A 72089-nucleotide genomic window follows, 5' to 3' on the forward strand; every position below is an offset into this window, starting at 1 on the left:
GTTCTTAGAGTATTTAAAAGTAGAATGGGAGGGAGAGCCTTCAGTTTTCAGGCCCCTCTTCTGTGGAACCAGCTTCCAGTTTGGATTCGGGAGACAGACACTATCTCTACTTTCAAGATTAGGCTTAAAACTTTCCTCTTTGGTAAAGCATACAGTTAGGGCTGGACCAGGTGACCCTGAATCCTCCCTTAGTTATGCTGCAATAGGCGTAGGCTGCCAAGGGATTCCCATGATGCATTGAGTTTTTCCTTTCCAGTCACCTTTCTCACTCACTATGTGTTAATAGACCTCTCTGCATTGAATCATATCTGTTATTAATCTCTGTCTCTCTTCCACAGCATGTCTTTATCCTGTTTTCCTTCTCTCACCCCAGCCGGTCTCAGCAGATGGCCCCTCCCCTCCCTGATTCTGGTTCTGTCGGAGGTTTCTTCCTGTTAAAAGGGAGTTTTTCCTTCCCACTGTCGCCAAAGTGTTTGCTCATAGGGGGTCATATGATTGTTGAGTTTTTCTCTGTATCTGTTATTATAGGATCTACTGAGGCTGTCTGTCTCCCAAATCCGACTGTTGTGATTTGACGCTATATAAATAAAATTGAATTGAATTGAAGAGATATCATCGTGGATATCCTTAATCACGGCACTAAGTTAACTGAAGTAGAACAACATGTGAGCAAACTTGAGACAGAAAATGTGGACCTGAGAGATGCGCTAATTCGCTGTCTGGACCAGCAGAAAACTCTCCAGACCAAAGTCACGGACCTGGGAGGAAGATTGCATCACAACAATCTCCTTATATATGGAATTAAAGAAGGTGCTGAGGGGAATGATATGATGGCATTCAGTACAGCTTAAAGAAAGAATTTCCCTTCTGGAAAATGAGGGTTTGCAGATTCAGCGTACTCACGGATCACTGGGACCAAAGCCGCAAGACACAGTGATTGCAAAGTCTACCCAGGTTAATGTTCAGAGGTATGACATAAAAGACAAAATTCCGAGAGCAGCTTGGGCTAAGAACATTTCTTATGAGGGCAAAACTAGACTATACAGCCCTGCTAGAGCACTAAGATCGTCTTCCCAGTCACTTTTGGTACAGCCGAGACCCGGCTGAAGACTAGAGGTGACCGCACGTTTGCCTTGGCTGCACCTGACCTGTGGAATAACCTCCCCATTGCCACCTTTGAGTCCGATTCCATTCAATCTTTCAAATCGCAGTTAAAATCCTATTTATTTAACCTCGCCTTTTCTACCAGTTAATGCTTTTTTGTTAGTTAGTTAGTTAGTTTAATACTTGTTGCTACCTTCATTCTATTCTTAACCTCTTTTAATTATTTTACATTTTTCTTGACTCTTTTATATTTTACACACAATGTTCTAATATGCTTTTATATGTATTTCTGTGTTTTTAATGCCATTAACCTGCTAGCATGTTTGGTACTTTGCCATGGGCTTCGTCTTTCTCTTTTACTTACATCTGACCCTCTCACATGTTCAGCACTTTGGTATACCACTGGTTTTTAAATGTGCTATATAAATAAAGTTTATTGTTGTTGTTGTTGTTGTTAGTAGGACAGAGATCAAGAGTATAATACGGCACAAAATGAAGGAAAGGTGGCAAAAGCGATGAGAGGAAGAGAGGAAAGGGCGATGGTTTTACAAAGTCCAAAGGAAAATAGGAGAAATGAGAAGCACAGGAAGCAAAACGCTACGTCCAGATGAACAGATTCAACTTTTGGAGAGAGAGGAGACGGTTATATCTCGACTTAGATTCGGGCACACTGGTTTGAATGGCAAATTACTTTTAAAAGGAAACACCGTACAGGGAGTGTGAGAGTGCAGTAGAGAACAGGCAACAATAGGACATGGTTTTATTGCATTGTCAGTAGTATGATGCTGAAAGACGACTGATCAAAAAGCTTTACGATATGAAAGTGAAAGTGGACTTAGTTGTTTTATTTCGCAAGAACTCTATAAGTGAAAGCTATCGGGCCATATTTGGGGTTTTAAGGCAGACTCATTTGTTTGGGGGATTTTTTTTTATTTTGTCATTTCGGTCCACACTCCACACCAGTTGGTGGCGCTAATGCACAATTTCTAGTGATGGGCAAATGAAGCTTTCTGAAGAATTGAAGCTTGTATTGAAAAACGGTTCATTACTTGAAGCTTTTCAACAGTCCTGTCTGGTGACATCTGGTGGGCAAAAATATGAAGAGCAGCTTGAATCTACAACGAACTGAAACTAACTGCTCGATAATGACAGCCAACTCTACAGAGTGGAGTTTACATTCCTGTCTGATATTGGGTCACCGTTGTGTTGCTTTGAACATGTATTTTTTGGGTGAAAAAATTGTTTATTTGTTTAAAACATTTTGATCAACTTTCCTTGTTTAAACAAGCGCCACGGTGTGGTCTCTCTTTGTTTGCAACTTCTTGATGTTGGTAGATAGTAATAATTTAAAAATACATGTAATATACACATTATAATGTACAACACATTATGGAGTATGCTTCTGCTGTGAGGCCCTGCCTCCATGTACTAATACAATTAATCACTGGACAGCTGAACAGGTATGTTTATTAATAATATTATATTAGGCCAATATTTTTATACATATTTTTGACCTGGGGCAGAATTGATTGTGAACTGGAAAGGAAAATGCTTATTAACTTGCAAATTAAAAACATGATGCATTTAAGGTAACCCTTCATTTTTATTTAAGAAGAGAATTTGTTCCACTGTGTGATGGCCGAGTCTGCTTGTTTTCATGGAGTAATTTCTCCTGCCTTAAAAAACCCTCTCAGAAGAGGCTGGAGTGCACAGAAACTGGTAGAGATGCAGGTATCTGGTCGTCCTGGGTTCCACAGACTATCAGTTAAAAAGAATAAACACATTAAATTGCTGCACATTTGTAGAATAACATTTAAGATTACTTTAAAAATAAAGTATATATTTTTATTACATTAAATGTAAAAGAGTCAAATGGAAGTCTTTCTAAAGTTATTTCATGATATGTACATTATGAAAAGCAGATTTTGACAATTTGACAAGTTTTTAGATAAAATAAACCCACAAAAAGAAAAAAAAAGAAAAAAAAAAAGAACACAAAACTGGCAAACCCAACCAAAACTGACCAAAATCAAACAAAAAAATACTCCCACACGACAGAACCTCTCCTCTGCCTCTCTGGCTCCATATCTCTCAATAGAACGATCTGTGGTTTGCTATCTCTCACCATCAGAACACTCCACAAACCCTGCGAATTATAGCACCGCCACCGCTACTGTTTTGCACAACCGTGACAATAAACTCTAATTCACCATCACCTATAAATTCGTCATTACTTTGCATAACTTGAGCTATTTGGTCGAGAAACAGGTCAGGGTCATACTGATCATCAGGATTTAAAACAGCTTGACCATCTGAAGCCAACGAGGGTCCACGCAGGACCACATTTAGAACATGACCCTGCTGAGATCCAGCCAAAGCTCTATCACATTGGCTAAGCAGCTTCTAACTCTTTCTGACACTTGTTCTGGATCATCAAGACTTATGTCCCTAAAATCAAGGCGCTCACGCAATTCTCGGGCGTTGAAATTAAGTATCTCTCTAATGCTACGCTGACTGTGACTGCCTGCCCCAGACTGAACAATGGGCTCGAATACTGCAGCACCTGTTTGTGAATGGTTAACACTTAAGGAATTTCCATTGTTTGAGGGGTTGTGTGGTGATGCGTCAGCAGCAGCTGTAGCGGCACCCAGATACGCATGTACGCCAGGTGCACACTCCCGATCAGCTGTGACAGAAGCCTCAGCAATAAGACAATCAGCGGTAGCCTGAGTAACAACAGTCCCTACAGCAGCGGCAGCAGCAGCATATCTGGATGTGAATCGGTTGCATGAGCAACAACATCGATATAAACAGCATCATCGGCAACAGCTTCAGAATGAGTTGGACAAGGACGTGCATTAGACACAGGACTGTCTGCTACAGCGACACTACTAAGTCTTGCATGCAAAACTTCGCATTTGTTTATTATTTGCGCAGCCCACTGGTTAAAAGCCTCAAAGTGAAACCATTTAGCTCGAGTGGAGGTACCATCATTGTGTTTGAATAATTTACAGGGTGGGTCCATGGTGTAGACTTTAAAAGTCAGTGATTTAACAATCTGGTACTAATGAGATCTAATAAACCCCAGGTATTGTTTATTGCCTGCTGGGTACTAGTTAGAGCCACTGCTATTAATTGCAAGTCCCCCTGTGCTGCTTCTTGATGTTGGCTGACTTTAGCTGCTATTTCTTGCACATCCCTCTGTACTGCTTGTTGATGTTGGCTGAGTTTAGCATCGATCAAAGATAGTATATCGTTGTTTGAAGCAGAATGGCTCTGATCAAAATTAGAGGTGTTTGCTGCATTTAAGTATGCGTTATATGTCTGTGATATTTGCGAGTCTGTTATGCAGCCTTCTTCAAAACCTATGTCTGTATCACTGTTGTTTCTGAGACATTCTGGCGTAGTGGGTATGTCAACTATATTGAAATCTGATAGGCTGTACTCAGGAATATCGCTGAAATCACAAGGCAGGCACTCGCGTGTATGTATGGTCCGGTGATGAAGAATGGTTCTTAGTCTCCATTGTTGCACAAAGCTTGTGGTTTTTCTTGTTGTTCTGGGAGTTCAATATCGCGTATATATTCCAAAAGCATCAAGGGGTCGTCATGGTCCGCATCGTGGGAAGGGGTTGTGTGATTGCTGTGGAGATAGACGTGTGTTAAACACACACACACACACACACACACACACACACACACACACACACACACACACACACACACGTCTGGTTTGCTATCTTCGTGGGGACATCCCATTGACATAATGCTTTCCCTAGCCCCTTACCCTAACCCTAACCATTAAAAATGAATGCCTAACCCTAACCCTTACCCTAAACCTAACCATAACCTAATTGTAACCCTGACAGTAAAACCGCATTTTGAGTGTGAAAATTGCTTTCAACCCCGAGGGGACCTGGATTTTGGTCCCCACGGTGCAGAAAGTCCCCACCAGGATAGTAAATGTCAGATTTTGGTCCCCACCAGGATAGTACGAACCCGTACACACACACACACACACACACACACACACACACACAGTGTATCATTTCAAAACAACAGGATATGTTTGGGTCTTTTGATTTATTTATGACTACACTCACACATTGGTCTGTGTTATTCTGGATGGCCCCGGTTCTTGACACGCTGCGTACTCTGTCTCAGGTCTGGTGTATTAGAACATTTGTAAATATTTAAACCTTTTTTTTCCTTTAAATTGGTTGTCATGTACACAGAGACTTGTATACATACCTAATGTAAGGCTTGGTCTTATTGCTCCCGCTGCTGTAGGTATTTCTGGACAGCTTATTGACCCTGTGTCCGGGGGGATAAGGACAGTTAATGCACGGTTTAAACAAAACACTCTTATATTTAAAACATGTGTAACACTGTATATACCCTGTGTTTTTAAGGTGTAGTTTGCCCTATATAGGCTTGTGATCCTGTAGAAAGAGACAGAAACATACATTTTGAATGGTACTATATGAGAAACTGTTATGTGAAGGCTGTGTGCAGGCAGGAGTGGTAGTAGGAGGACCCAATGTGCAGACAGTCGGAGACAAAGGTGAACTTAAATACAGCTTTAATGCTGAACTCCAAAAGGTAACAAAACTGAGACTTCCAGGTTAAACTTACACAGACAGAACACACAGCAAGATAAGGGAGATCGCAACAATGACAAACTGAAACACAGGGCTTAAATACATAGAGGGAGCAATCAGGGAATGGGCAACAGGAGGGAAACACAGCTGGGGCAAATCAGGCCTAACGAAACAGGGGAAGCAAAACCAGACACATTAACATAAGACACGCACCTCCAAAGTAAAACAGGAAACATAACGCAGACTGAACTACACACACAGACTCTGACTGAACACAGGAGACAGCAACTAGAGAACACAGAGACATAAACCATAAGACAGAACTCTAACAAAGAAACCAAAGACTAGAAATGATAAATAATATAATAAACTCAAAACCTCTGGGTCAACGACCCATGCATCCTAACAGAAACAGATAAGATTGCTCCTAAAACAACGAGACATAAACTGTTTTTGTGTGAGCGAGTTTTTTTTTTTTTTTTAAAAAGAAACACAAACCTTGTGTATGTGAAATGTATGCTGTCCCGTTGTGATGAGCTCCTAAAAATCAGGCTTTGGTTTTAGAAAAGAAAACACATTGAGTATCCTATGATATGCTATGATATAAATTTAAAAATACATTAACAGTCTTGTTTTACTTACCATATATGAAGTCCATGTTAAACAACAAAAGAACACTGTTAGCTTTGCTGTCCGTCCTGCTGAACAAGCGTTGTGCTCGCAAGGGCTGATGTGTAGTAGTGAGGAAAAATACAGGGTGTCTGTGTCATGTCTGTTTGTAGGCAGGCAGGAAGAGAGGACCCAAAATGCAGGACTCACGGAGGCGGAAGAAACTTCAAAATACACAGCTTTATTGCTAATAATAATAATGAACAAAGCACCAGAACATCAGAAAATAATCCATAATGCAAAAATAAACCAAAATATAAGAAACTCAAAATGCTGGGTCAACACTGACCCAGAACCGTGACAGTCTGATTAGGGTGTTTTTATATAGGTGGGGTTGGTTTCAGTTGACCTCTGAGAAGTAGAGATAAAAGAGTAGGATGTAAAGAAAACCCCTCGGAGGTTCGGTTGGTCAGTAGAAAGTGTAATTGACAGATAAAAGAGCAGTTTGTAATGAAAAAGGTTGAAACTACAGAGGTACAGTTAGTCACTAGGAGGTGTCATTGTCCTGGAAAAACCTTTGGAGGTTCAGTTGGACATGGTTTCAGTTGACCTCTGACATGGAGAGATAAAGGAACTGTTTGTAATGAAAAAAGGTGGAAACTATGGAACTACAGTTGGGATGTGTGTGCTGGGATGTTCTTGATAAAGAACCCGCTTTTATTGTTTTATGACTTGTTTTGCTGACTGTTGGGAGATTACCTGTAACCCCCTATGTCTAATCATCGAGTCTTACTGTTACAGAGTGTGGCTACTAGATAATTATAGGGGGTTGATACAGTGCTAGTGTGGCTAGGTATGATATGAATATGTGTTTTTAGAAGTATCACAAGAAAAGTTTATTTCTAAAGGGATACATGTTGTTTGTGGTACTCTGTTTAAAAACTATAGGCCCTGTGTGCTTCCAGTACCAAGAATGTGAAATGCCCTAAAGCAGTTAAATCATCTATGTGTAATCATTGAGTCTTACTGTTGCAGTGTGTTTGTGACTAGTAGATAATTATAGGGCTAGTTGCATTAAAGGAAAATTGGGGGTTTATACAGTGCTAGCGTGGCTAGGTATGAATATGTGTTTTTAGAAGTATCACAAGAAAAGTTTATTTCTAAAGGGATACCTGTTATTTATGGCACTGTTTAAAACTATTAGCCTCTGTGTGCTTCAGAGCACAAAAGAAAAGTAAAATGCTCCTAAACTAGTTAAATCATCTATGTGTAAATAACAGAGCACTGAGACCTATACAATCCTTAAAAACAGTTTAAATAAAACACACAATGGTTTCATTAAATAAAATTCTATTGAACACATGTGAACTCATATGAACCCTGAACTCACATGCACGAGCAAAGCCACCGGCTACAGGGGGACACGCACGCGTACACGCACTTGTAAAAGGTTAACATATGTGTTTAAGTTGAAATGTATGGCTGATAAATCTGGATTAAACTAATAGTTAAAAAGTTAAGAGATAAAAGGACTTATGGGGATGTTAGTTCAGTTTATGTTTTCATACAAGAAAAAAAGGGAACACCCCAGTTATATTTTGGTCTTTGTTACATCGTTAAGTGTTGATTCAGTATTTTCTAATTACACTTTACATCTTCCATGCCATTACTTAAAAGATACCACTAGGTGGCGCATAGCACTCAGGAGGAGCGTAAACCCCCCTGGGAGGCGAATCTGCAGAATAAATCCTGCAGTTGAATCATAAACAAGTTCATGATCTGTGCCTCTTTATTTCAATACACAGCTGCGGGCTCTAGGATCGCACCCCTCCCAGGCACCTGTCACTCCAGGGGGGCAACACACTCATGTACACGTGGTGGGGAGGGGCTGAGGGGTGTGGGGGGTGGAGGCGGGGCAAAAAATACTGCCGGTATATTACTACTTACAAGGAATCACCATAGCTGATAAGGAGCTCATCATCAGCCAGCTAGCTGATGACACCACCACTTCTTGAAGAATGCAAATCAAATCCGTCCAGCCCTTAGTGTTATTAGTGATTTCTCTGAGGCATCTGGTTTATGTCTAAATCTAAAAAAATGTGAATTGCTAGCAATTAAAGGCTGCACTGCAAATGCTATCTGTATCATTTATGTTAAATAAGAAGTCACATGGGTTTCAAAGATGTTTGCCATCAACTGTTAATATCCAAAGACCAAAAGTCAAGATGCTCGTCAAACTTCACTCCGATTATACAAAAAAATCCGAAAAAAGTTCAACCAGTGGCTGCAAAGGGATTTATCTCTGAAAGGTAGAGTGTTAATTACTAAAGCTGAAGGGATATCCCGACTGGCATATGCTGCTCTCTCCTTACATCTGGATAAGAAAATTAGTAAAGACATTGGCCGCGTGCTCTTTAATTTTATATGGAAAAACCATAAGCAACCATAAGCAGGTCCTCTTAGCGTGGACCCTCATTTATAAACACAACTTCTCACCACACAAATACCTCATCTGGAACAACAGAGATATTTTATTTCAAAATAAATCACTTTTCCTGGAAACTTGGGTCCAAAATGGGATCCTATTGGTGGCTCAGCTGGTTAATAAAGAGGGAGTACTGCTTACTTACAATGAATTCCTTACACTATATAATTTTCCCATCAGTATTCGGGAATTCTCAGTGGTGCTTGGTGCCATACCCTCAGGTACTTTAATCTTATATAAAACACTGACAGTTCAATATCCACCTCAGTCACTCTCCCTGATCCAGCTGAGTCAGCAGTGGGAAAAATCTGCTTTTCACAGGAACTTGGTAACAGCAATAAGAGAATATGTAGTTTATTCCAAGAAGATATCGTGTCTCTCCCATATATATAATATCTTACCGGAACCGACATGTTCCAGATATCACCTGGAAGACAGTCTGGATGATCCCCCATAAATATCTAATTGTAAACAAGGTGAAGGAAATCTCATATAAAATTCTTCATAAATGTTACCCAGCCAGTCACTATATGGTAACATTTAAAAGAGACATAAATACTAATTGAACTTTCTGTGGGGATCATCCAGAAACTGTGGCACATCTTTTTTTGTACTGTTCCTCTACACAGAGATTCTGGAAGGAATTTAGCAGTTTTGTTAATGTCCATATTTTAAAGGAGTTTTCTTAATGATGGGAAAATGATTTATTCTGTTTCTTTAAGTTCTCCGGGAAGAATGATAAATGGGTTTTTTTAATAATAAATTTTTTAATACTTTTAGCTTAAGATTTTTATCCATAAATGTAAGTTTATTAATAAAACATCATATTTCTGCCTTTTTTATAAGGATATGGAATTGTACATACAATCAATATCAGACTCAACCAACAACAAGCCTCTCAGAACAATATATATATGTGAATTTTTGTGTGTACTCATAAGATATTTTTTACTCCTGGTTCTGTATGTTCATGTTCTTCCGTAAACTTCATCTGTTTGTATGTTCTACACTCAATGTGTTTCAATAAAGTTCAATTAAAAAAAAAAAGTACGTTCTAATGAAGCTTCAGACGTCACTAATCATGTGACTCTGGCCAAACGAATCAAGCCTCGACACAGTGCTTCTGAAGCAGCGTGTTGATCTTTTTGACACACGCACCGGAGCATCAGCTTCAAGCGGACCATCACTACCTCTCACATCTAAAGGTAAGTGCCAAGGTAACTTTGAACTGAGTTCAGTCAATCTCGAGTTTTTCGAAGTTTTCTGAATGAAGTTTTCTGTTGCTCTCTGTGAGAGAAGACCGTTAAAGGCGAGGCTCTCCAGAGTGTAGCAAAACAGGAAACCACAGCTGTGTGTGTGTAAGTGTGCAAACGAATAGATTTCACTAGCAGGGACCACATCCTTGGTAACGATGAGGAAGTGTGAATAGTGCTGCAGTTTGGGGAAGGGCTTGAAGGGGACTGGCGACGGCTCTCGGGTATGGCGTTATTTTTGTGCCACTATTCTGAGCGCACGTAAAAAAAAATTGAGCGCACGTAAAAACAAGTTTGCAGGTGCAAGTGTTGTATTTTGAGGACAAATTTATTTTGAGCAAAGAAAAGCTGAATTTGAGTGAACAAAATTCATTTCTGCGTGCAAAAAATGTATTTCAGTGTTTGCTATTATCCATACATACACACAATAGCAGCCCCTCTCGCTCAGCGTTTGCATTTGCGCTCGCTCGCAATGTGTTGCTCGTGCTCTCAACATTTCTGCCCGTGCGCGCTCAACTCTTTCTCTACACCGTTATAGTTGTGCCACAAAACCAGCCAATCACAGACTTGGATGCAAAAATATCTGATTGGCTGTTCTTGTCTCCAATCAGCTCGAAATGACGAAATGCAATATCCCAGAATCCATTTCGTCCAAAACTCAAACGAGGCAGTTGCGGAGTAGTGATGTGCGATACCACTGATTTCCTTTCCGATCCGATACCAAGTAATATTCAGGGTGGTATCCACGATACTGATCCGACACTGATACTTTGTACAAAAACTTATTTTATTTATTGTGTCTCAAATTATAGCATCAAAATGATTACAGGACATCAGATTACTTGTTCTTATCACTTAATAATGCAAAATTCATCATATAGAAATAAAAAAACTGAGGTTGTGCGCTATTTGAACACCTTGCCTGCCTGCAGCACTAAAGGACTCCGTGAGAGACGTCTGTCTCGCCCTAGCAGCACCTGTCCCTGTCCTCCTCTTCAATTCGCCTCAACATACGCTCGACATATTCTGTGATGTGATTTACTCTGAGGTGTTTGACAAGGTTAGTGATGTTGCCACATCCAGAATTTAAGGGCCCCTCCCGAAAATCTCCCGGAGCCACCATCAGGGGCCATTCTAAGATCAGAGCTTTGGGGGTGTTGAGCACCCAGAGAGCTGCCCATCCAGGCAAGGTAAACTTTACTCGTCACGATGAGACTTCTTCCCCGTCTCTGTCAGTCCCTGCATCCTTAAATGTCTCCCGTTGTCCCGTGTTCCCTCTGACTGTCTCCTTGGTGCATTTAAATCCCTGTTCCTCCCTGTCCTCATCGTCTGTTGTCTTCATTTCCATTATCAGTCATCATAATTTTACCCTCTCTGTGCAAGTCTGCAAATTTCCTTATTAAATCATAAGATTCTTAAATTCATCAAGTCTCTCTGTGCCTGGGTCCTCATCACAAAACATGACATCACTGTTTAGTTCATTTTAACACAATTTAACCCCCACATTTGTGAAAGAAAAGCAAAACACTTTTTTGAAAAGTCTGTAACAAAAACATCAAATCTGATAACGGTTATTTAAACGCTGCTAAAGACTACTACTGCCAAAGAAGAATGGTGAGGTTATCTCAAACACACTCCGTCAGTCTTGATGCTGTTGAACAACAAAATGTTTAAAAATGTCGCGCGTTTACCTGGTGATATCCTCATGCACGACGCGATCGCGAAAACGGCAAACAATTAACACCACGCCGATGCTGTTCACAGGACAGCAAGAGTAAACGATCGGGAGACTCTTGTCGTCGTTATCGTTCCCCTCGAACGTGTTATTACTCCGATTTCAGCGTTTTTGCTTCACAACTAAAGCGTGCAGTTTACTTTGTGTGCACTAACATGGACTCGAATCAACCAGCGCCACCTCTGGCCAAGTGCCACAGCCTACAGCCAGATCAACTTGTGACACACATCTGCACCACGTTTGAATTCGTTTCATGCACAACACATTTGTACCTTTCAATTGTGTCTGTTTGTGCATCATGCAAATAAACCTTTGAAATGGATGAAATGATATCATGTATTTATTATTGGCCTACATTTGTACAAAATTCCAAATTATATTACACAAAGTCATAGAAATCACCACCCCTGTTCATCATGATTTTAATATTCTCTTTTTCCATAACAATGAAATACGCCTTGGACAAATATGACACATCAATATTTCATTAGTGTTGTCACATCACATGTCATAAGCATAGTCTGTCTGTGTCTTTTCTCTGGAAATTAATATTTCCGGCCAACATAGGCAATCCATCAACATGGCTGGAGAGTTGGTAGTTATATACAGTCTGTATAAGTGTGGTTAATCTAATGAACATTTGTAAGGAGATGGCAGTTACTGTGAAATTACAGCAGTTACACAGTGATTAGTAATAAAAGAGCCAGTGAGAGTGAGAGGATTGAAGAAAGTCAGTGACTCAGGTGTGTCGATTGGTTTGTCATTTGTTTTTGAGTCTGGAGGAGACGTAGAAATCTTTTGTTTTAAATCTTAGTTAGGAAGATTCCTGTTTTAAAACAAGCACTTTTTGTGAGATATGCAAGAAGTACATCTGCAGAAAGCACACAGTTACATTCTGTCCATCATGTGGACAGAATTGAAAATGTTGAACATTGAAAAACTGAGAACGTTGGGCAAGTTCAAAAGAAACGTGTTTGAAAGGACGAAAAACCAAATTGTTCCTAAAAATAGTTATGGAAAGTCAAACTGTTGTATGTCTGTGTTCTACGTGTTTATCTAATGGAAAATAAAGTTGCTATTGTTTTATTGCAGTTTTTTAACAATTCTGAGTGGATTTACACAGTATGGGTCAAAATGACCCGCAACAAAATCAATGTCATTTTTTTGTTTTTCAACATATAATACAAGGGTTAATTTCCAAAACTTGCATATGATCTTCAATTTGTAGCAGATCCACTATCACATAGCAGCTGGAGCAGTCTCCAATGGAGGTCAGTCCACTACTGCCACCTGTGGCCAAGTACCATAGCCTACTACTAGATTAACTCGTGACACATCTGCACCTGTTTCTATGACCACATTGAGTAGAGTCTGAGTGGCTGCACTTACACTGGTGCATTCAAATCTACCCACAAACATATTGAAAGATGCAATGTGGATTGTCAAGACTCAAACCAATCATTAAGCAAAGACAGCAGGGATCACTTGTTTCTGTTTATTATACAGCCAGATTTACTTGTGACACACATGTGCAGCTAACTTTATCACCTATTTTGAATTTGTTTCAAGCACAATACATTTGTAACTTTCAGTGTTTTCCGGTCTTCCAAAAGAAGAAAAAAAACCTTCAACTACATGACATGCAATTGTGTATTTGTTTTCACCTTATCATACACCTGAAGTTTTACAAATCACCACTCCTTTTGTTAATATCATTTCAGTCTCAGACAATCTAGTTTTTCTTACAGAGATTGAATGCACCTTCTGCGGATGGCGGTACCACACAGTGTGCGTGGACTTCCCCTGTACAGAAGGCAACTACAAATGTTGTGAATGCTAAATGAACAGAAACAAATGATCCCTGTTGTCTTTGCTTAATGATTGGTTTTAGTCTTGACAATCCTCATTGCTGGCATTGCATCTTTCAATGCCAGCAATGCCAGGTATCAGTGCTCAAACCTTTTGTGTTTGTTTCCAATAAGTTGCCCACCTCAGGAAGCAAAAATGTGTTCTTTACTTGTCAGATGAACATATGAGACACTTTGACTCTTCAGTGCAGTGTGGAGCCTAACAAAGATCTGTTTTGTGTCCCAGCTGATCAGCAGGAGGAGAAGAGTCTGACGGAGCAGCAGAGGAACATTTTCAGCTACTTGGACTCAGCTCAGCCACTACAGAGGAAACAATGAGCTCAACACAGAAGGTGACAGACAGAGCAGGGCGATATGACCAAAAATATTTATCACGATATACATTTGAAAATTTGCGATAACAATATAACTGACGATATAATTGACACTAGACAAAATACTTTACAACTCCACAAAAAACACAGTAATAACGACGGCCTGCTAGCATGTCCTACCACAAATAGTGCTTTGTTGTGTATCTGACGGATGAAAGCTAAACCAGTTCCACACCACTGAAGTTGCAGCATTTTTACAAACCAGTTCTGGTTCATCTGTTTCATTCAACGATCCGCTTTCGCCCTTCTCATTCTCCGTCGCCGCCATGCTTTTTCCTCCATGTGCGTATGAAAACAAAGGCACTGCACATGCGCGTTTTACCCATATTCTATCGTCATATTTCACTTTCCTATCGTTGCCCAACATTATACCGGTATTACTATGAACGGTATGATATGGCCCAGCTGATCGTGCACTAATCACACATTAAAATGAGCAAAAGAGGTAAAACTGTGTGCCAGAGTCAGGGGTCAGCGTTTTGTTTTTATGTCACAGCACCAGAACGATTGCAGGTGCTCGTAAGTAGTTACCATAAATCACCACCTTTCATGGTCTCAGCACATCGACTCTGTTATTAAGAAAATGGGACAAGGCATAGCTATGGCTATGAAATGCTCTTTCTGTATCACTTCTTCAATTATGAAAGATGTCATTAATGCACTAGTAATGTCTCATCTGGAGTATTGTTCAATCATTTGGTCAGCAGCTAATAAGACAGATCTTAACAGACTTCAGTTAGTCCAGAATAAGGCGTCCAGATTAGTGTTAAGATCTTCATACTATACTAATATTGATAAAATGCATAATCAACTTTCTTGGCTTCCTGTACAGGCTAAAATATTCTATGGCTTACTTGTAGTTATAAAGAAAGCAATTCTGTTAAACACACCACATTTATTTCTGCTCAGCTGCAGTATCCAGATGAAATACATAATCATATTACACAGTTTTCAACAAACTGCAATTTAGTAAATGCTCGAGTTAAAAGTAACTTTTTGTAAAACTGTTATATTTGTGGCATCTTTTAAGTGGAATAAATTACCTTATAAAATTGGAGAATTAGCAACTATTCAAAACTTCAATGAAACAAGTCGATTTACAGAGTTTTTAGTTGTTGTAAATATTGTAAGAGATGATTTGTTTTTGAAATTTGTGTAATGTGCCTCAATGTTATTGATATTATTATTATTATTATTGATTGCTTATGTTTTAACAATTGTGAAACCTCACTGTGGATGTAAGAGCCAAATTATGTGGATATCTTGAATCCACTTTATTGTATAATATTTTATGTGATAGTATTTGACGGAAGGCGAGCAACATCTGTTGTGGAAGCTAATGGGGTTCCTTTTGAATAAACAAATAAATAAACATACGATTTATTATCACTAAATGATTATTTACATATATATATACATATATATGTATATGTGTGTGTGTATATCTATATATATATATATCTATTTCTATAACTTTTATATATAAAAAAAAAAAAAAAAAACACCCAGCACGCCCCTGCGGGCGGTTTATCCTTCAAGCTCGGGTCCTCTACCAGAGGCCTGGGAGCTTGAGGGTCCCATGCAGTATCTTAGCTGTTCCCAGGACTGCGCTCTTCTGGACAGAGATGTCCGATGTTGTTCCCGGGATCTGCTGGAGCCACTCGCCTAGCTTGGGAGTCACCGCACCTAGTGCTCCGATTACCACGGGGACCACCGTTACCTTCACCCTCCACATCCTCTCGAGCTCTTCTCTGAGCCCTTGGTATTTCTCCAGCTTCTCGTGTTCCTTCTTCCTGATATTGCTGTCATTCGGAACCGCTACATCGATCACTACAGCCGTCTTCTTCTGTTTGTCTACCACCACTATGTCCGGTTGGTTAGCCACCACCATTTTGTCCGTCTGCATCTGGAAGTCCCACAGGATCTTAGCTCGGTCATTCTCCATCACCCTTGGGGCATCTCCCATTTTGGCCTCGGGACTTCCAGGTTATACTCGGCACAGATGTTCCTGTACACTATGCCGGCCACTTGGTTATGGCGTTCCATGTATGCCTTGCCTGCTAGCATCTTGCACCCTGCTGTTATGTGCTGGATTGTCTCAGGGGCATCTTTACACAGCCTGCACCTGGGGTCTTGCCTGGTGTGATAGACCCCAGCCTCTATGGATCTTGTACTCAGAGCTTGTTCCTGTGCTGCCATGATTAGTGCCTCTGTGCTGTCTTTCAGTCCAGCTTTGTCCAGCCACTGGTAGGATTTCTGGATATCAGCCACCTCCTCTATCTGCCGGTGGTACATACCGTGCAGGGGCCTGTCCTTCCATGATGGTTCCTCGCCTTCCTCCTCTTTCTTGGGTTTCTGCTGCCTGAGGTATTCACTGAGCACGCTGTCAGTTGGGGCCATCTTCGTGATGTATTCGTGGATGTTTCTTGTCTCATCCTGGACTGTGGTGCTGACACTCAGCAGTCCCGGCCCCTTCCTTCCGCTTAGCGTACAGCCTCAGGGTGCTGGACTTGGGGTGAAACCCTCCATGCATGGTAAGGAGCTTTCTTGTCTTTATGTCAGTGGCTTCTATCTCCTCCTTTGGCCAGCCTATTACCCCAGCAGGGTACCTGATCACAGGCAGGGCGTAGGTGTTGATGGCCCGGATCTTGTTCTTACCGTTCAGCTGACTCCTCAGGACTTGCCTGACCCTCTGCAGGTATTTGGTGGTTGCAGCTTTCCTAGCGGCCTCTTCATGGTTCCCATTCGCTTGCGGGATCCCCAGGTACTTGTAACTGTCCTCTATGTCTGCAATGTTGCCTTCTGGTAGTTCAATCCCCTCAGTTCTGACTACCTTCCCTCTCTTTGTTACCATCCGACTACACTTCTCCAGTCCGAATTACATTCCAATGTCATTGCTGTATATCCTGGTAGTGTGTATCAGTGAATCGATGTCTCGTTCACTCTTGGCATACAGCTTGATGTCATCCATGTACAGGAGGTGGCTGACAACCGCTCCGTTCCGTAGTCGGTATCCGTAGTCAGTCTTGTTAATGATCTCACTGAGGGGGTTCAGGCCTATGCAGAACAGCAGTGGGGACAGAGCATCTACTTGGTAGATCCCGCACTTGATGGTGACTTGTGCTATGGGCTTGGAGTTGGCCTCTAGTGTTGTGCGCCACATCCCCATTGAGTTCCTGATGAAGGCTCTCAGGGTCCTGTTGATCTTGTACAGTTCTAGGCATTCAAGTATCCAGCTGTGGGGCATTGAGTCATAGGCCTTCTTGTAATCAATCCAGGCTGTGCACAGGTTGGTCAGTCTGGTCTTGCAGTCTCGGCTGACTGTCCTGTCTACCAGTAGCTGGTGTTTTGCGCCTCTGGTATTCTTGCCAATCCCTTTCTGTGCCCCGCTCATGTATTGACCCATGTGCCCGTTCATCTTAGCCGATATGATGCCTGACAGGAGCTTCCATGTAGTACTGAGGCAGGTTATTGGTCGGTAGTTGACCTGGCGTCCTGACTCCTCCTTGCCGCAGCATTTATGTCTCTAGCTGTGAGAGCAGCCCCTTCTTTCGAAGGGACACTGAGGAAACAACAATATAATATAAATTATAAAAATAATAATTTAAATTACAAAAAAATATAAGTGTGTGTGTTTGTGTTTGTGTGTACAATCAGGAGGGATGGGCATGATTTTAGTGTTTAAAGTTTAAACAGTCATGAATTATTTTTAGCACCAGGTTGGATGTAATGTGTTAGAACTACCAGCAGGTGGGGATAAGAGACCTTTAAGGTGTTTGGTGCCACACTCCACCTTCAGGTTTAAAACTAGTGTTAATGGAGGGAGTTTGAAGGTTCAGTTTGTTCCACGACTGCATTTCACTCACTGCCTCTGTTTGTATCTCTGTCACTGCAGGACCAACATGGAGCGAGAAGTCAGCGCTCTCAGGAGGCCGACAAACCTCACAGAAGAAAGAAAGAGAAAACATACACCTGTGATGAGTGTGGGAAGGATTTTACTGTGAAGGATGAACTAAAACAGCATCAGGTCATCCACACTGGAGAGAGACCGTTCAGCTGTGACTTGTGTGGAAAGTCTTTTTCCAGGAAGGATTCCCTAAAACAACACAAACTCATCCACAGTGGAGTTAAACCGTACAGCTGTGATCAGTGTGGCAGAGCTTTTACTCACAGTAGCAGCTTACAGAGTCATCTAGTTACCCACTCTGGAATTAAGGCATACAGCTGTGATCAGTGTGGCAGAGCTTTTACTCACAGTACCAGCTTACAGAGGCATCTAGTTACCCACTCTGGAATTAAGGCATACAGCTGTGACGAGTGTGGGAAGGATTTTACTAGGAAGGCTTCACTAAAAGAGCATCAGATCATCCACACTGGAGAGAGACCGTTCAGCTGTGACTTGTGTGGAAAGTCTTTTTCCTTGAAGGGTCATCTAAAAAAACACCAACTCATCCACAGTGGAGTTAAAGCGTACAGCTGTGATCAGTGTGGCAGAGCTTTTACTCACAGTTGCCACTTACAGAGTCATCTACTTACCCACTCTGGAATTAAGGCATACAGCTGTGACATCTGTGGAAAAACTTTCAGCCTGAGAGGAACCCGAAATAGACACCAACGCATTCACACCAGACATGATGTGTACTGCTGTGAACAGTGTGGCAAATACTTTGCTACAGACTCACAGTTACAACAACACATGTTTACCCACACTGAGGGACGACCTTATAAATGTGACCTGTGTGAGAAGACTTTTAAATCTCCACATCACCTGAGACAACACCAACAGATCCACACCAGAAAGAGACTCTACAAGTGCAGTTACTGTGAGGTTTGTATTTATATTGTTATCTTGTCATTTTAGCCTGACTGTTTGGAACAACTCTGCTCATTAAACTGTGTTAGCATGTTAGCAATTCTACTGCATGGAAAAGCAGCTCTGAGTGATTATTCAGATTTTCATGTCAGTTATGATTTTAGTATTACTGTAGTATTATGGTGGTAGTATTGTAGTTATTGCAGCCCAGTAAACTGAGTGTGTTAACTGAAACAGTAAAATGTAATTGGACGTCTGCAGAGATGCTCTTTATTTCAGGCGACGTTCAGGATAAAAATGTTGAAGGACTGACTTACACTGTCTTTGTGTCTTTGTTTAGAAGCAGAGCGACACAGATGGATCCAGTTCTCAACCCTGTCATTACTGTGGTGGTGGGAAAGACTTTCATTGTGACCTCTGTGGAAAAACTTTCAGTTGGCAAGTTACCCTAAAAACACATCAATGTAGACACACTGGAGACAAACTGAAATACTGCAAAGAATGTGGGAGAAGCTTCACCACATCGCGTGACTTAAAACGACATGAACTGATTCACAGTGGGGTTAAAAAGCACCTCTGTGATCAGTGTGGGTCATCCTTCACCACTGCATGTCAGCTTAAAACACACAAACGAGTCCACACAGGAGAGAAACTATACAAGTGCAGACACTGTGACAAAAGTTTCTCACAATCAAGTCATCGTAACAATCATGAACGTACACACATGGAAGGAAACTACAGCTGTGACCAGTGTGACAAGAGCTTCAGGAATCTCAGATCATACTCTGAACACAAACGATCCCACGTTACTAATAAACTGTTTCACTGTTACCAATGTGCCCAAACATTCACCTCATTGTCTGCTCTGTGCAAACATCAGTGTGATCACTCAGGGCTGAAATCACTCCCATCACTGGATCACAGTGAATCTGAAGAGACAGAAAGATCCTCTGGTTTCAGTGTCAGACTCAAAAAGCTTGAGATCAGGCTCCACAGAGTTCAGATAGAATCATTTAAACTTGTGTTGAACTGAACTGGTTGCTGGGCTGAACTTCTACATAATACAGATTTACATGGGATCTTATTTTCTGTCGTTTTACTCAGTCAGTTTTGTCCTTTTTTTCTCTGTCCTGGTTTTGCTCGTCTGTAAATAAATGAAACTCAGTCAAATAGTTCATTGTTCTCCAGCAAAATGTTTTGGAAACTCATGTTTAACCTTTAAAACTCTGACATGTTTTAGCACACAAGGCTTCATCGGGAGTTCACTCATGATTGGACCATGAGAATAAAGGTTTTAGTTCTTTCAAAGAGAGTCTTGGAGCTGTTTGATGTTTCTGTTTTTTCTACATAAAGGAAGAAACTATTTTTCTTCCTTTATGTAGTGTGGAAGTTTTTAATGTTTCTTTCATCTGTGATGTTCTTGAATGTGTTCACATGAAGATGGTACAAATAAACTGTCCTTTTAGCTTTAGCTCCTAATTTATTCATTATTTATGGATGTAGCACAGCAGCAGTTTCATGATTAACACACGGAGGGCTCGGGATCTGATGGTAAATAATGTTTTGTGTCCTTGTACACATCATACAGCTCAGCTGTTCCACAGATGTCAGGTTTACACAGTGAGATGGTTTGTAAGAACGCAGCTCTCCTGTGGATAAATCCTTACTCTTAGCCTCAGGACCTCACACAGTCCCAGCAGGTTTGGTCAGAAGATTTATCCCTTATACCAAAACTTCACAGAGTCTCCTTTGCTGTGCTGTTTTTACAAAGAAACATAAACTGAGACCTGCACTTACAATGTTTAATTAGTTTAGCAGATTCAGTGTCTCCATGATCGAATCTGCAGTTTTTGTGCTGCTGTTGGTAGAAAGTCGGTTAATACTGAAATGAACTGGCTGCATGCATCTCTGAATGTAAATTGGTGCACTACTAATAGATCACTCTGGAACGGTATCGTCACCGTAATTTGCCCACTTAGTAAATCTCAATCATGGCCAAGAAATTGAAATAAATCTTGTTTCCCTGCTGGATAGTGATCCACTGTAACTCTGCTCCTCCTTCCTGTTTAGGATTTCTGTGACTGAAGTAAAATTCCCTCCATCCATCACTTATCTCAGCTAACCCAAAGTAAAATAAAGTTTTGCTCATCTTAAAAAAGCATTACAATAATGGGCATTACCAATGCAAACTGAATAATACAGAAGATGAAAGAATAGACTTTGATCAGTTAATAAAGCTCATGGTCTTGATTCATTGTGGCTGCTACACAGATACTTCTGGGTCACTTCTCTCAGTTAGGAACCTTCCTCACCAAAACTGACTGTTGGACCACAGCCCTGGTTTCATGAGAAATTGTTTCAGCCATGATTTCTCTTCCTGTATTTCAGAGTAAAGACTGAAGTGACAAATGAAAACATGTTTAAAAAACGCAATGTGAGAGAGACGTTGAGGTCCTTAGAAGTTACACTGGGTTTTTCTGTCACCCTGCTAGATGTTACACACCTTGTTATTGGACTGATTTCTACTGCTGGACTACTCCTGGGGAGAGCAACAATACTCTTACTAATTAGCTCCCTTTCACACCTTTGGGGATATTTATTTTTGTGCTTGCAGCGCTGTGAGCCAGAACAGCGAGAGAAAAATCTGCAACAGCAACGAGCCGAATGCTTAAGTGAATCCCAGCAGCTGCACATGTGCTACGCTGATTTAGAGGATATCTTTGCTCTGGATTTATATTTATACTTTTTCATTTCTATATGATTCTTCTTGCATCTAAACGAAGATGATTCAATTTGATAAATTTTGATGGCTCTTCGTGCTCGGGTGTAAATGAGACTTAATATTTGCTCTTGGTTTGGTTCTCCTGTACAGAACCTTGCAGTACAACAGAAACCTAAAAACATTATTTGTAGTTGTTATTCTTAGTTGTTCTGCTGCCTAAATACCACAGGGTCTAATTATGAAGTTATTGAGCTGCACATACTTTACGACCTGCTTAAGTTCGAGGTCACAGCGTCTGTAGAGCAGCTGGAACATAATGAAGTCTACAAGGTTAAAATTTTCTCTTCACTTATTGTTCTTTCTGCTGCTTGGTTTGATGGATCTGAGAGCTTCTGTTTTTATTACTGTTATTATAATTATCATTAATATTTTACTCTTTAGAAGCTTTAAAATAGTGTTTGTGTTTGAAAAAATGGATTTAAGAATTGAACAGAAACATCTGTCCTAAAAATCGCCCAAAGGCACCGAGACAAACTCAAAGGATGCAACCTTTAACTTTCTCTTCCTTCATGTCAGTACCATCATCGATTACTTATATAAAATGCATATAGCATCAGTAACACTTTAGTTTGGACTTTATGATTTCTGTAACTGGAAAATATTTTGTTTAAAGACAGAAGTGATGTTAAGGGATTTTATTAATACCATCATGACATGTGTATACATATATGTTTTTGCTTGCGTGTGTGAATATGTTTATCCATTTTAAACTTATCTGAACAGTGCGTACCTGAGAGTAGTGTGTCATGCACCCATCTTTCCCAGCTGTCAGCAATAGATTACACACACTCACTCAGTTTCTGTTTATTAATCATTGTACTTCTGCCTCATCCTCTTCTAACTGAAACCAGCATAAACTGATTTCACAGAACCCAAGATCAGCACACGCTCAGCATTTCTTGAGAGCTGGAACATGATGTATGAAATGTTGTGCAATTTCTGCAACACTATAAATAAAGAGTTTCTGCGTGCTCAAGGGAGAGTCTCACTCGAGCTCTCTCCGGTGCACGTCGCGTTATTATACTTAACCTGCCTGAGTGTCTCTATTCAACCTGAAGAATGTCTTTTAAAATATAAACACCTGACATTTTAATGGTCCTTCGAGCCGGATTGGACACCAAATTTTAACAAACTTTGTGCTCCAAACAGAGTGACCTCGTCGTCTCCTGGAATCGTGAACCCGCGCTGCAAAGTCTGTCGACAGCCTGTTTCTAGTGAAGCAGAAAATCCAACTACGCGAATTCACCGTTGGTCAGCGCTTTACAAGAGGTCCGCGATCCCGGGGAGCGAGGAGGATTCGCTCTGACCGGCATTTTCTCATTCGAACCAGGTGAATATAAGCACTCAAAAACACATTGCGTCTAAAAAAAAAATCGATTCTAGTTTGACACGACTCTCAGTAGACTGGTCCTGTGTGGGCCGAAAGTCGGAGAAAATGAAACTGAAGGTCCTGTGTGGGCCGAAAAGTCTGAAAGTCCTGTGTGGGCTGAAATTCAGATAAACGAAACTGAAAGTCCTGTGTGGGCTCGTTTCATGAGACTTGCCTGTAAGACGGAATTGGCAGTCCTGTGTGGGCTCATTCCGCAAGTTTAAAAGGTCTGAATAAAAACGTCCTGTGTGGACCGGGCCCTGTGTGGACCCGCACGTAAACGCTCGCCTGTGTAAGACGGAATCATTTGTCCTGTGTGGGCCCATTCCGCAGCAAAGAAGAGGTTGGTAGCTAGTGGTTTCATTTCACCTTGGGAGTCAGGGATCTCACTCTAAGAGTGAATGGTAAATAAGGAGCGTGTCAACTAAAATAGGATTATAAGTACCGCGTGTGAAGTTTATGTGTTGGTAGTATTAATAACTAAAAAATAAACAAAGAACTATCGAATAAAATAAATCAAAATTAAATATGGGAAATAAATCTACAAAACCCGAATTGACTGCAGATGAACAATGGTTAGAGAAAAAATGCCCCGGTGCAGGACAGATAAGCGCAAATAGGTGGAGAAATCCCAAAAAGACAAACTGCACCGCCTGGGAGGGGAACTGTAGCCCTGGCCCAATACTGCAATTAAGTAAATGCCTACATGCAGAGATAGAAAAGACTAGTGGTAAAAAGAAAGTCCTGCGCATGTTCGAATACGTAAGTTTCTTTGTACCATGGCAGGAGGAAAGTAAGAAGCGTGAAGAGAAAAGAAACAAAAAGCAAAATAAACAAAGCGAAAAGCCACCTACTGAAACCACCAATCCTCCTCCTCATCAAACACCTCCCTCAGCCCCGGGTCCCCCTGATACTGAGCAACCATACCCCCCAAATCCTTATCCCCCTGTTTCAAAAAATCCCTTTGTAAAACCACAAGATCCTTATGTCTCAGCGAGACAACAACTGAACCCAATGACCCGCGAAGACCCACCGCCATGGCCTCCAGGCCCGTTAGGGCAATTTCCGTTAATTCAGGCGCCAAACCCAAATTACGAGAGAACTAGAACAACATTAGCGCCTAGGCCAGATTACGAAAAAATAGGAGAAACAAAGCAAAAAGAAAACGAGTCTGCCTCTGACTTCCTAGACAGACTGCGACCAGTCTTTAGACAAAACTCAAGTCTAGAATATGATGAGGGCATGAACACCCCTTTTGAACAACAACGACCGTTAGCCTTTTACTCATGTGAACTAGATTCAGTAGCCTCAGGCCTACCTACATGTGTGCAAACCTGTGCAGCAGCAGCAGAGGCTGTTAAAAAATCTGCCGACATTGTTTTGGGACACAAGCTGATTATCAAGGTCCCACACGCAGTAACTTCAATACTACTACAGGCTAATCTTTCTTATCTAACACATGCAAGACAACTGTCTTATGTAGGCATCCTGCTCTCACAGTCACACATCACTGTTGAAAAGTGTGGTCAGCTAAACCAAGGCACCCTGCCCCCAACAGAAGCAGAGTGGATGACAAAACTACTGGAAAACAAAGAAATAGTTTTGAGCAACCAACTGCTGCGTGATTCTCTCCCAGTCTTTTCCAGGTCCTGCTCACAACACCCACAGCATGCAAGATTGCTGAACGACCCTCGTGGATTCATCAAAGCCACACAAAGAAGGTTGAACCAATCCAAGACCCACCAACATCTCCTTAAGATGAGTGATAAGTTTAGACTCTGGTCCTCCCCAACCTCTAGTGTTCGCTCGGTGGGGGGTAGGGTGATCAGTGGCAACACTCGTGATCCCACTCCTCTGGCTGAGGTCTACTCATTAGAGGCTACGGGTGTGTCTGGTGGTCGAGAAGAGGAGAACACTCACAGGAATGGAGATGCTAGACAAAGAACCCAAGATTCCACTGAAGGAGAAAGGAGAGATGGACATAGACGACGTCAATATTGGACAACAGGATGCCAGGTGACAACAGTCACAACCCTGTGCTTCACGTTTGTGTTCTCAGTGTTCCTGACAATAGCCATCGTATCCATGAACATGGCCTGCACCGATAATCCCTGTGATCCCCACTGCCAGCAGATTTATCGTCAGTACCCAAATGTGACATGCTCAAAACAAAGCGCTGTCCCTAAACAAGATCATCGCACCACGGAAAATGTGGAACTGACCCGGAAAAAGCGCAGTTTCTGCAGAGGATACTGTCACGGAGTGACAGGGGCCAGGAAATATGACAACCCATGTAACCAAACTGCAACCCCAGGGAAGAACCACTCCATGTACTACCGACGAGACAACGGTAACAGACCCCTAGGCGACACCACCAACTGTAACCAAACCACAGCCAACGGAGAGGGCGCACCTGTAAACACGTCTGCGCCCAGCAACGGCACCTACTGGGTGCAGGGAATGGCCTGGCTGTGTGGACAACTTGCCTACTTCATACTGCCACCCGGATGGACGGGCACCTGTGCCCCAATCTTCATTTCAGACCACACCTTCAGGATGTCAGCTGTAAATAGCTCTCAGACTACAAGACGACGACAAGACGTCTCCACGGTGCAACCACATGACCCCATCTATGGCAGTGATGTGCCAGAGGAATTTAAGCTTTGGACCACCGGACAAAAGGTCCTCCACTCACTGTTTCCATGGGTGGGTACCGGAAAGAACATGTTAAGAATTGAAACTTTGGATTACCGCTTTGGACTGTCCCTGAATGCCTCGTGCAAAATCAACAATCAACAAAATGAAGAGATTGATGCCCTGCGCATAACTGTGATGCAACACCGAGTCGCACTGGACATGATTCTGACTCTTTGTGGTTGCTGCTGCATACCATGCATAAGAGCCCTGATCAACAGACTGATAGCAACTGCCATTACACCAGACCCTGTCAGCCCAAGAGAAACTATGACGTTATTGGAACACGCTGACACTGACACAGACACTGATAATGATGAAGCTGATTCAAGTGAAGAGAACAGCCTGTAAAATGAAAACAAAATAAAGACCCCTGTTAACAATGATGCAACAGTTAAAAATGCTAAGTCAAGAAACTGTATGCTGAACAGTTAAAATGTGTAAACAAATTAACAACAGGAGGGAATATGTTAAGGGATTTTATTAATACCATCATGACATGTGTATACATATATGTTTTTGCTTGCGTGTGTGAATATGTTTATCCATTTTAAACTTATCTGAACAGTGCGTACCTGAGAGTAGTGTGTCATGCACCCATCTTTCCCAGCTGTCAGCAATAGATTACACACACTCACTCAGTTTCTGTTTATTAATCATTGTACTTCTGCCTCATCCTCTTCTAACTGAAACCAGCATAAACTGATTTCACAGAACCCAAGATCAGCACACGCTCAGCATTTCTTGAGAGCTGGAACATGATGTATGAAATGTTGTGCAATTTCTGCAACACTATAAATAAAGAGTTTCTGCGTGCTCAAGGGAGAGTCTCACTCGAGCTCTCTCCGGTGCACGTCGCGTTATTATACTTAACCTGCCTGAGTGTCTCTATTCAACCTGAAGAATGTCTTTTAAAATATAAACACCTGACAAGTGACCGCATAGTTACAACATTAAAGTGAAATATTTAATAGTCTAATAACAGATTAAATGCTGTGTTGAGGCTGTCGTTTCAGGAGGAGAGAAGCTGCAGAGAGGCGTGTAAGACTGCAGCTCTGCTTCTCTGGATAGTCATATTTTGGGGGGGTTTAATAAATTTGTCCATATTTCTACAAATGAGAGCTGCTCCATCCAAAGTGGGATGGATGCCGTCTCTCCTAACAAGACCAGGTTTCCTACAGAAAGTTTGCCAATTATCTATGAAGCCCACATCATTTCTTGGACACCACTCAGACAGCCAGCAACTTAAGGAGAACATGCGGCTAAACATGTCACTCCTGGGCTGTATCCCAATTCAGGGTCTGCAGCCTTAAAGGCCGCATTTTAAGGCCGATTACGTCACAGCAACGCGACAAAGGCTGTCCCAATTCGAAGGCTGCTCGAAATGCGGCCCTCAAATGCGTCCTTCATTTCCCTGAATTCTAAGGATGTGTCGGTGTAGACTTCGTGGCCCAACATATCCCAGATTGCATAGCGCAGCGGTGGGTGTGGATAATTTTGCCAAAAAAAAAAAACAGTGGAAGCAGAGCAGCCAAAGAGTAAACGTTTAAAAGTAAGTACTGATATGATGTCTCAACAGGAACTGGAAAAACTAGTCCAAGCATTCGTTTTTAGTAGGCTTGATTACTGTAACAGCATCTTTACAGGTCTACCTAAAAAATCAGTCAGACAACTACAGCTCATTCAGAACTCTGCTGCTCGAGTCCTCACTAAGACCAAAAAAGTGGACCACATCAGTCCAGCTCTGAGGTCTTTACTCTGGCTGCCTGTCCGTCAGAGGATAGACTTTGAAGTTCTGATGCTGGTCTATAAAGCTCTGAATGGTTTAGGACCAAAATACATCAGTGACCTCCTGACCTAGTATGAACCTTCCAGATCCCTCAGGTCACCTGGATCTGTTTTTTTTATCAGTTCCCAGAGTCAGAACCAGTCACGGAGAAGCTGCATTCAGCTTTTATGCTCCATATATCTGGAACAAACTCTCAGAAAGCCTCAGATCAGCTGAAACACTCAGTTTATTTAAATCCAGGTTGAAGACTCACCTGTTCTCAGCTGCATTTGAATAAAGCACCAAATCCACACTTTTAAGCTTAAATTCTTTTTAATCAATTTTAAATCATGCTTTTTATTTGTTTTTGTTTTTTAATGTCTCTGTAAAGCACTTTGAATGACCTTGTTGTTGAATTGTGCTATAAATAAACTTGCCTTGCCTTACTGAATATTATGTCACTTATTTATGCGCAAATGTTTAATAATGAAGAACATTAAAACATTACTATTGACTACATGTCGGCAAAGTTATGTGACATTAGTGATGTTTGTACTAACTTGGTTTTAAAGCCTTTACTTTAAAATATTCGCCGTTCAATAGTCGACCTTAATCTTACAGAGAATGTGATGATTTTATGGATAATTAAAGTCAGTCATATATCCACAAACACAACAAGCTGAAAGTCAGTGATGCTGCTCGGTTTGCAGTCCTGAATATGACGGCACAAGCAGGATTCACTGCACTGTTAATGTTAGCTGTGCTATATTGCTGCCTCTGTTCGGTGGTGTCGAGCCAAATGGACTTTAACATGTTTGAACGAGCTGACGGTTCACTCGTTAAGCTGAAAGAAAGATGCCTCCATGCAAACTTGAACATGTTGCGTGTGCCGTCTGAACTGGATTTCAGTCTAAACTGATGTCCGTGTTGGTCCTGCAGAGAATCAGAGTTGGAAAAGTTGTTAATGTAGCAAAAAACAAAATGTAATGCATTTTGTTCATAATCTCTTTAAAGCCATGATCTTTTTTTGTCGCTGTCACTGGAGTGGGTAAATGAGTCTGCAAAGTTAAAAAAAAAGATTTACATTTATTGTTTATTACTTTTATCGAACATCATCCCATCCCATTTATACACATTTAACAATTAACGTGGAAAATAGCCTTTTGTTTGCATTTGGAGACTCGGCATTTGAACCATCCCAAATATCTGCACCAGGGAACCAACTCCTCAAGCCGGTAAAAAGGTCAAGGACACAGTTACACGATCGCTAAAATAACCTGTTTTTGAATAAAACAAAACCATATAAGCATGAGCCCTGGAATCTCGGTTAAAAAAAAGAAGCACTACAAATGACTTTTCTTATGTTTAGTATACAGGAGTTGCTGCTCACACTCTGAGTTGCACTAGTGTGTCTGTCAGACGTCCCAAATAGACAGACTGCACGCGCACTCACGCCGGACACCTCCTGACCTTATTTCCACGAGCCCTCGACTCAGCTGCAAAGTGCTTACGGGGTCAGTTTCATCAGAATTATCTGCTGTCATTCAGACATAAGTTGAGCAATGGTTTAACCAATTTTCCATTAAACCATAAAGGGATGCCGGAATTAAACAGAACATAGGATGTAAGTTAAGGAAATATAAGTTTGACTATGGAGCACATCTCCTTCAGCGTTCACAATAATGGATTGCATTTCTTTCAGTCAACTGACTGTTTAGGGGGGAAAGCGGCTAATAGTTAGTGGGCTCTGTGTTTGTGGTTGTTGTTTTTTAATCACACTGGGAGTGAACAAAAGCAGAAAACAACCCTGTAAAGATGCAGACTGTGAAAGTCTGGTTTATACCATAAATCTTACCAGCTGTAACTGAGTTTTTTGTGTTTTAAATTATAAGCACGTGTCAAGACTTCTGTCTCCCAGCAACATTGCTGATGTGATCCTTCTTTTTTGTTCCCTATTAATGATCTACGGTAATTTGTGATATTGCCCCCATAAAATAATAAGGCTTTAATGAAATCATTGTGATACAGAGATTTGGATTCTTGTGCATGCAATGTGCATGAAGTAGATAAACAAAAAATTTTGTTAAGGTTGGATGTACTTCTGTGTTTACCAACTGCTCCTCAGTCCAAACTGACTTTATGGTTCACACACACACACACACACACACACACACACACACACACACACACACACACACACACAGAAAGAGAGAAACAGAGATCATTAATGCAGAGGATTGCAGCAGCTTTCGGATTTTCACTCTCTGCTGGATTTTAGATGAACAGTCACATAAATTTCATTCCAAATTTTTCACCTTTTCTCCAATTAAGATGTGTCTTTAAATCCTTTCTAGTTCGAATAGTTTATTCACATAGTAAAAAAGTAGCTCAGGAACTCAGTAAGTAGGAACAGTGATAGTTTAAAGACATTTTCTAAAATAAAGAGGATTTCATCATCCACAGTTTGTGAAAACTGCAGTTAAAAGCAAATCAGTAAATTCACAAATGATGGACTCTTTTCAGAGCTACGCTTCATGTACTGATTAACATACACTTAAAAGATGTACATTAGGCTGCAGACTGGTTATGTGGATTTGCTCAATGAATATGCTCAAGAGTCTGTTTGAGCTAAAAAACTTGAAATATATACATATAATTTTAAATCAGTAACATAGATAAAATGTTTTTGGATAACAAATGAGTCACATTTTAAACACTGTTTGATAATCAAAGAGACAATTATAAAGCGCAGGCTACAACAGACATGCTTACCGGGAGCAGAGAAACACGCTGTATTGTCTCTTTTGCATAAGCCACACCAGAAACGCTCTGTGGGGATAGCAAAGTCTGCGCCGTGGGAGTGTCTGGACCCTCCACGCTGGGATCTGCCGCACAACAAACTTGTAAGCCCAGTTCAGCTCCCGAAAAATATGCTCGAGTTGTTCTTGTGTCCAACAAAAATGAGTTCTAATATGTTTTATTTTTAATGTTACTGCGTTGAAGTTAGCACAATTTAAATTCAAAAAATTATTAGACTCTTAAATGAATGGCATCTTGACGTGGACTCAGTGAATGGCTTAAAAAACTAATACATTATTTTACATCTTGTGCACTTGAGTACACTCCAATGAAACTCGAAAAGTGGGATAAATCCAGACAGATTATGGAGATGATGACTCGGCATTTGTTAGGGAGGAGTGTAAGTATAGAGAGGAGGAATTCCTACGTCCCATTCATACTCTGCACTGGGCATTGTGTCAAAACTGTCCTTGTAACATGTTTACTTTTTTTCAGAATAAATGGCTGTGAAGAAACACCATCAAAGTTGAAGTAAGTGTTCACCACAGTATCGTGTTTTTTTTTGTTTGTTTGTTTTTTATTAGGGTCAAATTTCTCTTTGGGTAAAAATTAAGCCAACATCCAAGTGTCAAAGGTCGGTTCTAAAAACAAGTCAGTCCCTGAAGCTTATTTGTCTCACAGATGCTAATTCGGTGACTGCGGAATGTTTGAGGAATGTTTTGGGACTGTACCCCTGTCTGATCTTAAAAAAACTAACTTTGTTGTTACATTACAGCAACATTGAGGAAACATTTAATAGCTGATCATGGAGCAGGATGAATGTCAAAGGGAAAGTCCCTGGGACGCTTCCAGTTATGCTTCCATCCGGCGTAGTCATCTGACCGGTCCGTGCTATATCGCCCCTCCTGACCCGGAGTGGTATAACCTTTTGTAGAAAAGTTTGATCGATTCTCTCTCTCTCTCTCTCTCTCTCCCTCTCTCTCTCTCTCTCTCTCGCTCTCTTCCTCTTTCTGTCTCTCACTCACTCACTCTTACAAAAATAATAAATTCTCTGGGGTTTTTTTTCTCATACGTTTATGGTACCCGACGGAGGAAGCATTGACCGGGATGAACCGACGGTCGTCTGACTCCTTGATGTGCGTAAAACAAGGACATTTTCTTTTAGGGTTTCTGTCTATTTTCTGTTAACGGGAAAACCCGTTGTAAAAGTAGCTATAAAAATGAAGAAAAACTCTTTACTTTGGTATGAGTGGCTGCACAAAACCAAAATACCTCATCGGGGTGTTTTAATAAAATTATTTAATTCTGAATTTAGTTCTGAGTTCTGAATATGTGCGTGGTGCTTTTTTTTTTCCACTAAGGGTTATTTTACACGTACAAGGAGTTGAGGCGTGTATGAAAAAAATAATAATAAGAAGAAAATAAAATACACCCGCTATTGTAAAAAGAAATGGCTCTCTACAAGCAATAGAAAGTCCTTCTTTTCATTACAAGCTTTGGTGTAGCATGCCTCCACCCGGCTCTATAAATATAAATGCATAAGATAACATAAGAACATAAGAAAGCAAAATAAAGCCGCTATTGAAAAAAGAAATAACTCTTTACCGAGAAAAAGGTTATCAAGATCATTGTCATAATACTGAAACATTTAAACAGAATTCAAACTATGAGTTTGTCTGTGAAAAACTAACTGCCTCGATCATTCTGTCTGTCTCTATGCAGCATGTGCTCCGATCTCCGCTGACTCATCAGAAATCTGCTGCGTCACCCCCCTGAACTTTTCCTCCCCCCAGGAACCACCCCTCCCTCTCTGATCAGAATTATCCCTGAACCATCCCCCCAGGAACCACCCCTCCTTTTTTCCCACCGGATGCGATTAGTCACACATATGGAATCGATTAGACACTTCCGGAGTACTTCCGGTAAGGTCAAAAGGTCAAGGCTAGGGCCATCAATCAAATTGATGACACATGGCCCCTTTCTCAATTCTAAGTACGTACTTGCGTTCTCGGCGAGACCGGACTTGCCGAGAACGCGAACATGGACTTGCGATTTGTATAATTGGAACACCAGCGTACTTGATGACGTCACCGGTCCGGAGTTTTTACATCCGTCCCCTCTTTAACCAAACCGATTTACTGAGGAACAAATAAAACACTGAAATAAACCAAACATTAACATTTAGAAGTGACTTATATATATCGTGTTTAACCTCAGTAGCGAAATCTCTATTAATAAAAATAGTGTACATGTATGTCTTAATAAAAACAAGCAGGTGAGATGTTAGAATGCTTTTATTTTTATTTTAGTGGACACTCAATACAATAGACAGCTATTGGGGTTCTGGGTTTGTTTAACCCGAGTAGCGAAAAGACCGCGGGGGGTCTTGAAAATAACTTAAAAGTTTATTTTGTGACCCAGAAAGAGTAATATTTAAACGTTTTTAGCCCCGCTCGTCCGCCATTGCCGCGTTTGAGTTTTAGACAGAATGCATTCTGGGATATTTAGCTGTACCAAGTCCACACAAGTCACCACCGATGCATGCTCGATAAAACAGGCAGAGTGAGAACACATCCGGGACTTTTTTGTGTTCTCGGCTTGATGCGTACTTTGAATTGGAACAGTACTTGGTCTCCGACTGATGACGTATCACGAGTACACGAGAACACAAGTATGCACAAGTACGCATATTGAGACAGGGCCATGGTGTAGGGTTATGTTTTTTTTTTCTATAAGGATGTTATGTGTTTGTATACTTTCTGCCCAGTTTGACCCATTTAGCAGAAGTCAGCCTGTTTAAGGCTCTGATATCTATTCTGTATGACTTAAAGCAGTTATGACATGGTGTGATTTTCTCACCCAGTAAAGGAATGTTTAATATATCGAATTATATTCGAATTGGTGATATCTTGTGGCGAACAAAGACCAAACGGTAAACCATGATTTAAATCAAATCTCAGGACGTACCACAATTCACGGATCACATTAACTTGGTGGACCGACACATCAAATTCAGCAGGGAGGACATGAAAAGTGGCAGGTTAGCCTTCTTAGACTGTGAGAGTAATGGGTAATGGGGGACATCTAAAAGCTGACGTGTACCGTAAACCTACACATACGGATCAGTATCTAAGGTTTGACTCTCATCATCCACTGGAGCACAAACTGGGTGTCATCAGGATGCTACAACACAGAGCGAACACCATCCCCACTGACACAGCGGCCAGGGAGGCAGAAGAACAGCACATCAAGAAGGCCCTGAGTAAATGTGGTTATCCCAGCTGGACTTTAGTCAAAGCTGGAAAGGCACCTAAAGAAAGCTCCAGCCGATCCAGGAGAGAAGGACAACCGCTGCCCAAGCGAAAACCTGTAGTGATCCCATATGTGTCAGGAGTATCGGAGCAGTTGAGACGCATTTTTTCTAAACACTGGGGGTCTGTGGCTTTTAAACCCCAAAACACGCTGCGCCAAAAACTGGTCCACGGCACAGATCAGGTCCCCCGACACAAACAGAGTAACATAGTGTACGCTGTTAAGTGCCAGGAGGATTGCCAGGATTTATACATCGGGGAAACCAAACAACCTCTGGCGAAGCAGATGGCACAACACAGAAGAGCTACCTCGTCAGGCCAGGACTCTGCAGTCTATTTACACCTACAGGCCAGTGGACACTCTTTCAATGATGAGGATGTACACGTCCTGGACAGGGAAGAACACTGGTTTGAGCGCGGAGTCAAGGAGGTCATTTACGTGAAAAGGGAAAGACCATCTCTGAATCGAGGAGGGGGCCTAAGGGTACATCTTTCGCCATCTTACAATGCTGTGATTGCAGCCATTCCCCAACTCTCTGTGAATGGTACTCATGGTCTTTGATCAGTGGGTTTTGGTCAGTGGTTGTTGATCAATGGTCATGAGAATTTGCATAATTAAGATTAAGGAACTGACCTCCCAGCCCATTGTTCCTTCAGTGGGCTGGTTTCTGTTTATAAGATTGGGGAAACCTGCAGTCAGCTGAGACTGAAGAAGTCACTTGGATGAGTGACGAAACGTTTCTCCCACAAAACGCTACGTCCAGATGAACAGAATCAACTTTTTGGAGATTTACTTTCCTGGATGATTGAGAATGAATCAAGAAGAATAAATCAATTTACACATCATATTCATATGAGTACGGTTCTATTAACCCTCATGCTGTACAGCAGCGGTTCCCAACCTTTTGTGTGCCACAGACCGGTTTATGTCAGACACGAACCGGCCTTTAAGGTATCGTGGATAAATACAACCACATAAAATGATCCGACCAAGACAAAAACTGTGGTATTTTGTAATTATAATAATAAACGTGAATATACTGTTTAATTGTGTAACTTTATTAGCAGCGTCCTCCTGAAAATGCGCCAACATTAAGAGTAACATCCTCCTCTCTGCCGCTTAGTGCTCTCTGGTCGCTATGGTAACGACTACAACACGGGAAAAGACCCAGGGAAACCGAGTTAATGATAAAAACCCTGAAAACCATAAATTTCATACTGGAGCCTTAACTCCCGTGGCCTGGTACAAAACGAGGCTGAGGAGAGGAGAGCAGGGAGAGGATGGACAGACTGTTTTCACTTCTAGAAAGATTAGTTCCCAAATGAGTTATGTATTGAGAAATTAATTTATTTGAATATATTTGTTACATTGTTATATGTGTTGCATTAGGTAAAAGGTTTTATGTTATTAATAAATTGATTCAAGCAAAGTAATTGTCACTGGATTCAATTTGATTTACAGGCATTTTTAACATGTATGAACGTAACGCTAACATTGAACAATATTACATGGATATTTATTTGATAGCAATAAAGTAAACAACAATAACAATTGTCGAGAGAAGAAATATTTTACTGCTATTATTTGCTGCTGAAAAGAAGTGAAACTGAAAGCAGACTCTGAGTGCAAGTACTGTGAATAGGTTATGAAACTGTATTAAGCTTTTAGTAGAGGCTTTTGATTAAAACATTTATTCAGTAGATTACATATATAGTTCCAGTTAAGTTTTTACATGTAAGGATGAGCCTCTGTTCGGGTGAAAGGTCAGAAGTGCAACGGGTGAGACGAGAGAGCATTTAGGGGCGAGACACACATACACACACATACAGACACATATAGTGAGAGAGGTCATGACATATACGCAGTACACAGCACGCACGCGCCCCCGCACGTGCACGCACACACATATTGGGTAGACTCATTTAGTAGGTAAGAGTTTAATTATGTTTTGCTATGGCTGCAAAGTCGGGGCGTACGTGTTAGTCTGTTCCAGGAAGTACACCAGATGTCCCAGAGATAAGCGACAGCGGGGGCGAGTGTCCGAGGATGGAGACAGGAAGCACCTGGCTTCGACGCGAGGATGATGTTCTGTTTAAAACTGTGTTCAAAGTTAACTGAATGTTTGTGGTTTTGAGTTGACGTATGCTGTATTGTGTCTGAGGGGGGGGGAGCAGTATCACCCCCAACCCTATAAAACCTTTGTTTGACTATTGTAAGGCAGTTCGACGCTGAAATCTGCACAGCGTTCGGACTCACACATGTGTATTCATTAAAATGCCATCTAATTGCACCAGGGCCGGATCAGTGGTTATTTTTGGATTTCCCTTCAATATTTGAACCTTAACACAATTAAACAAGAATATTTCAAATACACAGTATGTAAAGATGGAAAAACAATATTTACAGTTGTTCACACAGGATCAACCTGTTCCTGGACCATTTCTTGAACAACTGTAATAGATTACAGGAAGTCTCTGGCAGTGTTGCTGAATCTGCCTGAGCAAGATCAGACATGGATGGGGTGCTGCAACCTGCGGTTTGTCTTTTCTGGTCTGCGAGTGGAGAATCACACAGTCTGCAAAGAGAGCTTTAGGATGCTTCCTCTCACTGTCCACTGCATTGTCCATCCACAGGGTTTGCAGGGCTGGCTCAATTGTGGCTGCCACACCATTAAGATGTTTTCAGAAATATGCAAGCAGGAGTGTCACGGCTGGGGCAGCAGTCGTGTGGTGGATTGAATGAGGACCCAAGATGCAGATGGCAGTGGAGATGCGAATGGAGATTTATTTACAGTGAAAATAACAAAGGTGGGGGCAGAACTGAACATAACCCTAAACTGGGAAAAACTAACAAACAAACCTGAAAAACACAAGGACAGCAGGAGATGTACAGAGGGGGGCAGATGAAGAATGCTGGGCAGAGAGACGTGGAAAAATACAGAGCAGATGTTGAGTAGCACAGAAGACTCACGGAGAAACACAGACAACACGACGAGGAGCACAGGCAGACACGCAGTATAAATACACACACCAGGTAATTAGGAAATGAGAGACAGAAGGGCAACACATCTGGGAGAAATCGGAACAGAACAGAAACCTAACAAATGGCAAATCATAACACAATACATACTCAGAATAAACAAAAGCATAAAGAAACACAAAACACTGAGTCGGCAGACTCAGGACCATGACAAGGAGATGGTTGGACACTATATTATTAGTATAATACTTGTAACTCTGGAGCAGACAAAAGTCGGATAAAGTGCTATGTAAAAAACAATCAAACAAAAGATTATATTCTATACGTTTCAAAGATATTTAGTTTATATATTTTTGTTGTTGTTATTATTATTATTATTAATATCATCGTTATTATTTGGTGATGTGTGTGTTTTTCTGCACAATGCTGTGTTAGTCTGTGTTCCACTCATATGTATAGGCAGGGTGTGGGTGTGTACGTGTGTGTGTCTGCGGGCGTGGCTGGAGGATGGAGCACAGCCACCTGCAGGCCTGATGGGTGTGGCCCTACAGGAGGACTGGCCACACCTGAAGTTCCTGCCACACCTGTTGGTGATCAGGGCTCGTCGGGGGAGGTAAGGAGAGTGTTGGAGCTCCCACCGGCGCGGGATCATTGAGTTGTCTACCCAAGTTAGTGTGTGTCAGCGTACGATGGTGCAGTGCGTGTATGCCCGCTGGGGTTGGTGTTGATGGCTGTTTTTGTGGTTTTCCCCCCAGGTAGAGGAGTGGACCAGAACGGCAGCACGCACAGGGTGTGCGGGAACACAACAGCGGGGAGGACGAGCACAGGCGTCGGAGGGGAGCACACACACACGGGATTCAAGGGAGCAACGGGGAGTTATTGTGTTTACAGCCTTCACTGTAAATAAAGTGCACTGTTTGCATCGCACAACCATGCGTTTTGGGTCCTCATTCCCCCATATCCCCACGGTCTGCCAGCCAGACCATGACAGTAACAAGGTAGAAGCTGCAATCAGTTTTTGGCAGTGACTTTTATATATCCTTTATTTATCCAGTTCAAAAACAATCTTGTTGACATTATAAATGTATTTTTTATAGGTAATCTGGTCAAGAGGACAGCAGACAGTGCAACAAATATATCAGTTGTACCTACATTATAACCAGAGTTAAACCAAAAGTGACTTTCTAGCAAAAGTGTGAGGATTATAATATAGGTAATAAAAAGACACTGTGTATATCTGTCTAATGGTGCTTCTTCTTTTTCTTTTCATGTCACCTTCTCTCTTTCACCACCACAGGGAACTCTGCTGTGTCCTCCAGTGATTTCTAAATGATGATGATGGAAATGATGAAGCAAAGTTGAAGTAAAGCAGCAACTGGAACCATTTCTGCTGATTTATTAGTTCAAACTTTTACAGAAATATTTGTTAAGAAATTTTGATTATTTTTGTAAATTATTCATTTAACTTAAAAATAGTCTTGTAGCAATATTTATTAAAAATGTAATTAAATATGAATGTTTGAAGTTTTCTTATTTTGTCTTCAATCTGAGAAGAAAGATAAATCAATAAAAGCCTTTAAGTTCAGATGTATAATGGTGTGTGTGATTATTTAGTATTTGCTGTAACAACATATTCTCATGATGATGTCATGATCTCAGGACACCAGGAAGCACAGATGGCAGAAATCACTTGGAAAAGTTATTCATGAATACATAAACTATCAACACAAGGACACATAAATGGATGCTCTACAAACTAGAAACACAAAGATGTTCAACTAGAGGCAAAAACACAAAGATCATGAATTAAACTGGATAAAAGTTTAAAGTGATGAGAAAGATGCAAAACTGTGAGGTGCTGTGTGGGAGATGTGTATAAAATGTAGCTGTATATATAGCCCTATATTTTCTATATATAGCCAAATAACACAATGATATTTGAGAAGTGAAATGAAGTTTATAGGATTTACAGAAACATAAACTAAATTTTGCAGGTGCATAAATTTGGGCACCCTTGTTGTTTTATTGATTTGAAAACCTTTAGCACTAATTACTGAAACACAAAATTTAATTGGTGAGCTCATTGACCCGTGACCTGCATACACAGGTGAATCCAATCATGACAAAGGGTATTTAATGTGGCCGATTGCAAGTTTTTCTCCTGTTTGCATCTTCTCTGAAGAGTGGCAACATGGGAGCCTCGAAACAGCTGTTAAATGACCTGAAAACAAAGATTTTTCAGCATCGTGGTTTAGGGCAGCGGTTCTCAAACTTAAATCTGCAGATGCTCTAGGGAGCCCTTGCTTAGACAACTGAACAGTGAATTGCAGTAGTCCTAACGTGATGAAATGAATGCATGACTAATAATCTCCAGTTTGGAACAAGATACAATAGGGCTTAATTTAGAAATGTTTCTTAAATGATAGAAGCAGGACTGAATGAGAGATGTGACATGAACATCCAAAGTAAGAGCTGAGTCACAAATTACCCCTAGGTTCCTGATAGATGATTTCACAAATGTTGAAAGAGGACCAAGAGCATTCATTATCATAGGTACGATACGAATGATTGATTGATTGATTGATTGATTGATTGATAATACTTTGTTCATCCCATGGGAAATTGGGTTAAGGCTGCCAGCCTTGCCAGCGCCATCTTACCCTCCCAACATACATTACACAAACATCACATGATTCCAGTCAGTATCAGCAGATTCTTGAGAACAATGTTGAAGAATCAGTGACAAAGTTGAAGTTGTGCCGTGGCTGATATTTCAACAAGACAACAATCCTAAAAAGTGCTCAAAATCTAGTAAGGCATTCATGCAGAAAAACAAGTACAATGTTCTGGTATGGCCATGTCAGTCCCCAGACCTGAATATTATTGAATTATTGGCTTAAAGTGGGCTGCTCATGCTCAAAAACCACAAAAACTGCCTAAACTGGAGACGTTTTGGAGATGGTCCAAAATACCTTCAACCAGAATCCAGACTGTCATTGGAAGTGATAGGAATCAATTAGAAGCTGTTATTTCTGCAAAAGGAGGATCTACTAAATATTGATGTAAATTTTCTGTTGGGGTGCCCAGTGGCGGTCCTAGCCTGTTTGGCGCCCTGGGCGAACACTCCCTCTGGTGCCCCCCCCCGTTCAACCAAAACTGGCGCTACTACTTCCTGTCCTTGTTTCAGCGCCACAATGAAACCATTTTTAGTGTTGCTGATTAAATTGTGCCAGCTTACTGAGACTGTGGACTTTATCAGTGACCGTCATTCGTGGCCCCTGCTCATCCTCGTCCTGTCCTCTTCGACCTACTCTGCATTCAGTGTTGTAGCTCACTTACTGGGAGGAAAGTCTGACCTTGCTCATTATTGCTTCTACTTTCTGGACTACGTAGGGGTAGCGCAGTATCAGTACGGCAGCGCTGTAGTCCACTTTTACTATGCTGTTGATGAAAGCGTCCATGGACTGGTGAGTGGTATCTTCATGCCCACTGCCACAATCCTCAGCTGCCTTTCATGTTTGGGATGCTGCTACGGCAAATACTGGAACCACAGCCTACCAACGTGGGTGCATTAAGGATATAACATATTAAGGATTGTCCACTAACATAAAACTGTTGTCGGAACCATACTGAATTTCACCAGAGAAACATACACACAGACACACACATATATGAAGAGAGAGAGTATGTATAGTATGCAAACAGCTACCAAACAGCCATTATAATTCATCATACAATGAGAACAGGACAAATCAACAATTGACAATGACTAATTAATATTGTGCTGAACACAGTCTAAAAGATTCAGTAAGCTACATCAGTGTCTACTGTTTACTATCATAGCCAAGTGACACTTCACTATCCCTACTAATTGATGTTATCTTGTTGTATCTCTGTTGTGGTCAGTGCTATCCTCTATGCCTTTACATGCTGGGGCAGCAGGTTGAGGGTCACAGATGCCAACAGACTATATGAACTGATCCACAAGGCCAGTTATGTTGTGGGGATGGAGCTGGACTCCGTTAGGATGGTGTATGAGAGGCAGATGTTGTCCAAGATAAAGACAATGTTAGATAATACCTCCCACCCACTCCATGACATGACATGCTGGCTAGTCACAGGAGCACGTTCAGTGAGAGACTGAGATTACCAAAAAGCACCACTGACCGACACAGGAAATCATTCCTGCCTGTGGCCATCTCCCTGTACAACTCCTCCATCTAAAACACTGTGTACACTGCAGTAGTTACATCCTTTTTACACACGCTCTTTTCTACTCTGGAATATTCTTGTCAATTTTCTTGATATTTATTTATAATCCCCTCTGTTAATCCTTGATATTTATAATTGAGTGACCTGTATATATTAGTGCTATTTCTTAAATGTGTAAAATTTGTAACATAATGTGTTGTTTGGAGTTTAGTCTGTTACTGTTACTTTTTTTTTTTACCATTTCTTCTTGGAGCAACTGTAACCCACATAATTTCCTTAGGGATTAATAAAGTATTCTGATTCTGATTGTTTCAGGATACATGACCTGCCATTATCCAATGACACATCTGCTTATCTGTATCTTTTGCTTGTTTCTCCTCCTCTTCTTTTCTCTTTTTTCTAAACTGAGGACCTGATGACTTTGAACTTTTCTTGTCCATCTTCCATTGGTTTTAATTTTGCACTCCAGCATGAACACCCATCCCCCAACTCGAGGATCACCACAACATAACCTAATAGACCTACACCTTAGTTCACAGATTCACTTTGTCTAGGATGTATTTCTGGGATTTCGCACAACCCAGGATTCAAATCATGACTACATAATGGGCTTGGATTTACAACATTATGAATGAAATGTGCTCTATTTGGAAGCAGCATGTCCCCCTCCCCTTTCCAGGGGTTGTGTGTGAGACATTAAATCATCAAACTGTAAAATATAAATTTTAAATTGTTATTGATCCCTTTACCCCTGGTCCTAAAATGAATATTTATTTTCTTACTCTTCTTATATGTATTGTTTGTTTACTTGCACTGCTGTAACTGGAGCCTCGTCGTCTCGTCTCTCTATATACTGGACTGTATGTAGTGGAGATGACAATAAAGTTTACTTTGACTTCAGCAGCAAGCAGGTGCACCGAGGGCTCTCGCGCTCACTTTTCGCATACAGAATTTCGAAAAAACATCGGTGCAAATTATAAGTCTGTATCATAATGTCTGGTGTTTTTGTGTTTATTGGTTTGTTTCTATTTTGTTTTATTTTGCGAGTTGGCTATTAGACGCTGCTCCAGCCAGCCAGAGAATCCCCCGCCGCCCCGCCCTCTCCTCCCTGTGCCGCAAGCAGCAGGCGCACCTCGCAAACGAGGGCGCCCTTACTCCCAGCAAATGGGCGACAGAAAACCAATTGGTGCCTATGACATTCCCAATATGCGCTGGCTGACGTCGGGGCAGCATGAGTACGAGCAAAATTTTTTATTTTTTTTTTGCCAATGCCCGTGATGCCGCCCCCCACCATGATTCCGCCCTGAGCAACCGCCCGCGTTGCGCGTATCAAAAACCGCTACTGGGGGTGCCCAAATTTATGCAGCTGGCTAATTTAAGATTACAAAATGGTAATTGTTAGAGTGAATTGTTAAATGTTGTCATTTTTATGCTTAAATGTTGTCATTATGGAATTCACAGAAAGTGAAATTCCTTTCTGTGATGAAAGGAATTTCACTGTCCCCCTCCCCAGATTCTCGAGGTTCTGGGTGAGGGGCTGTAGTCTTTTATTACAGACATCCTTGTGAAGGTCTTTTTAATGTAAGCTTCCTGCCCAGCAGGAGGTCACACACACACACACACACACACACACACACACACACATATGCATACAGTGCCTTGTCTTTGTAACCAAGGTGGGTTATGAGGGGAGATACTATTGTTTTGTGTGAACTGTGTTCTCAATAAATGGCAGTGAGAGGAGGCCGGATTTGGGGTCATTTTCGTGGTGGACACAGATGAGGCCTCCCTTGCGCAAGTAATCGATCGATCGCTGACTGTCTTGTTTTCTTTCATTATGAATAAGTCTCTAGAGCTAGCGGGTCTGTGGCAACACAGACACAACAGTAATCATAATGGTAATCTTAAACCTCTAGATTAAGGTCTGTTGTCAACTACTAAGTGAAGAAGCAGTTTTTGTGAAGACCACTCATTAAACACTATTAAAGACAAAGTCACAGGGAGAAGTCCTTTTGAATGTGGCCACAAATTAATTTAATTTACAGGTGCTGCGCTGCAGTGGTTTGAATCATATCTATCTAATAGACTCCAAATTGTGCATGTAAATGGAGAGTCCTCTTCACACAATCCTGGTGTTCCACAGGGTTTAGTGCTAGGACCAATTCTGCTTACAGTATACATGCTTCCCTTAGGCAGTATCATTAGAAGGCATAGCATACATTTTCTATGCTATGCGGATGACACGCAGCTCTATCTGTCCATGAAGCCAGATAACAGACACCAATTAGTTAAAATACAGGAATGTCTTAAAAACATAAAGACCTGGATGGCCACTAACTTTCTTCTTCTTAATTCAGATAAAACTGAGGTTTTTTTACTTGGACCTAAAAGTCTTGAAATATTGTCTGATTCTTACTCTTGATGGCATTACCTCAGCATCCAGTAACATTGTGAGGAACCTTGGAGTCATTTTTGACCAAGACAATCACATATTAAACAAATATGTAGGACTGCTTTCTTCCATTTGCGCAACATCTCTAAAATTAGAAAAATCCTGTCTCAGAGTAATGCTGAAAAACTAGTTCATGCATTTATTACTTCCAGACTTGACTACTGACAGGGACTAGAAAGAGAGAGCATATTTATCCTGTATTGGCTTCCCTTCATTGGCTTTCTGTTAAATCCAGAATTGAAGTAAAAATCCTGCTCTTCACATACAAGGTCTTAAATAATCAGGCCCCATCGTATCTTAATGACCTTGTAGTGCCATATTACCCTATTAGAGCACTTCGCTCTCACACTGCAGGCCTACTTGTTGTTCTTAGAGTATTTAAAAGTAGAATGGGAGGGAGAGCCTTCAGTTTTCAGGCCCCTCTTCTGTGGAACCAGCTTCCAGTTTGGATTCGGGAGACAGACACTATCTCTACTTTCAAGATTAGGCTTAAAACTTTCCTCTTTGGTAAAGCATATAGTTAGGGTTGAATCAGGTGGCCCTGAATTCTCCCTTAGTTATGCTGCAATAGGCGTAGGCTGCCAAGGGATTCCCATGATGCATTGAGTTTTTCCTTTCCAGTCACCTTTCTCACTCACTATGTGTTAATAGACCTCTCTGCATCGAATCATATCTGTTATTAATCTCTGTCTCTCTTCCACAGCATGTCTTTATCCTGTTTTCCTTCTCTCACCCCAACCGGTCTCAGCAGATGGCCCCGCCCCTCCCTGATTCTGGTTCTGCCGGAGGTTTCTTCCTGTTAAAAGGGAGTTTTTCCTTCCCACTGTCGCCAAAGTGTTTGCTCATAGGGGGTCATATGATTGTTGGATTTTTCTCTGTATCTATTATTATAGGATCTACTGAGGCTGTCTGTCTCCCAAATCCGACTGTTGTGATTTGGCGCTATATAAATAAAATTGAATTGAATTGAAGAGATGTCATCGTGGATATCCTTAATCATGGCACTAGGTTAACTGAAGTAGAACAACGTGTGAGCAAACTTGAGACAGTAACTGTGGACCTGAGAGATACGTTAATTCGGTATCTGGACCAGCAGAACACTCTCCAGACCAAAGTCAGGGACCTGGAAGGAAGATTGCGTCGCAACAATCTCCGTATATATGGAATTAAAGAAGGTGCTGAGGGCAATGATATGATGGCATTCAGTACAGCTTAAAGAAAGAATTTGCCCTTCTGGAAAATGAGGGTTTGCAGATTCAGCGTGCTCACGGATCACTGGGACCAAAGCCGCAAGACACAGTGATTGCAAAGTCTACTCAGGTTAATGTTCAGAGGTATGACATAAAAGACAAAATTACGAGAGCAGCTTGGGCTAAGAACATTTCTTATGAGGGCAAAACTAGACTATACAGCCCTGTTGAGCACTAAGATCATCTTCCCAGTCACTTTTGGTACAGCCGAGTCCCGGCTGAAGACTAAAGGTGACCGCCTGCCTTGGCTGCACCTGATCTGTGGAATAACCTCCCCATTGCCACCTTTGAGTCCGATTCCATTCAATCTTTCAAATCGCGGTTAAAAACCTATTTATTTAACCTCGCCTTTTCTACCAGTTAATGCTTGTTTGTTAGTTAGTTTAGTGCTTGTTGCTACCTTCATTCAATTCTTAACCTCTTTTAATTATTTTACATTTTTCTTGACTCTTTTATATTTTACACACAATGTTCTATTAAGCTTTTATATGTATTTCTGTGTTTTTAATGCCATTAACCTGCTAGCATGTTTGGTACTTTGCCATGGCCTTCGTCTTTCTCTTTTACTTACATCTGACCCGCTCACATGTTCAGCACTTTAAATGTGCTATATAAATAAAGTTTATTGTTGTTGTTGTTGTTAGTAGGACAGAGATCAAGAGTATAATACGGCACAAAATGAAGGAAAGGTGGCAAAAGCAATGAGAGGAAGAGAGGAAAGGGCGATGGTTTTACGGTGTGGTCTCTCTTTGTTTGTGACTTCTTGATGTTGGTAAATGGCCTGTATTTATATAGCACTTTACTAGTCCCTAAGGACCCCAAAGCGCTTTACATATCCAGTCATTCACCCATTCACGCACACATTCACACACTGGTGATGGCAAGCTACGTTGTAGCCACAGCCACCCTGGGGCACACTGACAGAGGTGAGGCTGCCGGACACTGGCGCCACCGGGCCCTCTGACCACCACCAGTAGGCAACGGGTGAAGTGTCTTGCCCAAGGACACACCGACCGAGACTGTCCGAGCCGGGGCTCGAACCGGCAACCTTCCGATTACAAGGCGAGCTCCCAACTCTTGAGCCACGATCGCCCCATAGTAGATGCTAATAATTTAAAAATACATATAATATACACATTATAATGTACAACACATTATGGAGCATGCTTCTGCTGTGAGGTCCTGCCTCCATGTACTAATACAATTAATCACTGGACAGCTGAACAGGTATGTTTATTAATAATATTATATTAGGCCAATATTTTTATACATATTTTTGACCTGGGGGCAGAATTGATTGTGAACTGGAAAGGGAAAATGCTTATGAACTTGCAAATTAAAAACATGATGCATTTAAGGTAACCCTTCATTTTTATTTAAGAAGAGAATTTGTTCCACTGTGTGATGGCCGATTCTGCTTGTTTTCATGGAGTAATTTCTCCTGCCTTAAAAAAAACCCTCTCAGAAGAGGCTGGAGTGCACAGAAAGTGGTAGAGATACAGGTATCTGGTCGTCCTGGGTTCCACAGAGTATGAGCTAAAAAGAATAAACACATTAAATTGCTGCACATTTTAAGATTACTTTAAAAATAAAATATATTTTTTATTACATTAAATGTAAAGAGTCAAATGGAAGTATTTCTAAAGTTATTTCATGATACTTATATTATGAAAAGCAGATTTTTGACAATTTAAGTTTTTTACATTTTTAGATAAAATAAACATGCAAAAGACAAACAACAAGAACACAAAACTGGCAAACCCAACCAAAACTGACCAAAATCAACCGAAAATACTCTCACATGACAGAACCTCTCCTCTGCCTCTCTGGCTCCATATCTCTCAATAGAACGATCTGTGGTTTGCTATCTCTCACCATCAGAACACTCCACAAATCCCACGAATGATTCACTTCCTTATAAACAGTGTTGGCAAGTTATTTTGAAAAAGTAATTAATTATAGTTACTAGATACTTCTTCAAATAAGTCACTTAGTTAGTAACTGAGTTACAAGATTCTAAAAGTAATTAAATACTTGAAAAGTAACTATTGCGTTACTTTATAAAAAACGTTTAACCCTCTGGGCTCCAGGGGATAATTGGCCATTTTTAACTACTTATGATTTTCCCTTTTAAAAACTATTTACTTTGCCTTCTTTGGTATCATTTTTTTCAGCACAACCTCACATGTCTGAATTTACAGTCATGTTTTCATTTTGATACTGTACTAACACATCTGATCTAAAATCAGACAAAAACATAAAATCTGAATAGAAAAAGTTATATATTTTACTGTAACAACCACAAACATGTTTAATGAATCATATTTCATAATTTGAAATGCAAATATAAATAGACAATTTTAAAATTATATGCAAAAGTTTTGCAAACAACAAAGTTATTTACAGCCATTTACCTTTTTGGTTGAAGCTGTAGCGTCCAGATTACTTACAGCTACTTCCATGCAACTGATATAAGGTGCAGTAAGCTGAACACAGCTTCAACCGTCTGTTGAAAAATAGTAATGTCATATCATTTCCAGTTTATCGGCACTAATAAACACCAGGTCTGATAACATCGAGAGCATGGTGAGAGAGAACTCGAACATGGTGAGAGATAATACGATAAAGATTGAGGGTCTCAAAAAGACGATTGATTTTGTGTGCGCGGAAATGAAAGACATGAAGGGGAAAGTTTGCGACCTGGAAAAAAAAGTAACTAAAGAGGAAGGCCGAGTGGACAACGGCCATCAGGGAATATCTGAGCTGGAAAGATATTCCAGGAGTTGGAATCTCAGACTACATGGAGTCAAGGAGACTGAGAAAGAAGACGTAAGAGGAAAGGTGATAGAGATATGCCGATCTGTTCTGGCAGAACAAAATCACAGGCTGCCTGACGCCATCGACACCGTACACCGACTCGGAGACAAGCGACAAGGTAGCACCAGACCCAGAGGCATCGTTGTGCAGTTCACCTCCCGAGTCTACAGGGATGCAAAACATCCCCCTCCCTGCAGGACAATCACTACCTTTGTTCAATAATTAGACACAATAACAGTACTTTCATTACAGTAAATATATATGGTTACAATAACAAAACTGAAAATGATAAATTACTTGACTCCTAGAAGAAAGAATTAATTTCTGTCTCAGATGGCATAGATGGTTTAACTGCAGAGTTTTATGAATCATTTTCTAATCTCTTGGCTCCGTTCTTACTGCAGGTTTTTGATTGAAAGTATAGAGAATAACACCCTCCCTCCTACTCTTACTCAGGGTCTCATAACACTTATTCCAAAACCAAACAAAGACTTACTTCTTATTGATAATTGGAGACCCATCTGTCTGCTCAATAATGACTATGAGATTATGGCTTTAGTACTTGATAACAGAATTAAAGAGTTCTTGGATACAATTATCGATGAGACACAATCAGGCTTTATGAGAAATAGACACATTTCTAATGACATTAGACTGGTTTTGGATCTACTTGATTACTCTGATTTGGTATCTGACAATAGCTTCATTCTCTTCCTGGATTTTTAAAAGGCTTTTGATACAATTGAACATCAATTTATTTTCCACTCTTTGGAAAAATTTGGCATTTTTCTGTAAAGCTTCAAAACCTTGTACACGAATGGCAAAAGCTCAATTAAAATGATTAGACTCCACCCCGAGATTTGACCTGTTATACAAGGAATCACCATAGCTGATAAGGAGCTCATCATCAGCCAGCTAGCTGATGACACCACACTCTTCTTGAAGAATGCAAATCAAATCCGTCCAGCCCTTAGTGTTATTAGTGATTTCTCTGAGGCATCTGGTTTATGTCTAAATCTAAAAAAATGTGAATTACTAGCAATTAAAGACTGCACTGCAAATGCTATCTGTAACATTTCTGTTAAACAAGAAGTCACATACCCAGGACTGTTAATATCCAAAGACCAAAAGTCAAGATGCTCGTCAAACTTCACTCCGATTATACAAAAAACACAAAAAAAGTTCAACCAGTGGCTGCAAAGGGATTTATTTCTGAAAGGTAAGTGTTAATTACTAAAGCTGAAGGGATATCCTGACTGGCACATGCTGCTCTCTCCTTACATCTGGATAAGAAAATTAGTAAAGACATTGACCGCATGCTCTTTAATTTTATATGGAAAAACCATAACAACAGAGATATTTTATTTAAAAAATAAATCACTTTTCCTGGAAACTTGGGTCCAAAATGGGATCCTATTGGTGGCTCAGCTGGTTAATAAAGAGGGAGTACTACTTACTTACAATGAATTCCTTACACTATATAATTTTCCCATCAGTGTTTGGGAATTCTCAGTGGTGCTTGGTGCCATACCCTCAGGTACTTTAATGTTATATAAAAACACTGACAGTTCAATATCTACCTCAGTCACTCTCCCTGATCCAGCTGAGTCAGCAGTGGGAAATATCTGCTTTTTACAGGAACTTGGTAACAGCGATAAGAGAATACGTAGTTTATTCCAAGATGATTTCGTGTCTCTCCCATATATATAATATCTTACTGGAACCGACATGTTACAGATATCACCTGGAAGACAGTCTGGATGATCCCATAAATATATAATTGTAAACAAGGTGAAGGAAATCTCATATAAAATTCTTCATAAATGTTACCCAGCCAGTCACTATATGGTAACATTTAAAAGAGACATAAATACTAATTGAACTTTCTGTGGGGATCATCCAGAAACTGTGGCACATCTTTTTTGGTACTGTTCCTCTACACAGAGATTCTGGAAGGAATTTAGCAGTTTTGTTATTGTCCATATTTTAAAGGAGTTTTCTTAATGATGGGAAAATATTTTATTCTGTTTCTTTAAGTTCTCCAGGAAGAATGATAAATGTTTTTTTATAATACATTTGTTAATACTTTTAGCTAAATTTTTTATCCATAAATGTAAGTTTATTAATAAAACACCATATTTCTGCCTTTTTATAAGGATATGGAATTATACATATAATCAATATCAGACTCAACCAACAAAAAGCCTCTCAGAACAATATATATATGTTGATTTTTGCGCGTACTAATAAGATATTTTTTTTTACCCCTGGTTTTGTATGTTCATGTTCTGTTCTTTTGTAAACTTCATCTGTTTGTATGTTGTATACTCATTGTGTGTTTCAATAAAGTTCAATTAAAAAAAAAAGTACGTTCGAAACGAAGCTTCAGACGTCACTAATCACGTGACTCTTGCCAAACGAATCAAGCCTCGACACAGTGCTTCTGAAGCAGCGTGTTGATCTTTTTGACACACGCACCGGAGCGTCAGCTTCAAGCGGACCATCACTACCTCTCACATCTAAAGGTAAGTGCCAAGGTAACTTTGAACTGAGTTCAGTCAATCTCGAGTTTTTCAAAGTTTTCTGAATGAAGTTTTCTGTTGCTCTCTGTGAGAGAAGACCGTTAAAGGCGAGGCTCTCCAGAGTGTAGCAAAACAGGAAACCACAGCTGTGTGTGTGTAAGTGTGCAAACGAATAGATTAGAAGTGCAAGTGAGCCACGAGTATAGAAAGGTCAAGTTTCGTGAGTTGTTTTTCTCACCACTGATCACGCGCTCAACACTCTACACATACTTGCATCACACGCGCGCTCTCAAGCATCAGTATTGTACAATTCTGGGCGTCACGTGAGTTGCAGGTGTTACCTTATAACGGAAATCTCCATTGTTCTGTAGCAGTGGTTCTCAAACGTTTCACAATGAGTTTCACCCTTATGAGCGACATCAAAGCGCAGTAGTATAGGCCTATTTAACACCACATACACATGAAGACGTTTCACCTCTCATCCGAGAAGCTTCTTCCGTTCTAAGGGTCAAATGGTGGAGCGTCCCAGATTTAAATGTATTTCAAGCTACTTAAAGAAGTCCAGACGCTTTTCTTTCCAAGCTCCTTAGACTACGATGACCTGGATGACTGAGAACCTTCACAGACACCACATATACATATTTGCCAACATTCAAAAGGGCACTCTGTGTGTGTGTGTGTGTGTGTGTGTGTGTGTGTGTGTGTGTGTGTGTGTGTGTGTGTGTGTGTGTGTGTGTGTGTGTGTGTGTGTGCGCGTGTGTGGACCCGGGCCACGTCACGCTCACTAGGCTGGAAGTGAGCGATTGTGAAGTTGGACGGTCTAGCCTTCAGAATTACGTCACGAGCTCTCTCAGTGGAGTGAAACTCTGCCGTCTGCTCCTTGCTATCTTAAATATAACCGGATGCTGGCGTAAATTCTTGACCATCTCACACTTTTGTTTAATCAGTTTTGTGTTTGACGTCTTTTCAGCTGTGTGAAAACCCCGGAGGAATAATAATGTTTTATTTAATCTAATCTAATGACTTTGACCTCAGCCTAACCGATTTACTCAGGAACAAACAAAACACTGAAAAAAGCCAAACAATAATATTTTTAAGTTGTCTAAGTGACTTATATATCATGTTTAACCTGAGTAGCAAAAGACCACAGGGGGTTTGAAAACGATGACGCCAGGAGTTCGCTGTTCTCGCCGGCTCAGATATTTGAAGTTTACACAGCTACATTCTGACCTGAAAATATTTCAAAAGTTTATTTTGCAACCCAGAAAGAGTAATAAGAGTAATATTAAAACTAAGTTGCTGCCGCCATTGTTGAAAACTGGAATTAGCTGGACCACGCTAGGAATTCTTTGATATGATTTTTCAATTTTGTTGTCTGGGTGGAAAATCGGGAGAAATTTGGGAGAATGGTGGTTCCAGGAGATTTTCGGGAGGGGCAATGAAATTCTGGATTCTCCCAGAAAAATTGGGAGGGTTAGCGTAGTCCAATGTTTTCCTCTTAGCCATTCTTGGGTTTTAGCTGTGTATTTTGGGTCATTGTCCTGTTGTAAGACCCATGACCTGCGACTGAGACCAATCTTTCTGACACTGGCCGGCACATTTCTCTCTAGAATCCGTTGATAGTCTTGAGATTTCATTGTACCGTGCACAGATTCAAGACACCCTGTGCTAGATGCAGCAAAGCAGCCCCAGAACATAACCGAGCCTCCCCCATGTTTCACAGTTGGGGCGATGTTCTTTTCTTAATATGCTTCATTTTTCCATCTGTGAACATGGAGCTGATGTGCCTTGGCAAAAAGTTCAATCTTTGTCTCATCTGTCCACACAACATTCTCCCAGAAGCTTTGTGGCTTGTCAACACGTAGTTTGGCATATTCCAGTCTGGATTTTTTTTGTGATATGTTTTTAACAGTGGTGTCCTCCTTGGTTGTCTCCCATGTAGCCCACTTTGGCTGAAACAACGACGGCTCGTGCGATCTGACACTGATGTTCCTTAAGCATGAACTTCGGCTTGGATCTCTTTAGAAGTCTTTCTGGGCTTTTTTGTTACCATTCGGATTTTCCGTCTCTTTGATCTGTCATCAATTTTCCTCCTGCGGCCACATCCAGGGAGGTTGGCTACAGTTCCATGGATCTGAAATTTCTGAATAACATGTGCAACTGTAGTCACAGGAACATCTAGCTGCTTGGAGATGGTCTTATAGCCTTTAGCTTTAACATGCTTGTCTATGATTTTCTTTCTGAAACAACTCTTTGCTTTGCTTCCTCTGGTCCATGTTGAGTCTGGTACACACCATGTCAAAGAACACCTGGAGTTTTATATATAGGCCCACTGACTGATTACAAGATTGTAGATACCTATGATGCTGATTAGTGGACACACCTTGGATTAACATGTCGCTTTGGTCACATTTTCTAGGGGTACCATCATTTTAGTCCAGAGATGTTTCATCCATTTATTATTTAAATAATGCAGTTGAAGCATGGTTGAAAAGCAATGTCTGACTTTCATTGGTTAAGATTTATAGAATTTTAGTTATTATTACTTTTGTCAGATTAAAGTTATTTCTGTAACCATTGTGAGTTCTTCTTTCATTGACTGAAGGGTACCAACAATTTTGTCCACGTCTACGGCTCTACTCCCTCGGACCGAGAAACTCCTCTCTCTCTCTTGGGCCTGGGTGATGGTATTGCTCTTGAGCTCATGTAGAGCACACTGTCCTTGCTAGGGACGGATGACGGCGGATTCCTCTTCACTCAAGTCTTCCTCCTACAGCTGGCTTCGACAATTCACTGTTGCTGGCTGCAAATGTAGCACTGATGTGTTTCAAATACTCTAAGACCAAAAGGTACTTCACCCAAATTTGATGCAAAAGAGCTCACTGCTTTGGACCAGTAGGTTCGGCTACGTACAGGAGAGGCAAACTGAATGAGACTCAGGCAACTGTGAGTTTTGAAAATGCCGGCTTTGTATTTTTACTCATCAAGAAACAAAAGAAAGAAAATTACAAACATACAACAACATTATAAATAAAAGTCTCCGTTTTTGGTACCAGTATTTTCCTCAGTGACAACCCTGTGGCACAATCACAGTAATCACTTTAAAAAAACCTTACCTGGGTGCACCCTTCTAAATGTACAAAGTTCACTTCCAAAATGAACCACAATATCAATTAGCAAAATCCAAATAACAACACTTGTTTGTATCTTCATAGACTTTGTTAACAAAGTGCAACAACCATTAAGCTGGAAAAATAGATCCAACTGCCCACACCCACTTCCCTTCCTGTTCGTGGGATGTATAGAGTCCGTAAAAAGTCCTTAAAATAAACCGTCCGTAAGTCCAGGGGGATGTGTGTGAAGAAAGGGAACAGCAAGTTCAAAGTGGCGTGGTGTGTTTTTGTTTTGTTGCAACTGGCCTACCACACTCTGCTGTGCAGCACAGAACAAAGTCAATTGGTCCATCAACGGGGTTGGCTCGCCATCGATTACAGGATCCGTTGCAATGCATCAAAAGGAAGATACAAAAGGAAACAAACAAAAAAAAACCTGACCTGTCAACGACAGTGTCATAGGACATATTAAGTTCTCATATAATCACAGTTCACTATCACCTAAAATGTATTATTTGCAACGTTAGCCATGTCACAAATTGAAAATAAACAGTAACACACACACTCTGCATTTGCTTCAAATGCTGTTTTTCAGTAGATTGAATAAAGTTTTCCACAAAATATTTTTAAACAATTATCCAATAAACACTGGAACATTCTGCTTGCAAAGAACTCACGAAAAGTGCAGACAAAAAAATGAACTATTAAAATACTTAGCTCACCGATCTCAGAAAAGAAAGGCGGAGCAGCGCGAGATGGCGCAGGAATGATGAATTGGCGTCGTCTCTAACTCCCGACCTTCGGCGACCAAACAATGTAAAAACGAACCAGCTAGTTACTTGTCTTAGCAGTACGCATACAATAAAACAATCTTTCATAAGCGGCGAGTGCTAACTCTCCCGTTTACATTACTTTTTTTTCCCCATTCCTCGTCTCAGTAAATCGCCGTGTCTTTTTCCTCGCTAGTGCGCTCATGAAGGGTTCGCGAGAGAGAGAAGGAAAAGCCTGTGCTCTCTCAGACGGAGATGGCGGGCGGGGCCTTGCACCACGTCTCAGCAGCTCATTGGCTTAGAGCAACTCACGCCTACACCAGAGCAGTTAACTCTTTAACTGCTGCACCTATGGCTTATTCACTATAAACAGAGTGTACTGCTAGGATTAATGGTCCTTTTTTCATTTTGGTATATTTTATCCAAGCCATCCTTAAATATGGGTTACACAAAGGATTACTACTTACTTGCAGAAGCGGCCGCGACCACTGGCAATAAGGAAAGGCTGCTCTTTATAGAAGACTCATGCTCGGGGAGACGTTTTCTGGTCCACCCTCTCTCCCAGAAGAGCCCCGGGAACACTTGTGTCGTCTTTGCATACCTCCACAATTACATATTGTTTAGTCTTTAAAAAAAAATTGAGATTTTCCGTGTACCACCAGAGAGAGACTAAGTACCACTAGTGGTATGTGTACCACAGTTTGAGAACCACTGTGCTAAACCATGCTGTGAAACTCCTGGGGACCACCCCTTAAGGGTGAGATTAAAAGTATATGTGTATGACTGAGGGACTGCCCCTCAGATCTGCTCTGGGAGAAACATAGGAATGTAGAAGAGGTGAAGGGAGTGTGTGTTCTTTAAAAAAAACAAACAAACAAAAAAACAAACACCATGTTGGCGGTAGGGGTGCAACAATACTTGTATCGATATTGAACCGTTCGATACAGCGCTTTCGGTTCGGTACGCATATGTATCGAACAATACAATATGTTTTTATTTGTTTTATCAACTTTTCTTCCGACGATGCTGTCTGTGTTGAGCGCTCAGTGGATCTGCATTCAACTACTCCGCCTAGGCTGCACTGTCGAGTGCAGATCCACTGAGCGCAGCGCAAGCTAGCAAGACAGAAGCTAAGCTCGTTGCAACACGGCAACTGCCTCAACGCTACTTGAAAATTGAACCTCCCCCACCCTCATTCAGATCTGGCATTTGGAACTGTCTTGATTTTCATGTGAAGCATGACCCTGATGGTAAGCGTGTCATGGACAAAAGTAAAACAGTATGTCGGATGTGCCACGCAATACTCAATTGGTGGGAACTAGTGCGTTAGCGCAGTTAGCTTGTTAACGTTTTGACGCCGTCCAGCCCCACGCACGGGGCGATCCGCAGTAACTTGTTAACGGAGATTTGCGGCGTTATGGCGTTAATGTCATTTTAACGAGATTAATGCTGACAGCACTAGTAGGAACACAACGAATATGACTGCACATTTACGCCGACATTATCCTAGTGCAAGGACAAGTGGAAGCAGACAAAAACAACAAGCACGCATGCCACAAACTTTACAGAGTCATTTAGACACGCGTTAGCAAATGATTCTTCCTATGGGGACCTGATATGTTTAATATGCTGCTGAGAATATAGCCCAGAAGAAGCGTATAGTATAGCTTTTATTTTGGAAAGAGCCATTTCTCTGTAATAAACTCTCTTTTCCAAAGATGAGTGATTTCTCTATCAGATAGATTTTGTAGGTTTGCTTACAATAATCAGTCCGCTGTAACTGTATGCCAGGCGTTTATTAGCAGCCAACATGAACGTTCGTACATTCATAACAGGAAGTACACATAACCCAGAGAGAACCACAGCGACACCTGCTGGAACCCTCCGTAACAGCAGCAACAGCAGGCAGTATGGACAAACATAACATTGCTGTTATCTACATCCCCCTTTTCAGTTTTTTTTTTCTTCTTCTTAGTTTTGCGCTTCTCAGGCAAACCCAAATCAAACAACACCACCGTAATGGAAGAACTTATCAGGTTATGGATTACACAAAAAAATGAAGGTTCAAATGTCAAATAAAATTCAGGGCAATCACTGTCATAACTGCGACAAGTATGCATTAACATAACAAGAGATAAAACACATTTCAAAACTGAAATTACAGCACCAGTGTGCTTTTAATCCACATATTTCCTATTCGGTTTAGACACTCTACCAGATCTGGTTCGGTACAAGTTGTCATCAGAGTGTACTCTGCATTTTGTAGGTGTTACCACCTGTTCTGACTGTTTTGTGCCAAGTTGTGGTGGGTCAAGTTGAACTTGAATTGTTTCACGTTCGTCGGTTTGTGTTTTAGCGAGCTCAGTTTAATCTGCTCGTCGAGATGTGCAGTGGCGTGTCCAGCGGGGTGGCCTGGGGGGGCACAGGCCACCCCCCCAACCAGACTGGCCACCCCAGGTGCCACCCCGAAGCTAAAACAATAAAATTCAATCAAATATCAAACGTACGATTGTGTTTTCACAGTGAAGCTCAGATATCCGAGTGTAAGTGAATGCAGCATCGGCTTCTGCACTAGTGCTGGGCGATATGGAAAAAATATTTATCACGATATGAATTATTTTATATCACGATAACGATATATATCACGATATACCACCTGAACTGTGGTCATCTGGAAAGTATGCAGACTTTAAACAGGGAGTGGAGAGGGTGCAGTCTTTGTTTTGAGTTACTGTAAAGCATGTTGCAAATCCGGGTGCACGTAAAGCAGCACCATGTTGCAAAACCACAAGACAGAGTTTCTTTGCGAAAAATATCATTTTTTTAATACTTTTTCTCTTGCATAAAGTGAAGAGTATGTCTAGTGAGAAGACGACACTAATATATTTGCACAGGCTACCTACCATAGAACCAAGTCCGGCAGAGCTTATCTTTACTTTTATTTATTTTGAGTGTCGTCATAGTTTTATTTTTGAGATACACAAATTTTTATATACTACAGGAAAAATGAAAATAAATAAATGCAAATTTGCAAAAACACAGCATGTGCATCAAAATAAACTATTTACAACAGTGTAATTTGACTTAAAGTCAAACATGACTTTTAAAAACACCAACATAGACTTTGAAGCTTAAAAAACTACATTTTCCACGAAAATGACGTCACTTCCGGTTTCAGACAGGTAATGGCGGACATCCGATAGTTCGCGCTGACTTATATTCCAATGTAGGAAGTGTTATGAACAGCTGATCAGATCAGCAAAGCCTGTTTCTGGAATATATTTTTGTTGCTGCAAGTCCGGAATATTATGTTTTTGTTGCTGGAAGTGCTTTTAATGCAATTTTTGCAAAGCTATATGTGGAAGAAAACCGTGACCTAGGGCAAGCTAATGGAATAAGATGTAAGTACAACTCCTACGGTTTCATATGCAAACAAACCCCAAAACATTATTGCACTACCTTAAGTAGTTACAGTTCTACAGGGATTTAAAAATAGTTACGGAAAACGGAGTGTGCCTGCTCCGACTGGTTGTAAAGGGTTAATGATATATTTTATGTAATAATTTGTAAAATTCGAGTTAGAAACGATAGAAGACAAATGGCACGATAGACACTTTTCTATCGTCCACATGATATATATCGTCATATCGCCCAGCACTATTCTGCACTATGAGCATCACGTTAGCAAAGGTAGGAGAGCCAAGCACGAAACACGGCACCGCAGAAAACAATTTTTCGGCGAAAGAAAATGAGGAGAGAATAAATGTCCCTGTAAGTAATATTAAGTTTGTTGAGTTTAGTAAACTTCGGTAAAATTAGAATACCAAGGAAAAAATAACACTTAAAGAATTATTGCAACCGTTGAATATATCAGACAGTAGGCTACTGGGGGGAGCTAACATAAGAGTTATGAGTTATAAGATATAATCCAAGTCGTAACATAGCTGTATGGAGCTGCAGATTTGGTTGCAGGTTAACATAGCTGGACTGGCCGTCGGGCAAACCTGGCATTTGCCCGGTGGGCTGATGACTTTTTTTTATTTTTTTGTAATGGCTTGAACAATGAGAGGTGGTGGATTGGCCAGATGCTGGTCGATGTGTAAAACTAATTCAGTTTTTTGGTGGCTGTGGCGGAGCTTCCACAGAGGCCAGCTGGTGGATGAGGGCCGCTGGTCCGAGTGTCAGGTGAACTGAACTTCAGGTAAGAAGTTATGACCTGCAGTCTATCTGGGTCAGATATAAAACAAGTTTAGGTGGAGTTTATTTTCATTGTGCTGGCTTTTTACAGTCAGTTACAGTAATTCGTACTGCGTGAGCTAGCATGACGGAGTTTCTATACAGTTGGGTGGGTGCTATGATGTTATTGATAGTGAACTTTATTCATAAGTTTAGTTGAGTTTCCAACGGCTCCTTAAAAATGGAATGGTCCCTCATTCAGAGAAAATATTACACATTTTGTATTGAGCTGAGAAGAGACGCAGTTTGTCCTGTACTTTCGCTATAATGAAAAAAAGACACAAATCTGGAGTTATTTTGTGTCTTTGCTGCACAGCTGCCTCGTCTCCTCTCATTCTCTCCCTCTCCCTCTCCTGTTCCTACTTCAATCATGAAACTGATCAATGATCAGTACCTACCTACTCTACCTCCCTTACTTATGGTGTCCCTCAAGGGTCAGTTTTGGGGCCTTTATTGTTTTTAATCTATCTTCTTCCCCTCCAGCATATAATGGGCTCTTTTGAGGATATTTCTTATCATTGTTATGCTGATGATATTCAGTTGTACGTTTCTTTTATGCCTGAGGATTTATCTAAGCTTCAGCGGCTGAATGACTGCTTAGATTTGATCAAACGTTGGATGGCTGCAAATTTCCTCCAACTCAACGAGGGGAAAACCGAAGTCCTCGTATGCGCCCCTGATAGATTTCTATCCCAGATAGTGAAAGCCCTTGGTCCTCTCTCACTCTATGTTAAATCCTCTATCAGGAATCTAGGTGTCACCTTTGACTCCAGTCTCACATTGGATGGGCATGTCAATTCTCTGGTTCAGTCTTGTTTTTATCATTTAAGAAATGTGGCTAGGCTAAGCCCGATTTTATCTCGTTCTGAACTGGAGATTGCTATACATGCATTTATTTAAATCACGGTTGGATTATTGTAATTCGCTGTTTATGTGTCTTAGCAAAGGTTCTCTGGATCGTCTGCAGGTTGTGCAAAACGCTGCAGCGAGGCTTTTGACAAAATCCTCCAAGTACTCGCATGTGACACCATTGTTATCTCAGTTACACTGGCTTCCTGTTAAATTTAGAGTTGATTTTAAGATCCTGGTCTTGACCTACAGAGCTGTGCACGGACTGGCACCAGCCTACATCTTTGATCTGCTACAGCCCTATGTCCCTAGCAGGTCTTTGAGGTCATCTGATCAGGGCTTACTTGCTATAAAAAATACTAAGAGGAGGACTAAGGGTGACAGAGCTTTTTGCCAATGTGGCCCCGAGACTGTGGAACTCTCTCCCCAAGCATTAAGAACTGTGGACTCAGTAGCTGTTTTTAAAAACAACTCAAAACTTACCTTTTAAAATTGCTTTTGGTTAATTATTTGCCTGTTTTATTTTCTCTTTTAAATCTTTTATGACTTTTAATCTTATGTGCAGCACTTTGTGATTCTGTCTTGAAAGGTGCTATATAAATAAAAATTTATTTATTTATTTATTTATGATCAGCTGATCGGCTTTTCTCTCTTGTTTATCGCCCACTTTGCGCCAGAAAGAGGAAACCAGTGGATGTCGCGCTAAACAACAGCAGCACGTTTAAGCTTAATCAGCTGTTGTTAGAATTTATTTAATATTACTTTCTAGTATCAGTTGATGTTTGCTGGAGCCACAGCTGTAAAAGCTGCTGGTCATGATATCGGTTTGGATATGTGGTGAGAGGGAAACATGCAGATGAAACCAGGAGATGTCCTTACTGAATCATCAGAGCTGAACAGGTGATGGAGAAACAGGTTTACCGTTTAGGTGACATGAATGAGTTGAAGGGAAGTTATGAACTGTTTCTGAGAGACAAATAACACCAGGATCCTTTTCTACGTAGCTGACAGCTGGTAACTGTGCAGGGGTGGATCTAGCAAAGTTATGCCAGGGGTCCAGGTAGGGCATTGACAGGGAAAGGTGGACACAAAGAAATACTTTTCTTTCTTATTATCATTTAAAATATCTCGCTTTTATTAAATAATTATCTGAATCTTGCAAACAAAGTTTTTATCTGATGTAAAATGTATAGAAATCATACATATACCAAAAAGACAGTGTACATCACTGTCACAACAGCGTTTGTTTTCATTCAAAGGCTTTATGGCTTTAATATCTGGTGGGCCGGTCTCTGGTCAAAATGCCCGATTTTTTTTTTTTTTTTTTTTTTTGTCCCAGTCCAGCCCTGCAGGTTAATACTGGCAGTGTCACTATGCCAGCTGACTGTATTTCATCATCAGCCAGTGTTGTTCTTTATGTATCAGTATTACCAAAGTTTACCATAAGGCAGCATAGAAAGTATTTACTTGCTTTCAGGTTTCATTCAAATTTTAGTCTTTTCATTTGTTTCCCCACTTTTTTCCTGTTTCAAAACACCAGTTTGTAAGAAGATTATTTTCTTTTTTTAATCTGCCTTTTTTTAATAGGCAGATAAAGTTAACATAATAATAAACACTGACAAAGCACTGATTGTATCTCTTGTACTTTATCAACGCAGTATCTAAAAACTTTGCACCGTAGTGGTTAAAATCTCATTCTAATAAGAGTTAAAAGCGCATTTGGTTATTAGATTTATAGGGTTATTGAATTATGGTTAACGGTTGGTAGATTTTTTTTGTTTGTTTGTTTTTTAACATTATCTGCCAATTACATCTGCCACCCTTGTCCAAACCTGTGCCCCTACCTGCCCCCCCCCCCCAACAAAAATTTTCTAGACACGCCACTGGAGATGTGTCCAGTTTGTTTTGTGTTGTAGCTAGAGATGGTACGATATCACTTTTTTATGTCCGATACCGATACCGATATCATAAATTTGGATATCTGCCGATACCGATATGAATCCGATATAGTGTGTTTTTCAATCAATAAAACTGTTTTTTTAATATCTTGCTGCATTTTGTATAAGCTCATACTCAAGTTTAAATAAACAACAACACTAAAGCTATTCTGTTATACCTGTATGTAAAAAATACACTGCACCCAAAATATTTCATAGTTCAGCAATACTGATCAATCTAATAAACTTAAACCTACTCCATCCTTCCTATTCTGGTATTTTAAAGAGTACTTAGCAGAAATATTAAGCAACCTAACTAATAGGGTTGCAAACTCCCAGCAAAAAAAAATAGGGAACCACCCCCCACCCTCCACCTCATGATGCTTAATAGTCGTAATCAACTTTAATTTGATGCAGGGTGAAACAAAATGCACAGAAATAAATTATTTTTCAAGAAAAATTAAATAGATTCAACATCTTTCTTCTACAGAATTGCAGACTGCACAGATGGTACCTTCCCAAAGGAAAAAGTACTATAGCTTACTAGGGTATATTATACTCCATAGTTACTATATACAGTAATGGACTTCTATATATTTTACACAAGATTAAAACTTTGGGTGTAAGATTCAGATATTTATTTATTAAAAGCTAGACATTTTAAATGAGACTAAGAAAGAAAAATATGTCTTTGTGCCCCCTTTTCCCTGTTCATGCCCTATCGGCCCCCCTGGCTACACTTTGCTAGATCCGCCCCTGCACAGTTACCAGCCGTCAGCTACGTAGAAAAGGATCCTGGTCTAGAAAGTAATATTAAATAAATTCTAACAACAGCTTATCAAGGTTAAACGTGCTGCTGTTGTTCAGCCGCTGGTTTCCTCTTTCTGGTGCAAAGTGGGTCTAAAACAAAGAAGAGAGACGGACTCACGACAGAAAAGCCGATCAGCTGATCATTAATCAGTTTCATGACTAAAGTAGCAGCAGGAGACGGAGAGCGAGAGAGAAGAGGCAGTCTCCATATATCGGTTGTTAAGCTTAACGTGGGAATGCTTTACAAACATTCAGAGATGAACTTACACACTTGCTTTACTTCTCTCTGGGATAAGTTCCTCGGAGATGAAATGCCGGATTGCTATCGAGGCTACAAATACACACAGCCTCTCTATCACGTGATGCATACTGCTCCGACGTGCTACGGTTATGAGCCGAGTTACACCATGTCGCAAGTTTTGTGAGGTGCTTTTTTGATATTTAATGGATCGGATTACATTTTTTATTTCTCTCCGATATCCGATCCAGTAATTTACGTCAGTATCGGACCGATACCGATACGTAATATCGGATCGGTCCATCTCTAGTTGTAGCGAGCTTTTCGGGTTGAGGCTCGCTCACAGGCAGAAGATGTTGTCTGTTGCGCCTGTATTCTTTTCCACCCGACTCAACGACATAAGAGCGAGGTTCAGCACATACCTTACTTACAACTCCAATCTTGTCATGTCCTCTCAGTGTTTGTAATCTCACCACCTGGTTTGGTGTTAATGGACTGAGCAGCTTGCTGAACTTGTCGTAGTGCTGTTTTTGAATTCTACGCTTTTTTGTGAGTTGAGTTTTGATAGTGGTTGTCACTTTTGCTGTTGGTGTTTGCAGTTTTCTGCACACAGGAAGGGTTGACCGCGTTCGGCTTGATAGCAGCCTCTGTGCTGGTGAACCAAGAATGTTGTCTCGTGGCGTGTTGCGTAGATGTAACAGGTTCAAATAGAAATCAGTTCCATCTCTTTTTGATGTTTCGAGGTAGGGCAGGGCGATATGGCCAAAAATATATATCACGATATATATTTGAAAATTTGCGATAACGATATAACTGACAATATAATTTCTGCGAGACAAAATACAACTCCACAACTTTACTAGCGCAAAAAACCCAGATCCATTCATTTTACTTAAACAAGCAGCTGTTTTTATAGGCATTAAAGCTATATAAACATTTAACAGTGCAAATGCAAATTCCTTGCTGAAAGTTTAACCAAAAGGCATTTCCAGTAGAAATGGGCTGACATATCCTGAGCATAACCATGTATAATATCCACTGAAGTTAAAAAGAGGTGCTTTGCAACATTATACTGCAGTGTGCCAAATAAAAAAGTCAAATATGTATTTCTCGGACCATAAGGTGCACGGGATTATAAGGCACATTAAGCGAAAAAGCAGTTAGATAAATCAAACTTTATTCAACTCATTCTTCTTGCTTCCTCCACTTCTGTACCATTGATTCATTAATGCTGTATTCTATCACAGCTGCTCTATTCCCATGTTCTTGCAGTATATTAATGACTAACCTTCTATTGTGGATGGATTAACTCAGTTGTTCTCCTGACTGAAGTTTGGTCCGTTTACAGCATCCTGCTATGCGATTGAATTTGTCTCTAACCATCAGGAAGCTTCACATTAACTTTTATCGAGTGGATAAAAGTTAGCGTTCATCCTCTACCTTCACTGTTTATGTTATGCTAACATAGCTGTGTCGCTAGCGATCATGTAGCACATCATTATATACCAGCTAGCCCACCTTCAGTAACCCTACAAACGTCACTGCTGTTTAGTTTCCTATCTCCATTTATGTTGGAAGTGATAGCAGAGCTGTACGTTTGAATTTTTTTCCAAAACCCCGCAATCAGGACATGCTATATTGTATTTAGATAGAAGCTAGCGAGCTAACTTCCTGCTAACTTCTAACGCCGTTAAATGTCATAAATTCCATTTTCATGGATGCCTGGATGTTAAACTCAATTGTTACACCTGGTAGAGCAGAGCACTGATCATTTTATTAAAGATGAAAGACTTTAGACAGTTTTCAACTCTCAGTTTGAATTTTTCAGAAATCTCTCAGTCAGAACATGCTACATCATGTTTAGGTAACTAGCGAAACTAGCGAGCTAACTTCCGCTAACTTCCTGCTAACTTCTAACTCCGTTAAATGTAACGAATTCTGTTTTCATGGATGCCTGGACTTTAAACTAAATAGTTACACCTGGTAAAGTAGCAATGCTGATCATTTCATTAAAGGTGAAATAATTTAGACAGTTTTAAAGTCTCAGTGATGTTCGTTTGACTTCTGGACTTTAATGGACGGAGTTTAGGACCCAGATTACTCCCAGATTTACAAGCACATTAGTCCGACAAATACGGCAATAACGACAGCCCGCTTGCATGTTCTACAAAAAAAGTGCTCTTTTGTGTTTCTGACGGACAAACACCAAACCAGTTAAGCTGCACCAATTTTACAAAACAATTCTGGCTCATCCTTTTCAGCCCTATTTCGTGGAGTCTTTTAGCACTCCGGACAGCTCTTTCACTGAGTCCATTTGACTGAGGAAACTCAGGGCTGCTTGTGACATGTACAAACTCCCAGTGTGTGGCAAACTCACGAAAGGTCTGGCTGATAAAACTGGGTGCCATTGTCTGAGTACAGTTTTTGTGGTATCCCATGTACTGAGAAGTGGCGTTTGAGTTTGTTAATGACTGAGGCAGATGTTAGGTTTTCAAGTTTATCTATTTCAAACCATCCAGAATACAAATCCACGAGCACAAGGTAGTGGCGGTTGTCCCATTCGAATATGTCTGTGGCTGTGATGGATCAGGGAAGATCAGGAATTTGGTGTAGTTTCAGGGGTCGTTTTGGATTGTGACCAAAGGCTGGTGGTCAGTTTCAATCACCACTGGCTTTCCATAGATGTAGTCGTAAAATCTGTAACATGCGAACACTACAGCTAGTAACTCCTTCTCTATCTGAGCGTACCTTCTTTCCGTTGGAGTTAAAGTCATTGATGCATACGCTACAGGTTTGTCGTCCTGAAGGCATGCAGCCCCTAGACCATGCTGGCAAGCATCACATGTGAGAGTCACTGGCTTGTGCATGTCATAGTATTGAAGTACTGGTGGGCTGGTGAGGCACGCTTTAAGTTTGTCGAAAGCATCCTGCTGATGTTGAGTCCAGCTCCACACCACATCCTTGTGAAGCAGCTGACGAAGTGGTGCTGACAGTTCACTTAAGTTTGGGATGAACTTGCCCAGGTAATTGATCATTCCCAGGAAACGTTGGAGACGTCTTGTCCTCTGGTGGTGGCATTTCATTGATCGCGGAGATTTTAGTTGGATCTGCTTTTAGTCCTTCGTCAGTGAATATGTGTCCCACATAGCTCACTTCTTTAAGTCTGAACTTGCACTTTTTTGGATTCAGTTTGAGGTTTACTTGTCTGGCCCGCTCCAGAACTTTTTTCAAATTTTTGTCATGCTCCTCTATTCCTTTGCCTCCCACTAGGATGTCGTCCACAATCACTGTGCATGGATATCCCATGAATATCTGTTCCATGGCTCTCTGGAAGACTTCAGAAGCGGTGTTGATGCCAAAGGGCATCCTCAGGAATTTGAATCTGCCGAAGGGTGTTGCAAATGTAGTGAGGAGAGATGAGGCAGGATCTAGTTTGATTTGCCAGAAAGAGCTCTTTGCATCCAGAACTGAGAAGATGGTCGCTCCAGACATCTGAGCAGCTACTTCCTCCAGAGTTCGCATGGGATGGTGAGGTCGCATTAGTGCCTTGTTCAGATCCCTTGGATCAGTGCAGATACGAACATCGTCAGTATTCTTTTTGTGTGTCGCGACCATGTTGGATACCCATTCTGTGGGCTCCTCCACTGGTTCAATTACTCCCAAGGCCTGCATTCTTTGGAGTTCCTCTTTAACTCTTTTCTGCATAGGAACAGGAACGCGCCGTGGAGGGTTGATGATAGGTGACACGTTTGGAGTGAGTTTCACTGAGTAGGTTACAGGTAAGTCACCGACTTCATCTTTAAACAGGTCTGCATATTCGTGAAACACTTTCTGCGCTAGTGTCTCATTCTGATCTGTGTCAACATGGTAGACTTCCTTGCTGAAACTAACCAGTTTCATTCGCACACTGTCCTTTAATCCGATGATGGATTGCACATCGTGTTTTACAACTTGGAATTGCAGGTCATATAACTGTCCAGCTAGCTTGCATTTGAGAGTAACTGTGCCTGTGGACTTGATCTTCGTGCCTCCAAAAGCAACGAGATTTACCTGTTTTCGTGACTGGGGCAGGGTTTTGTTGTTGCAGATGTTTCTGTAAGTGTCTAGTGAGATTACGTTGCACTTTTCCCCAGTGTCTACTTTTAGTTTGAGGGCCTTTTCAAAAACTTTGACTGTGCAGTATCCTTCTTTATTGTGATTGTTCTCGCCCTTCGTTGTTAGGTGCTCAATGCAAAATGTCTCATCACTGTCTGGGTCAGTATCCTCTGAAATTTGGTTCACTTGTTTGCCTCTTTGACGTGGTTTTGCTGATCTGCATTGTTTTTTGTAATGATTGTATTTTTTGCAGACGTGACACTCTTGTCCGAAAGCAGGACATTACTCCCGTGTGGCTGGATACGAACCGCCACAGTTTCTGCAATTTTGAATGTTCGTTAGAGGCTTATTTGTTTTCCTTTTGAACTTGCCATGTTTAATCTGTACAGTGTCCACACAAGCAGATGTAATATGCTTTGGTGTAGAGAGGGCTTTGCTATGTTGATCTGTGAGCTCGCTTATTTGGCATATATGCACCGCCTTGGCAAGAGTGAGTTCCGTCTCTTTAAGCAGGGAACGTCTGACGCTGTCACTGGTTATACCACATACTAATCTGTCTCTGATTAATTCGTCTTGTAGTGCACCAAAGCTGCAAGTTCTGGCCATGTTCTTTAACGTGCTCACATATGCTTCAATGGTTTCTGTTGTCTTTTGTTAAAGTTATGCTTCTCCATTATGACATTGGTCTCTGGGTTGCAGATCTCCCTGAACTTTCTCTTTAGACATGCAGGGTCTTCCCTCGATTCCGCGGCGACTTCTACCACGCCTTCAGCTTATATGACTACGGGGGCATACGTGAATGATCGCTCTCTCCTCACTCTGGCGGGACCAGAGTGAGGAGTATATAGGCCTTAGTCTTAGCATTTTTGTCACTGTGGGCAGCGGCGATAAAGATATCATATTCGCGCTCGAACTTACGCCAGTTTTCAGCGACGTTGCCGTCAAAGATGAGAGGATCTGGGCGCCGGAATCCGTCCGCCATGTTGTGCGGAGATTGCTTTTTTTCGTCATCCTTACCGGCTCCCCTTTTCTTCTTGGACTGTGCGGGCTTTCTAATACATCCCACTTCTGACACCGTGTAGGTTTGCTTGCAATAATCAGTCCGCTGTAACTGTATGCCAGGCATTTATTAGCAGCCAACATGAACGTTCGTACATTCATAACAGGAAGTACACATAACCCAGAGAGAACCGCAGCGACACCTGCTGGAACTCTCCGTAACAGCAGCAACAGCAGGCAGTATGGACAAACATAACATTGCTGTTATCTACAGATTTATTTATTTTTTGTTGTTTCAGCAACATTAAATTTAAAAACTGTACTTTTAAGTTAAAATATATATTTATAATTTTAATAAATGACAAATTAAAAAGGCATGAACATTTTTGTCTCTAAAAAAATATTGAACTGTGACACCAAAGTATCGAACCGAACTGAACTGTGAATTTTGTGTATCGTTGCACCCCTAGTTGGAGGTAAAAGTGCTACAATGAAAAACATTTCAAGAAAATGTAAAAGAAATGTATTCCAGGATAAAACACAGCTGTTGTTGTCTTATCGGTACAAATCGTTGTGTCGGCCCACTGGGCAGTTGATTCTAATAACAGGCCTCAGTCTCTCCTGCTACTGGTCTGCCATACTGCTAAATTTGGTATCGGTGCTCAAACCTTTAGTGTCTGTTTGCCCACCTCAGGAGACAAAAATTGGTTGTTTTTTGTTGTCAGATGAACATATGAGACACTTTGACTCTTCAGTGCAGTGTGGAGCCTAACAAAGATCTGTTTTGTGTCCCAGCTGATCAGCAGGCAGAGAAGAGTCTGACGGAGCAGCAGAGGAACATTTTCAGCTACTTGGACTCAGCTCAGCCACTACAGAGAAAACAATGAGCTCAACACAGAAGGTGACAGACAGAGCAGGGCGATATGACCAAAAATATTTATCACGATATACATTTGAAAATGTGCGATAACGATATAGCTGACGATATAATTGACACTAGACAAAATACTTTACAACTCCACAACTTTATTAGTGCAAAAAAAAAAAAAAAAAAAAACCCAATGTATTTTCACCTAAAGAAGCTGTTTTTTTATGTGTATTAAAGTTATATAAAAAATGCAAATTCAACGGAGCAAATGTTGGCCAATTTCCACTGGAAATGCCTTTTGGTTAAACTCTCAGCAAGCAATTTGCATTTGCACTGTTAAATTTTTATATAACTTTAATGCACATAAAAACAGCTGCTTGTTTAAGTGAAAATACATTGATGGGTTTTTTGCACTAATAAAGTTGTGGAGTTGTAAATTATTTTGTCTCGCCTCAATTATATCATCAGTTATATCGTTATCGCAAACTTTCAAATGTATATCGTGATAAATATTTTTGGTCATATCGCCCTGCTCTACTTTCATGTGTTACTGTTTAGGCTTAAATTGGTTTGATGTTTGGTGCCTTTTTCTTAATGTAAAAAAACCCTCAGGTTACAATCAGACATTTTTCTTCACTGGACCAAGCTGGTCATTTTACCAGCTCAGCTCTAATTCATATGACAGATAATATATGGTATAAACGTCTAGATGATGGGACAGTGATATTCTTGGACTTTAGTGCTGCATTTGATTTGATAAATTTTGATCTTTTGATTGATAAACTAAAATGTTATTGATTTTCACCAGCTGCTCTGTGCTGGATGAAAAATTATTTGGACAGAAGATAACAAAGGGTTTATTATACTGGTTATTTCTCCGAGGGCTGCGACATGAACTGTGGTTTACCCCAAGGCAGCTGCCTCACTTCTCTATTCAGTTTTCACAAACGATCTGCAATATGTCTTGGCTTAATCTTGGGTATGCCAATGATTCCACCATGTTTTATTCAGCCAGTGACAACTCTGAATTGATCAGCGTGTCACAACAAAATTTGCTGAATGTGTTTGACTGGATAAGTAAAAATAACATGATTTTAAATGTATCTAAATCCAAATCTATGTTAATTAGAAGCAGATTAGTCAACAGCCCACAACTGAGTCTTTCCATAGCCAGTGTTAGAACACGTCACCCAGATTAAACTACTCGGCGTTACCATAAATCACCACCTTTCATGGTCTCAGCACATCGACTCTGTTATTAAGAAAATGGGACGAGGCATAGCTATGGCTATGAAATGCTCTTTCTGTATCACTTCTTCAATTATGAAAGATGTCATTAATGCACTAGTAATGTCTCATCTGGAGTATTGTTCAATCATTTGGTCAGCAGCTAATAAGACAGATCTTAACAGACTTCAGTTAGTCCAGAATAAGGCGTCCAGATTAGTGTTAAGATGTTCATACTATACTAATATTGATAAAATGCATAATCAACTTTCTTGGCTTCCTGTACAGGCTAAAATATTCTATGGCTTACTTGTAGTTATAAAGAAAGCAATTCTGTTAAACACACCACATTTATTTCTGCTCAGCTGCAGTATCCAGATGAAATACATAATCATATTACACAGTTTTCAACAAACTGCAATTTAGTAAATTCTCAAGTTAAAAGTAACTTTTTGTAAAACTGTTATATTTAGAGCAACTTTTAAGTGGAATAAATTGAGTTATAAAATTAGAGAATTAGCAACTATTCAAAACTTCAATGAACACTTAAAAGCTGATTTACAGAGTTTTTAGTTGTTGTAAATATTGTAAGAGAGGATTTGTTTTTGAAATTTGTGTAATGTGCCTCAATGTTATTGATATTATTATTATATTATTATTATTGATTGCTTATATTTTAACAATTGTGAAACCTCACTGTGGATGTAAGAGCCAAATTATGTGGATATCTTGAATCCACTTTATTGTGTAATATTTTATGTGATTGTATTTGACGGAAGACGAGCAACATCTGTTGTGGAAGCTAATGGGGTTCCTTTTGAATAAACAAATAAATAAACATACAATTTATTATCAGTAAATGATTATTTATATATATATATAAAAATTATAGAAATATGTAATAGGAAACAACAATATAATATAAATTATAAAAATAATAATTTAAATTACAAAAAAATATAAGTGTGTGTGTGTGTGTGTGTGTGTGTGTGTGTACAACCAGGAGGGATGGGCATGATTTTAGTGCTTAAACAGTCATGAATTATTTTTAGCACCAGGTTGGATGTAATATGTTAGAACTACCAGCAGGTGGGGATAAGAGACCTTTAAGGTGTTTGGTGCCACACTCCACCTTCAGGTTTAAAACTAGTGTTAATGGAGGGAGTTTGAAGGTTCAGTTTGTTCCACGACTGCATTTCACTCACTGCCTCTGTTTGTATCTCTGTCACTGCAGGCCCAACATGGAGCGAGAGGTCAGCGCTCTCAGGAGGCCGACAAACCTGACAGAAGAAAGAGAGAGAAAACATACACCTGTGACGAGTGTGGGAAGGATTTTACTAGGAAGAATTCACTAAAACGTCATCAGGTCATCCACACTGGAGAGAGACCGTTCAGCTGTGACTTGTGTGGAAAGTCTTTTTCCTTGAAGGTTCACCTAAAACAACACCAACTCATCCACAGTGAAGTTAAAGCGTACAGCTGTGATCAGTGTGACAGAGCTTTTACTCACAGTAACAGCTTACAGAGGCATCTAGTTACCCACTCTGGAATTAAGGCATACACCTGTGACGAGTGTGGGAAGGAGTTTACTGGGAAGGCTGAACTAAAACGTCATCAGGTCATCCACACTGGAGAGAGACCGTTCAGCTGTGACTTGTGTGGAAAGTCATTTTCCTTGAAGGGTTACCTAAAAAAACACCAACTCATCCACAGTGGAGTTAAAGCGTACAGTTGTGATCAGTGTGGCAGAGCTTTTACTCAAAGTAGCAGCTTACAGAGTCATCTAGTTACCCACTCTGGAATTAAGGCATACACCTGTGACATCTGTGGAAAAACTTTCAGCCAGAGAGGGTACCGAAATACACACCTACGCATTCACACCAGACATGATGTGTACAGCTGTGAACAGTGTGGCAAATACTTTGCTACAGACGCACAGTTACAGCAACACATGTTTACCCACACTGAGGGACGACCTTATAAATGTGACCTGTGTGAGAAGAGTTTTAAAGCTCCACATTACCTGAGACAACACCAACAGATCCACACCAGAAAGAGACTCTACAAGTGCAGTTACTGTGAGGTATGTATTTATATTGTTATCTTGTCATTTTAGCCTGACTGTTTGGAACAACTCTGCTCATTAAACTGTGTTAGCATGTTAGCAATTCTACTACAGTGATTATTCAGATTTTCATGTCAGTTATGGTTTTAGTATTACTGTAGTATTATGGTGGTAGTATTGTAGTTATTGCAGCCCAGTAAACTTAATGTTTTAACTAAAACAGTAAAATGTAATTGGACGTCTGCAGAGATGCTCTTTATTTCAGGCGACGTTCAGGATAAAAGTGTTGAAGGACTGACTTACACTCTTTGTGTCTTTGTTTAGAAGCAGAGCAACACAGATGGATCCAGTTCTCAACCCTGTCATCACTGTGGTGGTGGGAAAGACTTTCATTGTGACCTCTGTGGAAAAGGTTTCAGTTGGCATCAATGTAGACACACTGGAGGCAAACTGAAATATTGCAAAGAATGTGGGAGAAGCTTCACCACATCAAGTGAGTTAAAACAACATGAACTGATTCACAGTGGGGTTAAAAAGCACCTCTGTGATCAGTGTGGGTCATCCTTCACCTCTGCAGGTCAGCTTAAAACACACAAACGAGTCCACACAGGAGAGAAACCATACAAGTGCAGACACTGTGACAGAAGCTTCTCACAATCAGCTAATCGTAACAATCATGAACGTACACACATGGAAGGAAACTACAGCTGTGACCAGTGTGACAAGAGCTTCAGGAATCTCAGTTCATACTCCAAACACAAACGATCCCACGTTACTAATAAACTGTTTCACTGTTACCAGTGTGCCCAAACATTCACCTCATTGTCTGCTCTGTGCAAACATCAGCGTGATCACTCAGGGCTGAAATCACCCCCATCACAGTGAATCTGAAGAGACAGAAAGATCCTCTGGTTTCAGTGTCAGACTCAAAAAGCTTGAGATCAGGCTCCACAGAGTTCAGATAGAATCATTTAAACTTGTGTTGAACTGAACTGGTTGCTGGGCTGAACTTCGACATAATACAGATTTACATGGGATCTTATTTTCTGTCGTTTTACTGAGTCAGTTTTGTCCTTTTTTCTCTG

General features: G+C 40.7%; 1 long non-coding RNA gene across 3 annotated transcripts; it reads right to left on the reverse strand.

Moving 5' to 3' along the window:
- Positions 1-3277: 3277 nt before the first annotated feature.
- On the reverse strand, positions 3278-6783 carry LOC120441879. 3 transcript variants are annotated; one of them, XR_005614343.1, is made up of 4 exons: positions 6347-6783; positions 5355-5417; positions 5207-5269; positions 3278-4746 (listed from the first exon to the last, which is right to left on the reverse strand). It is a non-coding gene; the product is annotated as an uncharacterized LOC120441879 (long non-coding RNA). The 3 variants fall into 3 exon arrangements; XR_005614344.1 differs by lacking the exon at positions 6347-6783 and adding an exon at positions 6203-6244; XR_005614345.1 differs by lacking the exon at positions 6347-6783 and adding an exon at positions 5502-5593.
- Between the last annotated feature and the right edge of the window lie 65306 nt (positions 6784-72089).

Source organism: Oreochromis aureus, linkage group 9 (assembly GCF_013358895.1).
Source record: "Oreochromis aureus strain Israel breed Guangdong linkage group 9, ZZ_aureus, whole genome shotgun sequence".
NCBI classification, from domain to species: Eukaryota; Metazoa; Chordata; class Actinopteri; order Cichliformes; family Cichlidae; genus Oreochromis; species Oreochromis aureus.